Source organism: Rattus norvegicus, chromosome X (assembly GCF_036323735.1).
Source record: "Rattus norvegicus strain BN/NHsdMcwi chromosome X, GRCr8, whole genome shotgun sequence".
Lineage (NCBI taxonomy): Eukaryota > Metazoa > Chordata > Mammalia > Rodentia > Muridae > Rattus > Rattus norvegicus.
The window spans coordinates 34175668-34247756 of record NC_086039.1 but is presented as its reverse complement, the minus strand read 5'-3'; the positions used below and the strand labels follow the sequence as shown (position 1 = coordinate 34247756).

General features: G+C 38.7%; 2 protein-coding genes and 1 long non-coding RNA gene across 9 annotated transcripts in view; 2 read left to right on the top strand and 1 right to left on the bottom strand.

The window, feature by feature from the left end:
- Positions 1-978, top strand: part of LOC120099291 (uncharacterized) — a 4940-nt gene extending 3962 nt beyond the window's left edge. The window contains exons 2-3 of the long non-coding RNA XR_005498362.2: positions 1-12; positions 853-978. The exon at positions 1-12 is cut by the window's left edge and continues 59 nt beyond it. This is a non-coding gene — a long non-coding RNA (uncharacterized LOC120099291). The remainder of the gene's footprint in view (positions 13-852) is intronic.
- Positions 979-16937: 15959 nt separating this feature from the next.
- Ap1s2 (adaptor related protein complex 1 subunit sigma 2) lies at positions 16938-43156 on the top strand. Of its 6 annotated transcripts, none has more exons than XM_039099659.2 (6): positions 16938-17194; positions 19228-19406; positions 24446-24554; positions 25578-25715; positions 36612-36701; positions 37751-37913. In XM_039099659.2, the coding sequence occupies exons 2-5, from the start codon at positions 19228-19230 to the stop codon at positions 36666-36668; spliced, it is 483 nt and encodes a 160-aa protein (XP_038955587.1). In that variant the 5' UTR covers positions 16938-17194; the 3' UTR covers positions 36669-36701; positions 37751-37913. The 6 variants fall into 6 exon arrangements, 5 of the variants coding, with proteins under 5 accessions (XP_038955587.1, XP_038955588.1, XP_038955586.1 ...); XM_039099660.2 differs by having other exon boundaries at positions 36612-36704; XR_005497961.2 differs by lacking the exons at positions 36612-36701; positions 37751-37913 and adding exons at positions 28995-29089; positions 41894-43156 and having other exon boundaries at positions 16939-17194.
- A 2611-nt stretch (positions 43157-45767) lies between these two features.
- Zrsr2 (zinc finger (CCCH type), RNA binding motif and serine/arginine rich 2) lies at positions 45768-68478 on the bottom strand. 2 transcript variants are annotated; one of them, XM_006256887.5, is made up of 12 exons: positions 68346-68478; positions 68047-68222; positions 67692-67771; positions 66241-66322; positions 64416-64524; positions 63619-63705; positions 59865-59903; positions 59020-59138; positions 52754-52967; positions 49253-49308; positions 48435-48544; positions 45768-46473 (listed from the first exon to the last, which is right to left on the bottom strand). In XM_006256887.5, the coding sequence occupies exons 2-12, from the start codon at positions 68085-68087 to the stop codon at positions 45785-45787; spliced, it is 1626 nt and encodes a 541-aa protein (XP_006256949.1). In that variant the 5' UTR covers positions 68088-68222; positions 68346-68478; the 3' UTR covers positions 45768-45784. The 2 variants fall into 2 exon arrangements, with proteins under 2 accessions (XP_006256949.1, NP_001414218.1); NM_001427289.1 differs by having other exon boundaries at positions 68047-68391.
- Between the last annotated feature and the right edge of the window lie 3611 nt (positions 68479-72089).

The window sequence follows — 72089 nt, the reverse complement described above, 5'->3', positions numbered from 1 at the left end:
GCTCTAGCAGAGGTATGGTTTGGCTCGCTGCAGATAGTTTCTGTGGTTGTGTGATGTTTGGAATTCTGGGAATGTTTCAGAGGGTATAGAAATGCTAGAGTCCCAGTAGGCTGAGTTGATGGTTGGTGGTTGTTTGGGGGGTGGGGAATAAGGGGTGATTGGGGGTTGGTTGCAGTTTGTTAGTAGCCATGCTTAAGGAAGAAACAAAAGGAAAGAAATTAAACTCAGGCGCTCTCTCTCTCTCTCTCTCTCTCTCTCTCTCTCTCTCTCTCTCTCTCTTATCCTTGTTTCTCTCCTATCTAGTGATAGGGGGTGAAACCAGGAGGCTAAAGGGTGGGAAAAAGAACTCACAAAGTAGCAAGGACCATCTACAATACTGCTTCCAATGTGAGAGAGGGATAGTGGGCAAACAAAACAGATTTCATGATGGTAGTGAACTGACAAATGTAAATATCCCTTAAGACTTAGTTCTTTCTGGTTAGTCATTCTGAAATTGCTATTCCACATCCGTGCTCTTCTTGTGGTTTGAATCTTTGACTCCCATCTGCCTCTTCCCAGACTTTTCTGTGTCTTACAGCTTAGCTTCTCAGAGAGCCTTAGCCTTGCTCCCCAGAAACTTTGAGTTTCTGAGTTGCTTTGTCTGTGCTGTAGACTTAATGTCCATGTCCCCTTCAAATGTTGAAATATCAATCCCTGATATGATTATATTTGGAGATGGGGCCTGAGGGATATAATTAGACTCTGATAGTCAAATTTACAAGATGAGATTAATGCTCTTATAATAAAGAGGCTCAAGAGAGATGGTACTCTCCTCCCCTCTCCCTTCCCATCCATCTCTCTTTCCACTCTTAGGATACATGAGAAGTCTGGCTGCCCCCCAACCAAGAAGAGAGCCCTGGCCATCTGGATAGGCTGCCCTGTAATCTTCTTGACCATCCCAGCTTCCAGAACTGTGAGAAATAAATATTTGTTCTTGTTGCCGTGGTTGTTGATTTGTGGGTTTGAGAGTGCTGAGCATTAAAGTGGGGATATGATACATGCTAAAGCATGCATTCTACCACTGAGCTGCATCCCAGCCTACCATTTTTTAAGCTACCTAATCTGTGGCATTCTGTTGTAGCTGCACAAAGAAGGCACTGCTATTATCATTAGGGACTCTAGTACCTTCGCACAAACAAGTACTTTAGCTTGTTTGTAACACAGATTTCCTGGAACTAGATGTATTTATTCAGTTTTATTGCTTTTGGTAAGCTCTAGTGCTATTTCCACAATTCCTGTTACCAATGTGCTTGAAAATTAGTTTGAAAGCAGAGAAGATGGAGTCGTTGAGGGCTTCTGAGGTCAATAGGCTGGGAAATAAATTGTTCCATTTATCAGGATAAGAACTGAATCCTCATATTAACCTTCTTAATTGCTTGCTTACCTTGTTTTTATACTTTCTAAGTGAACAGGAACAAAGCTACTTGCTGTTCTCATTAACACTAATGATCAATAAGTAAAAAAAAATTGCTGATTCTTATATTTTGTTCAACATTATGTATGCTTAATTTAGAGCTTATTAGGGCATTGCCAGTTTTGCTCATTATGTCTTCGACAAGATGAATGTGTTTCTTTGGCAAGCAGTTAACATGAAGCATCAATGACTGAGTCCAGTTTTATAATCAAGCAAGGTTTTCTGTTGTCGTTACAGCTGGGAGTGGACAGAGGTAAACAGGAACACTTACTATTGCCTTCTTTTCATCTCAGGAGAAAGAGGCTGTTGTAATAGTTAAGCATAGAGGATAAATAATCAGAGTCCAATTGGAAATATTGGCCTTGTACCTCTGCTAATTTCCTTGACATTCACTTTATCCATTAGCATGATGGACTGGAGAGTTAGCTTAGCAATTAAGAGCACTTGCATTCTTATATGGGACCATGTTTAGTTCTCTGTACCTACATGAGGGCTCACAACCATTCCTGACTGTAATCTGAGAGAATCTGACACCCTCTTCTGGCCACAGGTGCCATAGATATCAGGCAGTCATGTGGTACACACACACACACACACACACACACACACACACACACATATATAAATGCACGCAAAACACTCATACACATAAAAGGAATAGCATAAAATGAATAATTTTTAAAAATATAATCATGACATGGAATATAGATGAATGTTACAATGTTACAACATGGATGAATTGCAAAAACAAACAAACAAAAAACTTGTAAAAAATGAAAGAAGCCAGTTACAAAGGACCAAATATTGTTTTCTATGGAATTGACAGAATAAGAAAATCCACAGACCGGAAGCAGATTACTGGTTCCCAGTGGACTGTGAGACTGGATGGTGGGATTGCAGAGTGATGGCAGAGAGGTATGGGATTTCTTTACAGAGTGATGACAATGTTCTGTCATTGATTGTGCAAACAAGTGCAATGTCCAGAAAGACTATTATCCCAGCCTGCATTTTAAAATATGCTTCATACTATTTCTTCAAATTTCTGGAATAGACTGCTTTCCAAGGAGATGTTCTCCTGCCCAAGTGATCAACAAGCCTGTTTGGATTAACTTTTAAGAGAGATGAAGATGTATGTCTTTTATTATTATTGTTGTTTTATGTTAGCATACAAAATGCTTTCTTTTTTTATTAGAAAGTCTTAAAGATCATAGAAACCTTAGTATTTTAGTGGCAGTTTAGGATGTCATAGCTCTAGCCAGGGCCAGAGCTAAGACTCAGATACCATTCTTTTGCCCAGTAATCAATGTCCTGTAGTCTCATTCAGTTACTGTTCTATAAGCCATTGATTATAAGGTAAGGATCTATCCCCAGTGGTTTTTTTAAGCTACCAAACATCCTTCTCAAGATTTGAGACCCTAAGGCCTTTTAGGAGATGAGTATTGAGTTGATCTGTTTTTTTAACTAAAGTAGAATATAGAAGGGTTTAGGGTCTTCAATTTGGCTATCAGCTTTGTAGGATGATCAAGAGGATCCAGACATATGGGGTTATATTGGCACAGGACCGTCTGATGGTGGATCAACAGCTTTTAGGTAGTTGGGGTCCAAAGACTAATAGAATCACTATGAGTGTTATAACACATATAAACCATTTCCACCATGAAAACCCAGAGATCCAATTCCAAAACTATGCAGTGAAAGAGATGGTAGTATCTGATGTGGTTTGAATCTGGTTTTGTAGACCACAGAAATCAGATGAAACATTAGTGAAATTTTTGGAACTATATATACACAGCATTTAACCTTGTTCAAATGACATCCTTTAGTCCAACAAATGGTATAAACATAGAGCCAGAAAATATGAATTCAGTGACAGTGTAACACACAGGTCATTACTAAGGTAATCTATAGCTATGAGGAAAGAAGAAACAATATTTAAGATCATGCATGTGTTGACTTTCCCAAGAGTCTATTTGATGTATTTCATCTGGAAGGTCTCCTTTGCAAGGTTGTACTGGGGAGTGATGGACCTAGTTAGAATTTCTGAGACCTTGATGTCCATAAGAGAAGGTAAAAGCTCCAGGAGAGGACCTCTCCAAGAGAGACTGTTGGCCCTGAGGGCTCTCCCTGTTAGGTTTAATTAGCACCTGTTCTCCCAGTTGAAAAAGAGGTTAATGCTTTTTCTCTATGGGTTAGGCAGTCTCTGTATCTCAGATTCTTTGATATCTGGTTGGAATTCATTGAGACTAGAGGCAAACTGGTTTAAAGGCTTTATCATCTAGGTATAGATCTGAATATAGAACAGGCTGTTCATGAAGCCCCTTCAAAGGGCCAGACTGGGAACTGAATGAGAGCCTGTGTGGGCTCTCTGTGGAGCTGATGGCACTATTGCCCTCCCAGTAAGCTGAGTCCCCTGGCAAAGGTTTTAAAAGCCAACTTTAGGGTCTAGTTGGTATGTTCCACCTTTCCAGAGAACTGAGGTCTTCAAGGGGAATGAAAATGGTATGTTGTTCTCAGTTAGCTGCATACTAAGCAAACTAAAAAGTAAATAAAAAAAAAACCTCCTAGTTAAAAGCTTTAAAGAGATCTTGGAAGTCCAAATTGAGGAGTAATTTTAATGGCCAAGGTTAAGGTATTTTGATTGACTGGCAGGAGGTAAAGACTCATAATGAGGGTAATTTACTGATTAGAGTTCTAAGTTGTACTCACACTTTAGGCCATAAAAACATTCTTAATAATTAGGGAAAGCACAAAAGCCCTTTAATCTGATTGTAGAGATAGCTATGACTACTGTACCTGGCATGTTAGCAGCCCATACTTAGGGGTTAATGAGGATACCTGTAAGAACCAAATCATTGTTTCCAGTAGAGGTGATCATGGCTATTTCTGTGGGATTTTGTAGAGGATCAAAGATAATTTAGGTTCGTGTATTTGTTGATAGGTCTCTGCCCAGTAAAGTAAGAGGATATTCAGGGATTGCTAGAAGAATGTAGAGAAAGAATAAATAACTAGGACTGGTAACCTGTTTGCTGACAAAGCATGAAGACCTGAGTTCAAATCCTAAGCAGCTACTTACAAGCCAAGTGGCAACCTAGACCTGAAATCCTGGTGCTAGGGAGGGGAGGTGGAGGCAGGCAGATTCTTGGAGCTCATTGGTTGAGAGCTTAAATCACTGAGTTCCAATCTTAATGAGAGACCCTGTCCCCAAAATAAGGTAGAAAGTGACCAATACACACGCACGCACACACACACACACACACACACACACTATTCCATAGACAATATAAAGGCAGAGTAAAACATTTGGTTATAGGAGTCCCATGAATGCCTACCGTTTGACAAGAGCTGGTGGCCAATTATCTATATGCTATATATTATAACCATTATCTATAGTTATATAATATATATATATATATATTATGAGGTAATATGTTATAATATAAATATATAATATGAGAATAGAAATGATATAAGGTAAGAAGCAAATAGGAGGCTTCAGTACCCAGGAGAATACACACATGACTTACCCAAGGCTCCATTCCACTGATGTTAATGGTCAGAGGTCAACTGGAGCTGAGGGCTTTTTTGTTCCATGGACACATGAGGCTCTGATAGGTAGTAAGGCTACCAGTGTCTTCTTTATCATTTTGAGGGCAAGTAGCCTTAGGAAAGCATCCAATATCTGGACAGTTTTCTGCAGCGACCTTCCTACAATGACACAGCATTTGTCAGTTGATTTTCTGCAGGAGCAGAACCAATGGGAAATCTTCAGACCTTATGCTGTAAGAAGTTCTGCCTGGTTTTCTTCCACCTCTGTTAGCTTTAGCCTCCTTCTATCTGCTCTGTTCCTCATCTAGATGCTGGTTATAGAAAACAGGTTTTGCTGTATTTAATGGGCCATCAATGGAGGTGTTAGTGCCCAAAGACAATTTTTGTCATTTCCTTCAGATGTCAGGGGCAGATTGAGGAACAACTCTGTCTTGGTGAAGGATATGACCTTAACTGAAAGAGAGAGCAGAACGGACTTTTACATAGCCTCCTGAAAGCAATGTAAAAAGGCTGTAGGTCCCTGGTTAATAGTCGCCAGGTACTGGTCATATCTGTCTAAGATCTAACTTAAATTGCCTGGTTACCTTTGTTTGTGCAAGGCTATTGGCTAAGTAACAGATAGAGAACTGGGGTGCTTTTGTTTGTTTTTGTTGTTGTTACTGTTGGCCATCAGTTGGCTTCTCTTCATTTCCTAGAGGCGATACTCATGTCCTTCCAAGTGGCCTCCTCCATTTCCACAGTGAAAAACAAAACAAAACAAAAAACAACCTCTTAGGCTGGAGAGATGACTTACTGGTTAAAAGCACTTCTGTTCTTGCAGAGAACACAGGTTTGGTTCCCAGCACCCACACAGCAGCTCACAGCCATATGTAATTCCAGCTCCAGAGGACCAAATGCCCTCTTCTGAACACTGAAAGAACCAGGCAGGCACATAGGACACAGACATACTTACATATGGACAAACTCATATACATAAAATAAAACCTAAAAATATTTTTAAAAAATCTCCCTCCCATATTGTACTTCTTTATGCTTCAAATAATTCACATTTAAAACATTTTTTAAATTTATTTGAATGTACATGTGCATGTGTGTATGCGTATACAAGCATGATGATATATGTGTGTACACAAACATGATGGTGTGTGTGTGTGAGTGTGTGCGTGTGTGTGAGTGTGTGTGTGTTTGTGTATACACAAGCATGATGATATAATTGTTAAGGTCAGAGGACAACTGTCTGGTACCTTACACATTCAAATTAATTTTTTGTGAGTAGTAAACTAAAATCATAGCAGCAATCAAATAGGAAATGTGTAGGAAGCAGCTGATAGTTCTGTCATGGTACTTTCAGATATATTATTGTGTATCCACTTCTGGAATGATCTCATCTTCCAACCAGCTCAAAGGAGGTGCTGATGACTCTCAAACATTACCTCTAGCTCCCAACCTCATGCTGGAGTCTTTAGACTTGGATCAACAATTCCTGTTGTTCTATTTAGAGGCCCTGTGGGATTCAGGATGTTGAGAACCAAGCCATCATCTCACCACCAACAGGACTTCTTTCTAGGTTCCTTTCCCTCAAAGCATCATTTCTCTGGGTCATCCTTGATTTTATACCCCCATGCTCTGCTGTTGCAGCTGCCTTACTTTCCCCATTGCTGTTACTTAAGGGAAGAAGGATTTGCTTAACTCATGGTTCAAGTCTCTCACCATAGGGGAAGCATAGAAAGTTCATAGAAGTGGGGGGGGTGTGCCAGACACTCTTCATATCTTAATGGATCAAGAAGCAGCAGAAGGGGTGGGGGTGGGAGCATTCACACTCAGCTAGCTTTCTTCTTTCTCCTCTTTTATCTATCTCTTGAGATTGTCCTGCTTTTTGTTCAGAGCAAAGCATACCCCCTAAGTTAATCTTTGCTGGAAAATTCTTCACAGACTTCACTAAAGATGTGCTTCAAGTATTTCCTGGGTCTTGTCGTCTTGTCTTGTCTTGTCTTCCTTCCTTCCTTCCTTCCTTCCTTCCTTCCTTCCTTCCTTCCTTTCTTCCTTCCTTCCTTCCTTTCTTTCTTTCTTCTCCTCTCCTCTCCCTCCCTCCTTCCCTCCCTCCTTCATTCCCTCCCACCTCTCTCTCTCTCTCTCTCTCTCTCTCTCTCTCTCTGTGTGTGTGTGTGTGTGTGTGTGTGTGTGTGTGTGTGTGTGTGTGTGTTCATATTTTGAGACAGGGTTTCTCTGTGTAGCCCTGGCTGTCTTGGAACTCACTCTGTAGTCCAGACTGACCTGAGAGATTTGTCTGCCTCTGTCTCCTGGCACTCAGATGAAAAGTGTATGTTACCACACCCAGCCCATGTATGGTGTTTCTTAAACCAGTCAAGTGGAGATTCAAATTAAGCACCACAGAAATTTACTCCAATCAATCCTGTCTCCAAATTCTCCAACCTACCTTTGCCTCTTTGCTCTCAGTTCAGGCTATCTTCACCCCTCACATGAATTCTTCAGCAGCCCCATAATTTGTCTCTTAGCCTTGACCTCTAGAGAGCACCTTGCAGATTTCCACTGTAACCTCCTTTCAGTTCCTTTTAGCAAACTGCATTCTTTAGTCAGGCTCCTAGTTGGGCTAGACAGGTTAACCACCAAGTACACCCAGGCAAGATGTAGAAGGTGGAAGTGATGCGTCATGACCCGAGGGCCTTGCTTCTGCTATTTCCATTTGGGCCTCAGTGGCTGCTGTGGAGGGAGTCCAGTGTCCAAGTTCTAGCTATATGAGTGAAAAAGGCACTCAGTTTGCTGGATGATTTCCAGACCACGGCTAAGAAGTCTTGGAGCCAGGCCTTATGTGGAGATGGTCTTAATATTCCAGCTCACTGATCATAGCAGCAGCAACAGATCTCTGACAGGCAGGTTATTTATTCTGAAAGGTTTCTTGGAAGCTCAGTATAGATTTTCCTCCCCTAACTATTCCAATCATTTTATACTGCTTCTATTTATACCCAGGAGGTGTATTTTATCTGCACCTGAACTCTGACTACTGCATTGCTACAAACAGCCACATCTCGCCCACTGTGATTTCCTCAAACTCTAAAAACTCAAAATCAATGATAGCCCGACCTTTCCTTCAGATCTTCCAATAGCTCCAGTGTCATTTGATCAAGTTTGAACATTTTTCATCAAGATACATTGTTAATTTTTTGTATGTGTTCGTATCTGTGTGGGTGTATGTTGCTTGTGTGCAGGTACCCGGGCTGGCCAAAAGAAGGCATTGGATCATTTAGAGCTAGACGTACAGGTGGTGCGAGCTTGATGTGGGTGCTGAGAACTGGAATTGGGGTCTCTGGTAGAGAAGGAAAAGGAAAAAATATATACTACTATAAAATAAAATAAAATATAAGTAAAATAGAAATAAATGAAGATTTTTAGATCAGAAGAAAGCATTGTAGATTCTCTTCTGGAGCTGGAGTCAACCGCACTTATTAGCTACCTGACATGAGACCTGGAAACCAAACTCAGGTCCTCTAGAAGATCAGGAAGCACTCTTAGTGACTCGGGCATGTCTTCGGGCCTATGTCTGAGAATTTTAATCTTGTACCTGGAGCCTCTTATAAGCCTTTCCAGACTTATATTTTTCCATTTACCTTCTGGCCATATTTGTCTTCGTTTAGGTCCCTAAAACTGTCATGTGTCCTGACTTTGCCTCAGTATCTCCTGTCCTCCCTCTCACCCTGTCTTCTCTTGGCTAACCCTCATTTTTTCCTTTCAATTTGGTTTAAGAGCTGTGTCCCCCATCTATGACCATACCACCCATCATTCTCACCCAGACGCTGGGCTAATGCCTACCTATGTCCTCACACAGCATCCTGACCCCTACCTTTGAAACACTCCAGTGAATTGGGATTGCCACCTGTAAACGGCGAACCCCACCCTACCCCAATTAGGACACATTGGAGTGTCAATGTCTAATTTCCTTTCTAATTCTGACTACTCAGTGAGTGCCTAGCCCAGAGTGGAATGTTTCAATTAGATGAACTGATAAAGAAATGCAAGGTTTTATTTTCTTTCTTGATTATTTTGACAGTGTTAGGGATCCAACCTAGGGCCTTAGGCATGATGGACAAGCAACTCCTCTACCACTAACCTGCTCTACCACTGCTCAAGCCCAAATTGTGGCATTTTAAACAGAATGTCCAATCTTTATTGTATTAGTGTCTTAGGAAAATATATATGCAGAAAAGGAGCTGTGATGGATCAGTTAGAGGGAAGAGGCTGAGATAGAAAGGCCGGTTTCCCGCTCTGGTGTAGGGTGGTATTCATGGCAATGAAAGGGAGACTATTTTAGAAAAATGTAATATACAAGAACTAGAACCAGTGAGGTGGCTCAGTGAATGGGTAAAGGTAGGAGAGAGCAGACAGACACAAGTTGTCCTTTCATCTTCATGCGCAAGCAAGCCATGGTGTACATGCACACATGCACACGCTCACACACACACACATACACACACATACACACACACACACACAGAGTAAACATAAATAAGAATTAAAACAAAGTCATAAAATAGCATTATTGCGACATTTCAAACCCATTTAATTTACATATTTTGAATACCTACTTACCTACTTCTGTGCAAAGTGTTGGACTAAGTTATGAGAAATTATGATTGCTAAAACACCCTAAACCTTATGGTTGCAAGGGTTTTGGTTAGCAAGCTGGAAATCTAAATACTTTAACATTAAGCAGAACAGTTGGAGACAGTAGAATTGGAGAGTTTATATTTTGAGACTTTGTGGACTTTGAAAGTTCTCATTTCCTTTGTCTAAAGTTCATGGGTTAGTAAGCAGTGACATTAAACATAGTGTACCTTGGTGGGAAGAACATTGCCTGTCTGGAAAAAGAACACAGGATTCTTGACTTCTTCACCTCCTACTGTCTGGTCACACGATCTAGAACAAGTTGCACAGCTTTCTTTTAATTTTCTCATTTGTAAGATGAACTTTTTAAAATGAAATGACCTTTAAGATTCTATTATTTTAGGTATTTGTCATATCTAAACTATGAAGTAGCTCTAAAACTTTCGCAATCATCTGATTAGAATGTCAGTACACATGAAAAAATGCTAATATCACTTTAAGTGTGCTAACACTTCCTATAGTGTTTAGAAGATAAGGACGTAGCATGACCACAGATGCCAGCTTTGGTTTCTTGATTCTAAGAGATGGATAATAATAGTCACCTTTGCCAGTTGGGGACAATTGGCTCAAATATGCTTCCCACTCCACTTTCTCAGCCCTTCCAGCCTTATGATTGATTTTCTTTGTATTTTGCTTTTATGTATTGCCTGATAGGAATGCTAGTCTTTGTTAGTGGAATGCAAAGGGGTACTTCAAATAAGTGGGCTATTTTTTTAACCTGCTTTGATAAATGAGTCGTTTTAAATTCTGGACTCAGAGTGTGTGACAATTGTCTTCAAATATCAGTGGAAGGGAGACATATGAAGGCACACAAAAAATAGGATTAGGATCATGAAAAGAGCTATTTCATTACCTGATCTTCTCTTTGTAAGTGGGCCTGCAACATCTTACAAGAGTGGTCAGAAGTGCTAGCGGCTATAACAGATGAGCCCAGCTAGAGCAGTGACTTCAAATAAAGCCATTTCTCTTTCCTTTACAGTACAATTGATGGCAAGAGTGATGGTGGCACTGATATCGGCCTGTTTCATGCAGTCTGTCATTAGGGACAGGGACTCAGTTATTCTCAGGCACAATCTATGACCACCAAGGACAGCCAAGGGGGTGTTAATGTTCAGATATCAAAAGCAACGTTTAAGAGTATGGGAGGAAGGGGTCATACTTTTTTATTGTTTTGTGCAGTGGTGGTGGTGGCCGCAGTGGCAGCAGCAGTGGCAAGGTTGATGAGAGTGGGTTTTTTGTTTCCTTTTTTTTTTTTTTTTGAGGAAGGGTCTTAACAAAGTAACTCTGGCTAGCCTGGAACTCACTATGTAGACCAGGCTGGCCCCAAATTTAGAGATCGGCCAGCTTCTGCCTCCCAAGCGCTGGGGATTAAAGCCATGTGCCATCATGCTCAGATGCTTGCTGAATGATTTTTGTGACTAGTCTTCATTCTGTTTCTGTCCACATCCTGTGGGACTGACCTTAGCAAGGTGAGCACTTGTAATTACAGCAGAGGTTGAGGAAGAGAACCTAGCTATGTGCCCATGAAGAAAAATAGCAAATTTTGATTACCACATGCTAGTCTTTGGGCTCTGCCTTACCCATGGATATTGATTATTTTTTTCCTACATGTTCCCTCCCAGCTGACTCTTTTCTACCACGTCATTTACTGATATTTCAGAGTTGATACCAACAAGCCACAAACAATTGGCAAGCAAATTAAGAGTGTTGATACTTAGCAAGTAAGCATGGTTTATCACGGTGCAAGCTCCAGGTTTCCCTAGGCACTCTCATTTGTGCCTTAGAATATCAGTATGTCACTTTTTACAGTGTAGATGGTGAACATATGTCACTCTGGATGACACATAGATTTAGCTTCAGATTCATAAAACTAGGAATATTACTTGCCTAATGTTATCAGGTTTAAGAGGTCAATGATTAAAAAGAAATCTGGCTTCCACTTTCCCTTAGGCCATTTATCTAGGAAATTAAATCATAGCTGCTGACTTTAAGAACCTTCCTGTAAGATCCACAGCTTTTATTTGATGTAGAGTACTATTTCTCAAAATATGGTCCCTAGAGTATTATCAGTACTATATGGTAACTTGGTAATAAAATTTTTCAGGTCCCAATTCAGATTCTGTCTTCTATATGTGGTTCGCCTTTGCCGCAGATTAGGTAATATGGCCCAGTAATCTGCACAAGTCCTGTCAGAGTATTCTAGAGCCACTAGTCCAGTTATTTAGTAGAGTTGGATTTGGGGGTGCTAATTCAAGGACCAAGTATAAATATTATTTCAGTTTTTTCAACTTTTGTCTCTCTCTCCCTCCCCACTCCCATATTCCTGCCTCTCTCTCCCACCTTCATGTGCATAATCGTGTGCGTGTGTGTGTGTGTGTGTGTGTGTGTGTGTGTGTGTGTTAGCATGCATGTAGAGATCAGAGGATAACTTTGCTATAATCCCAGCAGTCCTCGACTTTTACCTTGCTTGACACTGGGTCTCTTGCTTGTCTCTGGGCACCAGGCTAGCCGACCTGAGAGCTTCCAATCATTCTGTCTCTGCCTTCCATCTCCACATAAGAAGGGCTGGGATTATAGACACACGCTATCACTTCAGACTTCACATGGGTTCTGGGAATTGAAGCTCATGTCCTCATCTTTGTACAGCAAGTTCTGTACCCACTGAGCCATCAACCCAGAAAACAAACAACGAACCTAAAACCTCTCCTTCTTTCCTCGTGTTGCTGTGAATTAAGGGTGATGTAGTAAATTCAGAAAATGAAAATATTGCTGCTCTTAAGAGTCCTGAGGCATCACAAAAGCATCTTTCAAAAATGCCAGTCATAAATATCTAAAGTTCTAATGAAGCATGTCTAGTGGCTTGCTTTTTAAAAATGTAGTCATATATGTGAGCTATGACTGTTCCTTTGGCCATCCAGGGTTTGTCTCCAAGTGATGAGCCTGGAGGCTCACAACTATGATCCCAGCAGTAAGATAATGAAGCAGGACTGTTGTAGGTTCCAGGCCTGGCTGGGACAGTGAGTTCAGAGCCAAATGCGAGATTGTGAATGAAATAAGTCAGATCAGATGAGAGACAGGAAGGGAGGAAAAGTAATTGTCAGAATTGTTTGCTTAAGGACATAGTGAATACTGTATTTATCTTTATATCCCTATTGTCTTCTAGCAGAGACACATAAGCATTTATGTGAATAAATGGGTAGTCATTTCGTGGATTCAAGTACCTGTGGCTACTGTTCTGGAGTGGGGTCAGTTATTTTAATCACATTTTGATACTTTATGTAATTTAAGTATTATTAAAGAATACCGACTGCCTTAGATAGATGGTTAGCCTTTTCTGCAGCTTAAGATTTTATCTATCAAGTATTAAGACTAATACCTCCAATTCCTCTGACAGACACAGAAAAAGCTTTCCATGAAGGCTGTGCTGTTCCATTTCTAGAAATATCTATAAAAGATCTGCTACTTCATGTTAACATTTGCAGTGACTAACCCAGGCTTTGTCCCCCTGGTAGCATTGACATTTGGAGCTGGGTCATTCTTTGTTTGGGGGCTACCATGTGGGCGATAGGAAATTAAGCAGCATCTCTGACTTCTGTCCATCCACTGGATGCCTGTAGCATCATGGACTCCCAGTTGTGACAAACCAAATATCACAGGTACTGCCAAGGAAATCCTTATCCAGGAGGAGAATAACCTAATAATAATTTTTATTGAAAGAGCATATGTTCTACATTTTTCTCTGGCTTACTGTTGAAGACTCTCAGTGACAGAACTATTTTGAAAGGATCCAGTTCACGAATCCTCATCCTTTTAGGTCTACTGTTTTTCCTGCGGGACAACTTTATCATGGGATATGCAAATTTATAAACTCTAAACATCATTTTTTGCACAGAATTTGAAAACGGATTTAATAGTGAATACCATTATTGGGTAATTTCTAAGTATTCCAAAGGCTGGCCGAAGGAGCTCTGTACAAGTCAGTACTATAGAACACACCTCTAACTAAATGGTTTTTAGTTACTCTATGACAATACTTCTTGTAATGTAAAAATTGAAATAAAATATACTAATCTCTCTTGTTATATCCTACTTCGGGATTCTATCCATGGAAATTCACCATTGTTTTTGGAGTGTGCTTCCTAGAATTGAAGAAACAAGCTAATAATTCAATTTCCAGGGTTATTTCAGATGTTATTTACTGCAGTATTGCTCTAACTTCTACTTGAATCGCCCATATTTTCAATTTGTTAACTCTTTATTTAAATCCTAAGTATTGCAATATGTTGATAGTGCACCCTGACATCCTTAATGACCTCATTATATTAATGCCTCTTCACATCATCCATGTGGCCATGTTTTAGATAATTTATAAATAATTGTATGTACATTGGTGATTTGCCTACATGCCTATCTGCACATCTCTTGTGTGCCTGGCTTTTAGAGAGGTCAGAAGAGGGTGTCAGACCCCTGGGAACTAACATTACAATTAGGAGCTGTCATGTGTGGGTGCTGGGAACTGAACTCGAGTCTTCTGCATTAGCAGCCAATGTTCTTAACCAATTAGCCACCTCTCCAGCCCCATGTGGACATGTTTTAAACACTGCACTGTTTTTCCCTTTTTGTTTAGTCATAATTTGAGATGGAACAGACATAAAAATGGATGGGTATCAGAAATTTAATAGGATACTATAATTATTTATTAAAACCTTAGATATTATAGTATCTTAATTTTATTACTAAAAAATAGCATCTCTATTTTACCCTCACATCTTGTATTTAGCAGACATGACGGCAAAACACTTTTTGAAATTTAACCAACAATACAAATTCTGGTTATTAATTTTTCACACATGATTATCGTATAATTTTCCACGTTAACATAAAGAAGGCAATATCACCCTGAAAACAAAGACAAAGGAATGATAAGATTATATATTGACATGACAGATGAAAAAGGTAGTAGGTCAGAGGCAATATATATATATACACATATATATGTGTATATATATTTATTTATTTAAAACAAACCCTACAATTTGAGAAATGTGGAAATCAAAGTCAAACTAGCTAATTACTAACAAAGATGGTAGCCGTGCTTCCTTTTGTCTTTCACAGTGAATGCACCATTAGCACTTCATACTAAGACTGGGGAATAAACCATCTATAATCTACTGAAAAAGACCATCTGCTTCTATAAATTTTGTACTCATATACTTGCCAAAGGAAGAGAACGTATTAACAAAATAATGGGCCCTGCTCTGTTAATTGTAGGTTGTTTGCAGTTTTGCTGTTGCTATTAGAATTTAATAAGCCATTCCTTCTGCTAAATTAATAAGCAGCCAAGATTATGTAATAGCTGCTTTCAGCTGCTAATTATTTTCCCATAATTCCTTCTCTACCCCAGCCCTTCCTTCTCTCTCTCTCCTCACTCCTCTCTCCTCTCTCTCTCCTCTCTCTCTGGCTAGGAACACAGAATGAAACTGCCAATTAGCAAGTCTCCCATCATTTCCCGAGCTACTACTAACCAACGTTAGTAACATATCCAATCAATTTAAACTTGGGAGGTGACTACTTAGGAACCTTGGAAGACAGGTGTTTTGCACACAAAAAGAAAAGGCAGTGTTTAGAATTAGAAGGCAGTTTTTCATTATGTAGTATTAGTGCTATCTGTGAATTGGCTAAAAAACATCGGTTCCTTGTATGAAGGAAGAGAAAGGACATTAGCATTTCAGGGGCATGTTTGAACAGGAAACAGAAATTTGGGCCGGGGGGGCCTAAAGACCCACCAAAAGCCAATTCTGCTTTTTGTTGCTCACTTTAGTATATTTCACTCACACGTGCTAATATGAAACTTTCCAAGCAGCATAGTATTGCTGGAAAAGGGGAAATATTCTAGTTTTATTTTTGCTAAACAAAAGCATTTACAAAATGACCTCAAATTCCTATCATATATGATCCTATTACATTGGTACTGTAAGACATAAAAATCAACATTGATCTCTAATAAGGGGTTTCTTTAAATTGAATAAACACAACTTCGCTAAAAATGTAGCATCTTTTCCCTTACATTGGTTAATTTACAATTCCTGTTTAGCAATCTCTGCAAAGAAAGGCATACCCAACAAATACTCAGTTCTGGCTTTTTTTTTTTTTTTTTTTTTTTGTAGGGACGGAGGTGACTGTAGTAATGAGTAGCATTTGACATGGGAAATCCATCGCTGCCCAAGCAAGGTCACCTAATCCCGTGGATCTCCACTCCCCTTATCTATAAATGATAAGTTGAACTAGATGATCCATCCATTCCAGCATTCAAATAAAACATAGAAATCCATCATATGCCCAGAACTAAGTCAACATTTCAGCTTTTAATAAATCTATCATTATTTTATAATTTTATTAGGCAACTCACATTTATCAGTGGTGTTAAAACCAGGCAGGGAGCTAGATTGTTAAACGAATAAAATCCAAGGTGCACTAAACAGAAGCATGTGGGTAAAAGAGGAATTCGTTGTTCCAGGGCTTTAGAGTGAGGCTTCATAGATGTGACATTAGAGGAAGGGCATGGCAAGCAGAGCGAGTCGTCAGCAAAGCTAAACTGGAACCCGGGTTGGGGAAGGTGGGGGCGAGACCGTGAGAAGGAAGCGGGATCTGGAGGACTAAGCGCTGTCTGGATTTTTGCAGCAGAGAGCGGACCACAACTCATCCAGTCCGCCGCACTGCTGGGCGAAGCAAGCCCTGCAGAAAGGCTCTTGCAAAGCTTGGGGCCAGAAGTGTCTAGGTTAGCTAGGGCTGTAGCACTGCGTTGGAGAGGAGGGGCCTCCTTGCAAACGCGGGCGCGAGCACCACGAAAGCGCTGACTTATTTTCCCCAGAGTTGCAGCACTCCTGTCCTTGCTCCCACCATCATCACCCACTGTCACATCTCCCCGTCCAACCCTCTGGGGACCCAGAGAGTCATCGGAGCTCGAAGTCAGCTCTTTGTAGTGCGGACCATCCTTAGCCTGCACCACGGGGTCAGCTAAGGGCGCCGCGGAACCCCATCACCCTGCCACTGAGGAAGCCAGGACAGCCGGGTGCGCTGCGTCCCCGCGGCACGGCCATAAGTACGCAGGCGTGCCGGCCACAGCCAAAGCCGCTTCCGGGTCACGTGGCCAGACTTCCGGCCCTCGCCACGCCTTCCCTGTGGCCATTTGACCAATCGGCTTCTCGTTCTTGCCGGCAACTGTGCTGACTCTAGAGGCGGTTGGCGCCCCCTCGGCAGCTTGGCGCGCGTCCTCTGGTCCGCCTCTCAGCTCACCGCAGCCTGGGCTCCTCCTTCGTCCAGCCTCCAGGGCGGGATCTGTTGGCTCGCCCTACCCTCGCCGCCTAAGCCTGCCCTCCACCAGACGGGTCCCCTCCCCGCGGCACCACGGCTTCCCTTCAACAGCCTGGCGACGGGGGCTTCCCCTCAGCAGCTGCCGGCGCCTCAGTCTCCGCAGCCAGCCAAGCTCCGCCGCGTCCGCGGCCCGCAGCCGCCGTAAGTGTTGAAGAAGTCCGCTGAGGTGGCAGGGATGGAAAGAGGGAGAGATGGCCGGGGCGCGCCCCCCGTTGCCCCGTGAGCGCCCCGACGACCCCACCCCGAGTCCTCTTGGGGCGCCGCGCCCCAAAACTCACTTCTGGCGGCGGTAGCGCCCCGCTCTCCACTCTGCGGCGCGCCGGTGATACGGGGGACGGTCCTGGGTTCCACGGGGACCCCGCGGCACCTGTGGTTCGCTGATCGCCTCAAGTTTGACGGGGTGTTTTGGGGAGGGGCCGGGGTGGTGGCGACCGAGGACTTGGCGCCCCTGGCGGGCCAGCGGATGCCATTGTCTCTCTCCACTCCTTGCCGGTCACATCGCCCAGCTTTGGGCACTGATGGAGTGTGGTCCCGGGAGGAGGGGAGGCGTCCAAGACTGCGGGACCCCAGGGATGCTGGACCAGAGCCCACTCCAAGGCTGAGCTCATTGTTGTTTTTTGTTTTGTTTTTGTTTTAATACCAATCTGGAGAAATTGTTGTCCCAGGATTTGAGGCAAAATCAAAGCGAGGGAAAAGGAATACTTGTGCCACGGGTTTCGTCCCATGTTAGCACATCATTTGTTTTGAGGAAAATGCTTGGTTTCTTCGTTCTACAAAGTGTTAGGGCGGATACTAGACCCCGTTACAGATAGCCTAGAGCACACCCCTGTCATTAGCAAACCGTCTCTCCTGGTCGAGATTTAAGAAAACCGATCGGTTCCTTTCCCAAGTTCTGTTAACGGTCGGCGTTCAATGTCCAGTTGATGCTTTACTTGCCGTTCTCTTCGATGCCGCTGTCTTAAGGACTTACACGGGTAGCACTTTGCTCTCAATGAATTATATAGAGTGTTGTGTGGAGTAATAGCCAATTTTAACTTTATTAAAGTTAAATGGCTACGCCATAAATATCCGGATGTTTTCTTGGTGCCTTTTTGTTATATTGTGAGGTGGTTTTCCTGTCGAAATTTAGAGCCAATTTGATTTTATATTAGTTACGTAAATTCCTCCTCCGTGTGTTCATGTTTAAGGTAGTGTGGTGAATATTAAGAATTGTCCTTGAGAGGATCTTACTTGCACTGTCACTGTTAAAGGAACTTAAAAAGGTTAAAACAGAACACTTATCCGAATTTTACCTTCAAATTAGCTTTACAATACAGCCCATTTTTACCAGTTGAATTATAAAATACATGCCTTAGAAAACAGACTGACCAACAGACATGCAAATGCTAAGTAAATCCATACAAATTAGCTTCAATATAAAATATACTTGAATCCAGCATACATTCGAATGTGGTTTCTGTTTGTTTGTTTGTTTTAAAAGATGTATACTGTGTGATGTCTCAAAATGTTGTTTTAAATTAAATATCCTGTGTTTCAATATGGGTAACTTTTGGGTAAAGCTTTTTAAACTTCTATTCTCTTTTACAGACATTAACTCAGTTTTTGAGTGCTTATTTATGTTGTATTTTATAAAAGAGAAATGAAAACATAAAAAATCAGACTTTTGTCTTTAAAATGTACTGTGAAATATTTGACTAATATTCTGTTTTGTTTAAAATATGCTAGCATAAATTGAAGGGAGTGCTTGAAATTCCGCCTGGAACTAGAATAGCCTCAGGGTGAAAATAGTAGGTCTCCTCTTTCCTAGAAATGTACCTAAATCAGCTACCTGATGTCTGCATTTTCCTTTGATGCATGTAGAGTGGTGGAGTGTGGAACAGGTAGAAAATTGTTTCCTGAAATTATCAGAGTTTTTGTTCTTCAAAAAATTCACTCCAGCTTACCACCTGTTCTGCTTTTTACACACTCTCTTCTACACTTACCTACATACATATAGTAAGAAGATCTTTCCAAAAGAATTCCATGCTATTATAACCTCCATAGAAATGTTGATGGCTTATTGATCATTTGTCAGGGCGTTTACTGTGCCCCCCAAAGCGGCTCTGAAAATCATGTGCTCTTAACTGTTGCTCCGAGGTAATTGTATGTAATCTTGATTTTATTTATTTTAACAGATGCAGTTTATGTTGCTTTTTAGTCGTCAGGGAAAGCTTCGACTGCAGAAATGGTATGTCCCACTGTCAGACAAAGAGAAGAAGAAAATCACCAGAGAACTTGTGCAAACCGTTTTAGCACGGAAACCCAAGATGTGCAGCTTCCTTGAGTGGAGAGATCTGAAGATTGTTTATAAAAGGTAATCCTTTTTTTATTTATCAGAAAGGTGAAGTACTGTCAAGCATTAGGGTTATTTCTAATGAGGAAATTGCAGACTTTTAGGTCAATAAACAAAGATTAATATTTAAATGAAATAAATTTGAAGGAAAACTTTCCATTTAAAAATAAGTAACTGCTATTTTGATTGCTTGCCTTAGGGGAATCATTTTTTAACTAATTATATAAACAAGAGAGACAATTATTCATGCTTAATCACCATTTTAGAATAATTTAATAGATTTATTATAGGAGTAAATAGGGTCAGTATTTTAAATTTTTAAGTACTTTAATAAATTCAGATATGCATAGATAACAGTGTAATAACTCTTTCTTACAACAAATTTATAAAATAATAACCGATATTTGGTATTTCTTTTCTGATATTTAGAATCAATCTTATTCATAAATACCCTGGACACATAGACTATCTCATTATACAGATATTTAAATACTTTGTATATATACAGTATCTCTTTCCTAATAGCATTTATTAATTTGAAATAGACTTGTTGCTGTGAAGGAGTTATGCTTAGATATGATAATTTTACCACGGATGGATATTTTTAAATGATGTTGCAAAATAACTTATTAAAAAATAGCTTTTTGCACAGTTCTTTTCTTTAATGCTACACATCTTTATTTTGTTGGTAAACAAACATTTTCTAAGCAGTTTAAAAGAAATATAATTTCTTTTATATAATGTTTTTGAAGGAACATTTCCTTATTTCTTCCCTTATTTCTGATCCCCTTTGAATAATTTACTGAATTTAAGATAAAAGCATTTCTTCATATAAAACATTCTCTTGTATGGGGAGTGCTCAGAGAACTAACAGTATGGAATTCAATGAAGGTAAAGAGAAGTCTAGTTTTCTATCACTACATTTCAAATATGGATGGGTTTTGTGGAGGAGGTGGCAGGGGAAGTCATGGAGATTAATAGGACATAGAGACACTCTTAAGTACATTAGATTTCTCTTCCTTTCATAGATAAATTCATATCGGTTTGGGTGATTTTGTATCCAACGTTTGGCTTAGTGTTTGTTGAGAAAGATAATAGCATTTGCAAACTGGAAGATGCCTTAAGAACACACACACACACACACACACACACACACACACACACACACACAACCTTTTTGCCCAAGGATAGAATCGTGAATAAAACACGTAGAAAAGAATTGCTTTTCTAGAATCAGAAATAAGAATCCTGCACCCTGGATCAGTTGGTCTCTGCTCTCTGCACAAAAGACAGGTCCTGGATTTGAAAAACAGTTTATTGTTCAAATTTCAATTTATAAAAGATGAGAATTTGTGAGTGGTGAGTTGGCCCAAGGTCATATACTAGTGATGGGCTTGTAGATATGGAAAGATAGAGATCAGGTTTGCACTTTCTGCAAAGACTGAGGTAAAAGTGGCTGAGGAGTGGGCTGAGACTGGCCCCTGCAGGATCAGTAGGGGACTGCATCCGAATTGGTTCCTGAGCTGAGAGCCAGAAAGGAGACCTGTTACGTAGGAAAGAGGGAGTGGAATCACCTTCATTTTTAGAGTTTGGCTTATGGGAAGTAAGGTAAGCTAGGAAATTCAGTTAATGTGCAGGCAAGTTGATGTGGCCTTTATTGTTCCCTTGGCCCTCTGATGGGATGTGGTGGGCATAGACGTGGAACTTGAGTGTGGAAGTTAGCCATAAGGTTATCAGCCAGCATGCAGCTGCAGGGGGGAGTGATAAAGACAGATGGAGCCTGCAGATTGAAGTGATAAAGAAGCAAAAGAGTGATGTCAGGTCAGTAAAGTCACAGAGGCAGAGAGATACGAGAGTAAGAACACTAATTCCAGGTTCCCATGAAGTTCGCTAAAAGTGGAGAGCTCTTCGATTCTTGTGGTGAGAGTTTTATGCCTTGACTTTTGCCAGAACATTTTCAGTGGAGGTAGAGACAGAACTTTGGATATAATGAGGCAAAGGTGGAGAGGTAGAGAAACGAAACAGCATGTATAGAGTATTTAAGAGAGCTTTGCCAAGGACAGAAGAGGTTGTAATTATCCATAGACATGAATTCTGGATTGCTGGACAGGGTTTATAAAAGGTGTGAGAAGTTTAAGCTTATTTCTAGATAGTGAAAGGAGTCCCCCGTGTGGAGGAGGAAAATCCTAGCAAGAGAACAAGCCCATGAATGGGCCATTCGAAGGGGAAAGGAAAGAACAGGTTGGAGCACATAAACCTGCCACTCTGCCCAGGCCCATTCATCTCCCTGCCTTTTTCAGAACTTCAAAAAGAACTCCAACCTGATCTGATACTTAGAGCAAAGTTTTTTCAAATAAAATTTGGAGTTGACAAAGAGAAAGATAGCTTTATTGAGATGTTTTGTATAGAGAAGACAAAATGTATAATGCTTTTCTCTATACTCCCTTCCATTTCACCGTAAGAACCTCACCTGCTGCCCACTTAACCGTGTGCTTTGTTAGTACCAGGGGATGCATTTTCTCTGTTCTGGCTGGAAGACCTTTTAAGCCAGAGATTTTCTACTGAGCGCCTGCCCTAGCACTTGCACTGTTCCTCTTAGTGTGTTATTTATGTCGTCTTTGTTCACTCGACCTGTCCACATTCTTCCTCCCTGAGCATTTGGCATACATGTTTTCCCTTGTGGGAGGAAGCACTAGGGTATTTGGGTAATACAGTTGAAAAATCTGAGGACTTACATTGTGTTCCCATGGGCCATTACCTAGTTTTGTGACTTTGAATGTGTTGTTTTGCCTTTGTTTCCTCATTTTTAAAATAAATGCTCCTGAAGATCCCTTAGAGACAGAACTTTATATGCCTAGTTTGTGCAGCATTTCATAGTAGTGGCAATTGAATTTCGGTCTTTTAAAATTAATTTTAAAACGCAGCTCCATGTTACTAGCTTGAGAATTTGTTGAAAGATACTTATTGATTTTCTTTACTAACAAAAGAAGTGCTACCGACATACCAGTGGGTGTTGAGAATTGTTTAGCTACATTCATGCACAGTCAGCTGATATTTAGCTGACTGAGGAGAAGTCATGTGTTTTGAATATAAGAATAGGCACTTTCAGATGTTCTGAGTGCCAGTAATTAGAGTAAGCCTTAATCCATGGTGCTAAAAATAACTAAACATACCTCTCTTCTTACTAGTCTATTAGTAATTGTGCTTCAGATTTAGACTTACAAATATGTACTTAGAGAACAAAATGAGCCTGTTATTGAGTTTTAAAGCACCATTTGGTCCTAAAAATAGGGAGTATTCTTCAGGTTCTCTTGGTAATCTTTTACTAAATCTCTTTTTTAAAATCTCTTTCCCTTCTTCAAAGCTCTTAATATATTGCATTGAGCATATTTTAATTTTGGCCAGGTGCAGGATTATTTTAATACAGTTCGCAGCTGTGGTTTTTAATAGAAAATTTGGGCTCCAGGGTCAAATTTCTGTTCTGAGCTGCTTACTCAAGCCTGGGTCTCCTATAAATGCAAATAATAATGATATCGTCACAAGAATGCTATGAAGATTGAGATGGTAAAATACGCAAAAGCCTTGGCTAACACTTACTGTCTCCCTGATAGGGTGGTCTTCCTGGTGCCTGCTACTGCGCTCCTTCCTCTCTTCCCCAGCTTCCTGAAGAGGTCTTCTTACCATGCTAATAGATGTCTTTTTCTTGGAAAGAATAGTTCCCCATTCTTAGTGAAGGAAGCATTTGGAGGACTGAAGTTACCACTGAATGGCACGAGAAACCCTGCTTTGATCTCTACTATGACTGGAAAAAACCTAAAATAAATACTGTTGGGTTTTTTCCCTTTTAAAGTATTTTTAGTTGGTGCCTCGATACATCAGTTTTGCTCATTTTTAAATTTATGACTGGTATAATTTAGACCCCTCAAATGTTTTGTTGTTTAAGTATTTTGTTTCCTTGTAAAGAAAGAGGCTGTACCGTAGATCAAGAAGCCAGGAGAGAGCCCATACCGGCTGCCAACAGTAGCATAGGATGAGTTATTAATCACCTCTGCAATAGAGTTATTTGTTCTGTTTATAGAAACAATGTATCTGCCTTTTGGTCTGTCGTCTTTATATCATTTAATCTTTAGTTTTCATAATGCAGAAAATCTCCTACATCAGTGATTCCCAACCTGTTGGTCATAACCCCTTTGGCAAACCCCTATCTCTAACAATATTTACATTATGATTCAAAACAGTAACTAAAGTACAGTTTTGAAGGAGCAATAAAAATAATGTTATGATTAGGGGTTCCCCACAACATGAGAAATGGTATTAAAAGGTCGAAGCATTAGGAAGGCTGAGAATCACTGCCAATGTCGTTTGTGCCAGGCTCTCCAGATGCTGTTGAAGAGTATGGATTAGGGAGGATGGAAAGTTGGAAGAGCCCTTGCTTTTTAAATGGATAAACAAAACAAGGTTATGGTGGGAACAAGATGAAGTTCTTTGCTCAAGTAGGAGATGGTGCCCTGTTTTATCTTTCCTGATTTCTCTTACTGGGGACTAAGGAATACATTGAAACGTCTACTCTGAGAGACCACAGGCTTGCAGATTAGAGATTTCTGTGTATACATTGTCCTTCAATAACATGTTCTAAAACATTGACAGTATCTTCAACAAGCCCTTCAGTTGGGATAAATTGACAGCTTGTTTTCTCCCATTTGCTTGTAGTGTGAATCAATCATACTGTATATTTTGTTCTAATTAAGTAAATTTAAGAAAAACTGGCTCAATTATATTTTTCAAATGCTCAGAAAGCAGTCTGAAAGGAAGAAAGAGCAAGATCAATTACTTCTAAGAGACATGATTGAATTATTTTTCTCTTTTCTTTTTGCCTGTGCTTTCCAAAATTTCTCTTGCACATTTATTACTTTTGTAATCTAGTAGAAAAAGAATTTGTTTTAAAAGAAGAATAAACATAATTATAATAAGCATGAGGACTTGTGAAACAGGACATGAAAATATATTTAGATAACATGATTATAAGGGTAACATTTTTCTGTAATTCCGTTTCATTACAGATATGCCAGTCTATATTTTTGCTGTGCTATTGAGGATCAGGACAATGAACTGATTACCCTGGAAATAATCCATCGTTATGTGGAATTACTTGACAAGTATTTTGGCAGTGTGAGTAGTAGTTTTAGTTTTCATTCTGTCTCTTACAAGCTTATTATTTGAGGATTCTAACTGTATGGAGAGGACAGGACTGACTTATTTCTCATCAGTGTTTCTAGTCAACTTTCAGAATCTCTGGCCCCAAAGATGTACTCATTTAATTATAATAGTGAGAATAAATTCTGAAATGGTAAAGGATGCTGGAAAGATAGCTCAGTTGGTGATGTGCTTACCACTCAAGTATGAGAACCTGAATTCAACCCCCAGTATGCATATAAAAAACCAGTGCTGGCTGTTGCTGCTGCTTCTTTTTAAATTATGTATGGGTGTTTTGCCTACGTGGACATCTAGGCATCACTTGTACACTTGTGTCCACAAAAGCCAAAAGAAGATGCCAAGTCCCTTGGAAGTAGAGATACAGATGGTTGTGAGCTCTGATGTAAGTGCTGGGAAATGAACCTTGGTCATTTACAAGTGCAGACAGTACTTTTAAATGCTGAGCCATCTGTCCAGCCCCTGGCTTTTGCTTCTAATTCCCAGGATGGTGGAGACAGGTTGGAGCTCACTGGCCAAGCAGCCTAGCCTAGTCTGTGAGGCCTGGGTCTCAGTGAAAGACCTTATCTCTAAAAACCAGGTAGATGGCTCCCGAGGAACAACAGCAGTGTACCCGCACACAAGCACACGCATGAGATAGAAGAACCCTATTCCTGACAGTAGCATTCTGGAAGAGTAAAGGATATCATTCAGAATCATTAGCAGCTTAATCACATTACTCAAAAATGTGTATTTAAAGATCAGTTTTTATGAGTGAAAAATTATTACGTTGACTATATAGGGAGTGGTGCAGAACCAGGTCTTACTTGTAGGCTTTGTTTAAATCAATGGTGCTTAATCAGCAAGATTTCTATTTTGAAAAGAATTAAGATCAATTCAGTCTGATGAGATTTTATTCACTGCCCAGTAGTGAATAAGCATCTTTGGCTTAAGTTTACCAGGCCTTGTTTTTGTTTGCTTATTTCTGTTGTTGCTTTTCAGGTGTGTGAACTTGATATCATCTTTAATTTTGAGAAGGCCTATTTTATTTTGGATGAATTTCTTTTGGGAGGAGAAGTTCAGGAAACATCAAAGAAAAATGTCCTTAAAGCAATTGAGCAGGCTGATCTCCTGCAGGAGGTAAGATCCGTAGGCTCCTGAAAAGGAACTAGCATGTTTCGCTTTTGCTAAGGACATCTCAGGCATTATTCCTACAAGTTTTAGAAATGACCTCAAAGCATGCTTGGTATGGAGTATTCATGTGTCAATCACATCAACTCACTTATCTATGAATGGGTGGTTCTCTGGGGGGATGGCCTGCCAGTCAGGCTCAGAGGACAGACGGCTTTAATTCAAATAAATAAATGAACCAAAAGAGAAATAAATGTATATATTAAAAGATGGAAACAATTGGCCAAAAATAACAATCATTTAAGAACTTGTCATCCTTTGTTTTGAATTACTTAAAACCCCTCCACCTTTTTCTTTAGTGTGGATAATTAGGAGTTGACTGTGAGATTATGACATTTCCTTTCCAAATTGGTTCATGTTTTCACCTCATGTCCATTAAGAGCAAATGTAGCCAAGCAATTGTTAGTGTTTTCTAATTAAACTTTTTAGAGAACCCTCTGGCTTTGTGTTAACAAAATTAACTTAAAATGAATTTGTACTTCTTTGTTCTTTTGAAATAACTAACCATTTCTGCCAAAACTATTATATTCTTGTCTTAACTTCCATATCCAGAACCATAGCAACCCCTTTTCCTTCTAATTGCCTTCACCATCCTGAGCTAATCATGTATTTGATGCTGAGGTACCGAGTTAAATTATGGTTTAGAGCTTATGGTGGTTATTACAATATAGAGAGTTTAGCATGAAAACATGTTAGTAAAAAAATAGGCTGTTTTCATTAAGGTGTGTGTGTGTGTGTGTGTGTGTGTGTGTGTGTGTGTGTGTGTGTGTAGAAACATAAATATTTGTGTCCTGTGGGTTCATTTACTAGAAGTGTTAAAAGTAGATTTGTTTTTGTTGTTTATTTTAACCCTTTATCTATTACATGTTAATTTTTTAATTACTAAAACAGACTTTAAATTCATTTTTAGTATTTCTTTAATTGCTAGCTTTAAAGGAATGAGTAAGAGAAGAATAACTAATTTTCTGTTATAAGTTCTTTACTTTTGGTCTTTATAATGGAGGGAAGTCCTAGTGAATCCTCTGTATTAGCTATAGGGCCTGTTTAAAGTTTTCTTGATACCATCCAGACTCTACAACTCCTAAATGTGAGGCTGCAGACTATGTGTTTAATGTGGTGGTTGTCAGAAAATAGGTTGGTGAGTGCAAAACTGAACTATTTCAGTGGCAGCCTTCGTACCATCTGTTGTTTGGTAGTCAAATGAACACAGACCTTTTTCCTTGGGTGCAGTTTGCCATGATGGATTATTAATTGATTGCAAACATGTCATTTTGGAGGTTTGTAATTTTAACATCAGGTATGCTGACTCCAAGTCTATATTTTACTGTTGTGAAATTGGTTTTAAAGTTAGCATCTCCTTCTGTTGTTTACTAAGGAAACTTAAAGAGCAAACAAACAAACAAAAATGATCAGGTCAAGTTAGGGATAGAGCTCAGTTGGAAGAATGTTTGCCCACCTTCATGAAGCCCTGACTTCAGTTCGTAGCTCAGCATAAACCAGTTATGGTGGTGTATGCCTGAATATGAACACTTGGGAATTGGAGACAGAAGAATCAGGAGTTAAAGGTCTGGACTACAAAGGGAGTTTTGGGGGAAGCCTCAGGGTAACCTGAGGCCCTGCCAAAAATAAAACCTAATCAAAAGTTAGGTCCCAGGATTGGGAATTGAAAATTTCTTCATATTTGTGTCTTGTCTTAATTTTAATTATTATAGAACTATAATCTCTTGCAGATCTTATTTCTTCTGTTTTTCATCATTTTCTGATTAATTTTTTGTTGTTTTTAAAGACATTTTTAAAGCTGCTAAAGTCCAGTTTTTGCTTTTAATGTGTTCCCAGAGAGTAGTGCTTAGGACACTGATATCTCCTTGAATCCTGGGTTACTTTGTAAATGCTACTGGAAAATTGCTCTATGCATTATAATAGGACAACAACATCATGTTTACTTAATAGTGTGTATATCCCATGAGGTGATGATACAAAGCATTATTTTAGCAGTATGTGCTATTTATTACTTCTTAGACCTGAGGACGTTCACTGTTGTCATTACCAGTAGTTAGAACTTTTCATTGAATAGATTTATAGACAGTATATTCAAAAGTCTCTTCTTGTTAGATTTAACACAGTGCCTAGTACATAATAGTTTGAGATGTATTAGTCACTTCGTTGATGTCCTGAAGTGATTTTGTTTCTGGAATTGTTTAAGCATAGTTATTGTAGCTAAATTCATCCTAATATTTGAAGTGAAAGTACTAAAAACCTAATTTTAATATAATTTTTAATGTATTTTGACTTTTCTACTTAGTGTCAAAATTTTTATTTGGACTATTTTAACCCCAAAAATGTTTTGGGGACTGGAGAGATGGCTCAATGGTTAACAGCACTGGATGCTCTTCCAAAGGTCATGAGTTCAATTCCCAGAAACCACATGGTGGCTCATAACCATCTGTAATGGGATCCGATGCCCTCTTCTGATGTGTCAAGGACAGTGTAGTTATATATATGAAAAAAATCAAAAAGATGATTTTGATTTAACAATGAACTTTATCTATTGACTTAAGAGTATATATAAATTAAAATAATTTTGATTTTTATATATTTTATAATATCTATTCAGAAAATTTGTTAAAAATTTGCTTTTCCACAATTTATGTCAATATGTAACTTAGGTAGTCTTTCATTTTGTGGGCAGACAGTGCAGATAGCCAGTGGCTAAAGTAGATTTTCTCCTGTTATCATACTACAGAACAAAAACAAATATATATATATATATATATGAATAAAAACTGCCAAAATATTAATAAACATGATTTAATAGTATACCTTTCATATTTGACATTTGCAATCAATTCTGTGTTTATTTCTTTTGGTTGCATGAACTCATAATTACCTCTGGGAGGGAAATCGCAGAAATTGGCCTATTATTCAATTTGTTACTACTTGACTGTTAGAATTTAAAACATGTCCTCTCAACATGCCACTGGTACTAAAGTTGATTTTTATATGAAGATATGACACGCTGAGTTTAATGAAGGTATTATATTCTTTACAATGCTTAGCATATTTCCCTCCCCACATACCTAGTTTGGGGGTGATATTGTGAGGGCTAATGATGCCACTGAACTTATTTTATAAGCACATATATTGATGGTGACAAAGGGAATAATAGTATGCCTTTTTTCCTGTAAAGTCAGGCACTTACCAGCTTTTTTCTGCTCCTTAATTTTATAGAGCCAGAATGAAGAATGGGGAGGTTTGTCTGAGGATATCTTATGATAAAGAACAGTCTAAGACTTTAGTTCCTTTGACCCCCAACTTATTTATTGGTAACTACTAAATTTACCATTTTCGTGGCATGAATACAATGGCACTATGCAGAGACTGTTGCACGTGAGATGATTTCAAGTTCTTGCTCGATCTCTGAAGATCAAATAGTTAAATTGTAGGCATCAGGCTTGATATAACCCTATCGGTACATGCATGATGATGTTGATCAGTGCTTTGAGATGTGTAGACCTTTCTTTCTTATACTAACAGCATCACTTTGAAATTCATGGGGATTTTTTCTTTTGATCTTTGTTTGCTGTTGGTATTGCTTCTCACTAAAGTAATCCATGAAATGGAAAAAGGTGAGGTACCAAAAGCAAGCACTGTACTCATGAATTTGCTTCTACTTGAAGATGATCCACTTTATGAATAGGGTCACTGGACTTGCAGATGTTGGTCTGTCTTGTCTAGAACGTGATAGTCTATGGAGAACTACTGCTGCTAAAATGGATTTGTTTTAGTGCTGAGGCCTGCATGAAATATCTTAAATAGTTTGCTGCGTCTTTGTGAAAGTAATCATTAATCTGTGGGACTGCATAAAAATGGAAAGGTAAGAATCTTGAGAGAAAGGATGATTTCTGTGAGGAAATGAGTTTTTTATAATAACATTAAGCAAATTAGTACTTCTTAAAATATCTTACAACATGAAGATTTAAGTTTTTCAAAAAGTTAAGCCTTGCTACTTTAAGAATATTTAGGTATGCTAGAGAGACTCAAGAATATCTTAAATTGTGTAAAAAGCACGTAACTTTTCAACCATATAAAATTGTCATTTAACAGCAAAACAAAACATTTTATTATAAATATTTTGCTTTATTTTCTTTTGCTTTGTTTCCTTTAATAATATAAAACCCCTAAAATTCTTTAGTAAGTACTACTCTTTCATGTTATAACTTTTAAGCCTAAACCTCTGTCTTTAATTGGTTTAAAGTTATGATTATTAATGCAAGAGCACTTTAAATGTAGTTTGGGATCTGCTAGAACAGCTATGGAGAAATAAAATTGTATTGATACTTGAAACAGGCAATCCAGAAGCAGGCAGATAGACAATGCGGAATAGAGCTCTATCCTTTAGCTTTATGTATAGAACCGTACAATATGACTAGTGTCATACAATATGACTAGTGTCATTGCTGTCTGGTTTTCAAGTTGTAATCATTTTGTTCTATGTAGTTTTAGTCAGCCTCCTCCTCTTCCTCCTCCTCTTCTTTCCCCCTCTCCTCTTCTTCCTCCTCATCTTCTTCCCCGCTTTCCTCTTCTTCCTCCTCCCCCTCTACTCCTCCTCTTCTTCCTTTTTGTTTCTTCTTTGGAATTTTGAAACCAACCCCCTTGTTTCTTTTCTAACTCATAGTGAACTCATGGTAGCTACTGTGAGCTCTTTGTTTCTTGTTTTTGCAGCACCTAGGGATAGAACTCAGGGTAATGTCCACCCTAGGCAAACCCTCAGCCATAGTCCTATATCCCTAGCTTCACGTGGCTTTTTTTTTTAATGATTAAAATTTGTTATAATTTAAATTGTCAATTATTATAAATTTGATCTTGAAACAATTTTTACTAGAACTCATAGTAATACAGTTTTGTATCACAATATATACAAAGTACAAAAATTATTGAATAATATTCTCATTACTTGCTTTGCTCTCTCAAATTTTGTCTTCTATTCCATTTTTCTTTTTTTTTAAATGTCAATCTTAACCTTCATAATTGATTTCATGATCCTAGAGTTAGGACCTACTAAGAGCATATTCTGAGTGGTCAGTGGTGGTTTTTATTCATTGAACAGTACTTGATGAAAAATTTTACATTTGAGTTATTCTCCTACTGACATTATAATTTGTTTCATTTCCTCTGTTACTTTAAAAAATAATTTCCATAGCAGAAAACTTAGTAAATAATCTTATCCACCAAGCGGAACCAATTAGATGAACTCTGCTAAATACCCTATGCTACACAGGCACAGGTACCAAAGAATTATCCAGCCCCAAAAGTCAGTTGTGTTCAAGTTGAGAAACCCTGACTTAATTTAACACTTTGAACTAAAATTTCATTTTTCATTTATGAATTGTTACATCTTTTTAATATACTGAATATATGTACTATTCAGTATAAATAATGGCTGAAAATTAGAAATACTAAGGAGTGCAAAAAAAGTTAAAATTGTGAAAAGAAGAAGAACATGTTAACACATAAATGGCTATAAAAATCACCCCGGTGATTCATACAAATTACTTTTGCCTGATAACTAGCAACTGGGGAGATAATGTATGGTTGCCTTTAGAACCTAACCCACAGCAAAGCTTATGGGATGTCAAGGAATGATCTAATTTCCTCAACAACTAGATCTGTTCACTTCTATTAAGGTAATTGAGTTTTTATGTGGAAACAAGATTGAATCTACCCTGCAGGCAGGCAGAACTCTATTGAATTTGTTGATTTCCTCATCCACTTTAGGATGTGATCATGTCTTAAAGAAAGGCTAAAGTCACCAGACGTTCCATAGTCAGACTTTCTATTGTTACCAACTTTTTATCCTTCCTCATCCCATTAGACCTGAAGAGTTTGAAATTCTATGAAATTGTTTGTTTGGAAAACTGGTTAAATTTAGAGTATTTCAAGGCAAATTCACCTACACTAGAATAATCTTAAAATATTTCTTTAAGCTAAGTTTTATTTTAAAAGTATAATTAGATGCAGAGAAAGTAATTTGTCCTTAGTATCATATAATTAACAGGTTTAAAGTAGCATTTGTAAGACATAATTTAAAAATTACTCAACGTGTTATTTTTAAGAAAACAATAATAGAAATAGATGAGTAGTCCAGTATAGAAGACCAAAGGACATGACTAAGTAAGGGGTGAAAAAATTCTTTGCTAAGGGAATACAAATTAAAATTCCAACTAACTTTTTTTTTTAATTGAGTATTTCTTATATACATTTCGAGTATTATTCCTTTTCCCGGTTTCCGGGCAAACATCCCCCTAACCCCTCCCCCTCCCCTTCTTTATGGGTGTTCCCCTCCCCATGCTCCCCCCATTGCTGCCCTCTCCCCAACAATCTAGTTCACTGGGGGTTCAGTCTTAGCAGGACACAGGGCTTCCCCTTCCACTGGTGCTCTTACTAGGATATTCATTGCTACCTATGAGGTCAGAGTCCAGGGTCAATCTATGTATAGTCTTTAGGTAGTGGCTTAGTCCCTGGAAGCTCTGGTTGCTTGGCATTGTTGTACATATGGGGTCTCGAGCCCCTTCAAGCTCTTCCAATTCTTTCTCTGATTCCTTCAACGGGGGTCCTATTCTCAGTTCAGTGGTTTGCTGCTGGCATTCGCCTCTGTATTTGCTGTATTCTGGCTGTGTCTCTCAGGAGTGATCTACATCCGGCTCCTGCTGGCCTGCACTTCTTTGCTTCATCCATCTTGTCTAATTGGGTAGCTGTATATGTATGGGCCACATGTGGGGCAGGCTCTGAATGGGTGTTCCTTCTGTGTCTGTTTTAATCTTTGCCTCTCTATTCCCTGCCAAGGGTATTCTTGTTCCCCTTTTAAAGAAGGAGTGAAGCATTCACACTTTGATCATCGGTCTTGAGTTTCATGTGTTCTAGGCGTCTAGGGTAATTCAAGCATTTGGGCTAATATCCACTTATCAATGAGTGCATACCATGTGTGTTTTTCTGTGATTGGGTTACCTCACTCAGGATGATATTTTCCAGTTCCAACCATTTGCCTACAAATTTCATAAAGTCATTGTTTTTGATAGCTGAGTAATATTCCATTGTGTAGATGTACCACATTTTCTGTATCCATTCCTCTGTTGAAGGGCATCTGAGTTCTTTCCAGCTTCTGGCTATTATAAATAAGGCTGCGATGAACATAGTGGAACACGTGTCTTTTTTATATGTTGGGGCATCTTGTGGGTATATGCCCAAGAGAGGTATAGCTGGATCCTCAGGCAGTTCAATGTCCAATTTTCTGAGGATCCTCCAGACTGATTTCCAGAATGGTTGTACCAGTTTGCAATCCCACCAACAATGGAGGAGTGTTCCTCTTTCTCCACATCCTCGCCAGCATCTGCTGTCACCTGAGTTTTTGATCTTAGCCATTCTCACTGGTGTGAGGTGAAATCTCAGGGTTGTTTTGATTTGCATTTCCCTTATGACTAAAGATGTTGAACATTTCTTTAGGTGTTTCTCAGCCATTCGGCATTCCTCAGCTGTGAATTCTTTGTTTAGCTCTGAACCCCATTTTTTAATAGGGTTATTTGTCTCCCTGCGGTCTAACTTCTTGAGTTCTTTGTATATTTTGGATATAAGGCCTCTATCTGTTGTAGGATTGGTAAAGATCTTTTCCCAATCTGTAGGTTGCCGTTTTGTCCTAACCACAGTGTCCTTTGCCTTACAGAAGCTTTGCAGTTTTATGAGATCCCATTTGTCGATTCTTGATCTTAGAGCATAAGTCATTGGTGTTTTGTTCAGGAAATTTTTTCCAGTGCCCATGTGTTCCAGATGCTTCCCTAGTTTTTCTTCTATTAGTTTGAGTGTACCTGGTTTGATGTGGAGGTCCTTGATCCACTTGGACTTAAGCTTTGTACAGGGTGATAAGCATGGATCGATCTGCATTCTTCTACATGTTGCCCTCCAGTTGAACCAGCACCATTTGCTGAAAATGCTATCTTTTTTCCATTGGATGGTTTTGGCTCCTTTGTCAAAAATCAAGTGACCATAGGTGTGTGGGTTCATTTCTGGGTCTTCAATTCTATTCCATTGGTCTATCTGTCTGTCTCTGTACCAATACCATGCAGTTTTTATCACTATTGCTCTGTAATACTGCTTGAGTTCCCAACTAACCCTTTTAAACAATTTTTTCTTGCAATAATAAAAGACATTCTTGTTACTGCTTGTAAACACTTAGCATTTTATTTCATTAAGGATCAGTTTTTGTGGTGTCTGTTTCATAATGAAACATGTACTATATCTTTTGTCCCATTAGGTACACATCCAAATAGTTTATCCAACTAAGAAATGTGTATATTCATGCATATCTATGTATGTGCATAAAGACATAGGCTCCGCATGATATTAAGCCATTGGAATATACCCAAATGTTCATCAGTGGGAAACAAGTAAAGAGAATTACAGTAGTCATATCTGCCATTGCTAATATCATGTAAAATAAATAAGAATACATTTCCATGGAATGATATGGAAAGATACTGAGGATATATGAAATTACAAATGATCAAGAAGCAGGATATTGACTATCATATAGCTCCTCCCTCCATCTTCAAATGAGAAAAACAAACAAGTTTTAAAATTTTTATATTATATCATAAATTTTTGGTGGAAGAATGCTGCAGTCTGAATGAGAGTTTATATTGATGTGTTACAGATAGACTGCACCGGGTTGGGGATTTAGCTCAGTGGTAGAGCGCTTGTCTAGCAAGCACAAGGCCCTGGGTTCAGTCCTCAGCTCCAAAAAAGAAAAAAGAAAATAAAAAAAGAGTCACAGATGGACTGCACCATGAGTCCTGTCATCTAAAAGGTGCCTTATAAAATTAATTGCTCAAAATAGAGCTTAGTGGTTTTGTATATTGTGGTGCCCTTTGGGGCTTCAACCCAAAGAGTATTATTTCAGAGTTGAGCATAGGATGTTTGCATGCTTTGCCACAGAATTCAGTTAGGATCAATAAAAAGGACCCTGTGTTGTAAAACAGGGGATAAAATACACTTTTATAATACAAGGAGTATGGAAAGAAACTCCTCTAAAAACAAGTGAAGTAAGGTAATAAACTTGAAATCACACTTTCTTATATTTGCTCTTCATTACTTATATTTCCTTTATCACATTGAACTAGAGTCAAGAGAGTAACCGTTCAGTCTTGATATCTAACACCATTAGCTTACATAAGGATCTCTCAGTTTAACAGTACTAAAGCCAATGCAATTGCTATTTTACAAGTATTTAAGCTTTCTGGTTAGTTTTACTTATGAGTAACATCATAAACTTATAATGGTGAATGAATATCTAGGAAAACTTATGGTAGTAGGGCCTGTCTTTTCTTAGGAAGGCAGGTAGTTTTGAAAAGAGAGCTAAGTTGATTCTGTCTGGTGTGTTTGACATCTTAAACTTGACACACTACATCTAGTCCTTTTGTTGCTTGAGAGTGAAACTATTCTTAGTACAGAGGAAAGATGAAAAAGCATGCATACTGACGAGGAGCTCATGCAAAAAGTAATGAGCATTAGGAATAAAGGAGAAAGTATGCTGTATTGGAAGGGGAGGTGGGACGGAATCAAAAGCACTGGTTGTAGGCAAGAAATGTCTCCTTTGTTATAAGGCACTAATGGAGTAAAGCTAGAGATCTTTTATCTTCATGAATTAGATGAGCAAACTTGAGAAAGTTCTTATTCTTGGACTTGAAAAATGACATCTAGAGGAGAACCACTGGGGACTGGAGAAAAAGAGGAAATAACTAGCAAAGTGTGGGGTTTGGCAACAGAGTCACCAAAGAGTAAATTAGTGCTGAGCAAAGGGATTGTCCAAAAATGAAGACTCATTTCAGGTTGAAAATAACACATTTGTGATATTCATAAATTCAGTTTGCTGGGTTATATATATGACTGCTTTCAAAGGTGCCCATGGGAAGAGCAAGATAGTAGACCTAGTTGTGCAGGGTCTTTTGTATGCTGTGATGGGCTGTACCATCACCTCTAATTCTTACATACTTGTTTTTTATTCAGAAAATGTAGTGATAATATGAGGGTCCAGAATACTGACATTTATGTTTATATCCTTTGTATATGAAAGGGGAAAAATCTTGGTCAATTATAGTCATAGTTAAATCTTTTACCTGAAAGTCCAGTGTTAAATGTTAAGTAGTCACTAAAGCACTTATTTATAGCAGAACTTCTTTAGGTGTTAACAGTCTGAACTGGACATTTCCCAGTGCCCTAAAAATGATTAAAGGATACCACTTACTATATATACCACCATTTAATTTTGTGCATTTTAGAGGTGTCTTTCTTGAAGGATGCTCTTTCAGTAAAGAGGGGTTTCTTCCTATAAAGAATATTCTTGAAGTTGATAGGTGCTAATTTCTTGTTTTGGTACAGCAGTATGGACCCCTGGCTTTAAAAAAGTAGTTTGGCTTATCCTCTACACTTTTGCTTTCAAAAGGGTCATTAAAAACAAAAACAAACAAGCCAAAACCTGTTAGTTAAACAATGGCAGTGCCAGGGGTGGCTACATTTCAAAATTGTTCGTATAGAACTTTTGTTCTTGTAAGTCTTCCCCAGGAAATAATGACTGCATTTTATTCTATTTTTAATTTTATTATAATTTACTTTATTCAACCCTGTTGGGAAACCACGTTTCTCTTTCAATAAGCATTAAAAATTATGGTTGGCGTTCATATGACATGATACAAAGTTAAGAAATCAAAAAGTTTAAAAACTGTAACATAAAGGCAAAGAAGTGGTATTGAAGTATAAGGTTATTTGAGACTTAAACTTTTCTTGTTCTCTCTCCAGAAAACAGAGAATATGTATCACAGCAAGAGTTTCATTGGGTATAAGAAAGCATACTAGAATACGTGCTGGAGTACAGACATGCATCAAAATGTAGTAGGATATATGAATTCAGTTTTAATTATTAATTTGTCAAGTTTATTATTTGTTTTTTGGCATTATTTGGAAAATTAATTGCAATACTAATGGAAATCCCTATTATTTCATTAAATTGATGGCTTTTAGGAAATTTTTCCCTATAATTCATAATTGGGATTATAATTTACCTTTTATACAGAATATTGAAATTGGGTGAGAGTCATTGACAAAGTATTTTTAAATATAGTAAATTATTAGTAATGTTAGTACAGATGAGGACTTTCCCTGTGAGAGTGAAAGCTTCTGTAAAATGAAGCATTGGGCATTTATTACTAATATTACTTTACTTTCTTGTTTTATCATTGCACTATTCTAAATGGGAAAGGGGCAGCTTTTGTAGCCTAATATTTTACAGTTCTAACTTTAGAATTCATCTGGGATGCTGTAAGGTCCATTTAAGACCCCACCTTGGGTTATTTTTGTCACTTTGATGTGAGAACATCTAGCATCTTATTAGAATTATTTATAGGGAGACATTTAAAAATTATAGGGAGTGCCTTAGAATCATTTTGAGGACTTTCAAAAAATTAATCTGTAGCCTCAAAGTCAATTTTTTTTAGCTAAGTCAACAATCAAAAGCTTTCATAGGTACTTAAGAATACCATCTGGTAAATAGTTTTAAGTTATTGGGAAGCTTTTTCTCTGGGATCTCTTCTTAGTGTACTAGGACCCTAGTAAATGGAACATACTGGTGAAAAGGGAGTATTCTAACTGAGCTTGCCACTAAATTAGCATTGAATTTAAACTGGCAATCTTTTCAGATTAGTAATAAGTACAGTGGTTTAGGAGTCTGTAGAATGTAGGTCATCTTGTTTACTGTTACATCCCATGAACTTGAAAAAGATAAATCTGAACTGGGCATTAAGAACATAAATGTTCAGCCACAAACCAAAGAACAAAAGCAAATCTGATGCTTTAGGTAATTTTACTGTGAACTAAGCATTCTGATTGTGTTTCCATCAGCTTGTATACTGTGTGTAAGAATATATGCATTTCTTTTGTAGCCACGCCATGAATATTTTAATGTCCCTGTGTACTAATGACTGCTCATCGACTATGCAGAATTTCACAGAGGAAATAGAGAACTGATATACTTATGAAAGAAAATGTCCTCAGCTTGGTGACTAATTCTCCTGTAAAATAATATATAGCATCTTAGAACTAGTACCTTTATGATTGTATTTTTTTCTGTGCCTATTCTTAATTCTATTTATTTTGTATATGATATTGACATAGTTTTTTCTGTCTACTACTGATTTCTTCTTGACAAAATATGACTTGTGAATGTTTTGATTAATATTCTGAACACATACAAGTTATCATTAGTAAATAATCTGTGATTAATCTTATGAGAGTATAAGTGAAAGACCGGGGACAATCACAAATGTTTACCAAAGAAAACAGTTAGGAGCTCAGGCAAAATTAGGCATACCACAATATTTAATGTAGTTTGATCTTCCACTGTTGAAGAAAGCCAAGCTTTATTTAGTGCTAAGATTATCTTACAGTCTGTATGAGCTAATATGTTGGACTGTATCACATAAAAGTGTATGTTGGAACAGTATAAGAAAAATCAATTGTATAATTCTCTAAGATCTAAGGTTAAAACATTTCAATTTTTAAGAAATTTTGTATTGCCAATATTTATTAAGCCACATTTGTGCAGTGTCAAAAGTCCCTTTATGAACTGTCAGAAAACTATGTCACAAAGTCTCCTGTATTGTTGCTCAGTAACAGCCCTTGAGTCAGTAATACTGAGCCTACCCATGTGATACAAAAATTCAGATAATCATTTTTAATATCCAAACATTTATAGTTTATTAATTAATGGCTTCCTAATTAATATATTAAGCCTTCTTCTAAACATTCAGTGATGTGTTAACTATGCTTGTATATTTTGGAATACTAAAAACTTTTAATATTAATTTTATATAAATATGGTTTTAATAAGCAGCAAATTGAGACTTTAAAACCTAAGTAAATTTTTACTAAACAATAACTTAGGAGGCATGGTAGTGCATGCCTGTCATCCTAGTACTTGGGAGGCTGAGGCAAAAGGAAGATGAGGTACTATAGTACCTAGGGCATCCCTGTCTCAAAAGACAAAAAAGCTAAGTATGCCAAAAAACTCTAGTAACTTCAGAAGGTACCCTTACCAGTTTCCCACTGAAAGAAGATCTAGGAAATGTTTTAGGAAATGCAGTGTTAGGCAGCTGTACAGCTCAGCGCTCTCCATTGCCATCTGCAACATCACAAAGCATTGGTCTTTCATTTCCATTTTTCCCATCCTCCCACACTACATGTTGTTCATCTGATTTTAATGTTGCATAAATATGCATTGTCTCATGCCTGTTTGTTTTGGTTGCTGTGTGCTGAGCTGTAAGAAAATGTTGTGCTTTTGTGGGGGGATTATCTGTATACAGCTGCTTGCTTTAAATTAGCAGATTCTGAAATAGCTTTTTCTTGCATGTCTAAAATAAAGTATTGCATGTACTTTGTCTCATGTGAATGACTTCTTTCTTCTCCATCCTTTTTGATAAAATAACATTTTATATTTTCATTTCTCCAGGTAATTTTTTAAGTTGTGATTTTTAAAAAAAATAATGATTTCTAAACCTACAATAGTACTAAATATATTCACATCATTGTACAACAGATCTCCAGAACTTTATCATCTTGCAGAACTGAAATTACATAACTCATCAGACAACTACTTCCCATTTCTCTCTTACTGAAGGCAGGCCCTGGTAACAACCATACTATTTTAATCGTTTCCCTAAATAATTTTGAGCTACAATTTCAGTGTAAACTTGCAAAAATTACATTTTGAATTATAAACACTTTGGAAAAACATTGAACTTGCCCAGTCTTAAAGGAACATAATGTATAAATTAAACTAGACCTTTAGAAAGGGCATATATTATTAAATAATGCTTATTCAGAAAGCAACTTGACTCTCTTCAGACCACAGGCAGTGAATACCTTGGAGAAATCTGATCAGCTCCAGGGAGTAGTTATGGGCCATTTTTATCTAGACACGCTGTGCGTATAAACTGTATAAAATTCAGTGTAGGGATCCTTTAACAAATTAAAGGTTACATGAAGTTTTAAAATGATTTAATGTTAAATGGAAATAACTTTTAAATTTACGTGTACTTTGACTCGTGGGAATGACTTTTTTCTTCATCCCTTTTGATAAATATATTTTAGATTTTCATTTTTCCAGGTAATGTTTTAAATTGAGTAAAAAGACAAACAAACATAGAACTCACCATTTTAACCATTATTGAGCCCACAGTACAAAATAGTTAAGTCATTTACATGTCACTCATGGTATATTTAATGGTTAAATAAAACCAAACATTTGAAGCTGGGGAGATGGGCATCTATCACTATTGTTATTAGACTGTCTTTAAAAAAAAACTATCATGAAAACATGTAGACAAAAATAGAGAATCCCATACAAAGTATCCATACATACATTATTCAGCATCAACAGTTATCAACTTCACATCCACTTCCTCAAGCACAAACCCTAAACAAACTGATATTTCATCTTAAATGCTCCAGCATTTATTCCTAACAGCTAAGAACCACACCAAACAAAATGGATTGGGACTAATTTTGTCTTGTGATTGGCTGATTCGCTGCATTTTTCTAATTGTCAGAGGGAAATGACTTCTTACAGTTAAATTAGGTTCCAAAGACATTTTGTATCAGATGGTTCATAGACCTTCAGTCCCTCAAGCTTGTTTTTCCCCCACTCTTTGCCATTAAAAAAGCAAAAAGAAGCCTTTTAATACCAGTTTGCTACATTCCTATTTAAGTGGTTATATTCTTGTGGCAATGTTTACCTTTCTCTTTTATCCTCCATCTTTCTTAGATCTGTAAGCTGATTAGATTGAAGTTAAATTAGTGGGGGGGGGGTATAAGTGTACATCAGAGATTATACTACCTTTTGGGAAAATGTTCCTTTTCACTAAAGCTGATTTTCACCCATTTTTCATTACTAGACAAGCATACTAACAGATATTCTATGGTTTTTTTTTTTTTTTTTTGGCCATGGTTTTACTACTAAAGGCTAAACCCTTCATTTAGATTTTAGTTATATAACTATCAGCTAATATTTTTGAAGCACTTTCTTTAAATCAGGCATTGAGCCTTAAACTCTCTCAACAAATGGAGGTAAGTACTACTATTTTTGTATCCAAAGTATGAAAACAATAGACTTTAAGTCATTTAAGATTTCACTGTATAGAGTCCTACCATTCAGTCTAACATTCTAAAGATTCCTGGTGTAATTTAATTTTTCTTTTCCTTGTTTTGTGCTGTCTCATGATTAGGATGCAAAAGTAAGTTTATTGTTGGATAACAAAATCTTACATTGTTTTCATCTATTAAAGTAACAGTGTTGCTTTTTAATTACAAAATTGGTAGTAATAGCTAAAGTCTGACCTATATGGTCCTTTTTTTATTTTTGTAGTTTAGTGTACAAAATTGGTCAATTTGGAAAATTTTAAAATACCTCTCTTAGATTTGGCTGAATTGTCTTTGACATTTCAAAGCAAATATTCATTCTTATATCAAGACAAGAATGATTTTTGTACCATAGTATTTTTCCTGTATGTCACCTCCACCAATACCAGTGGTTGCCCAGGGGAGGTCTGGGAAGGTAGCTATTTCTAAACCATTGCAGTAGACAGTTAAGGAAAAATTATACAAGGCAGACATTTCTCTTGATAACATGTGACAAAACTGAACATCAAAAGTATTAGAAAACTAAAAACTTGAGGGAAAGGAGCCTTTTATTTGGAAAACATTTTGAATTTTAATATTTTAGATAATATTTTTCTGTATGTAATTTCACACATTGCTGCTAGTTAGTTTACAATGGGCTTGATTGCTTCTGTGTTATAGCAATGGTGCCCAGCACATTAGTCAATGATAGGTACTTAATAAATGCTGAAAACATTCTTGGGACGTTTTAGGCACAAATCTGAAAACTACCGACTGTTACTAGTAGATTGCTCCTGCGACCCTGCATTGCCTCTTGAATCTCTAAAATGAGCATGCCCTTCGTGTGAGCTTTTTCTATTCTCAAGACACTCGGTATCTGCTTACCAGAGTCTCACATTTTCCCTCCACAGGAAGCTGAAACCCCACGTAGTGTTCTTGAAGAAATTGGACTGACATAACTGTCCTCCCTTGCTGATGACTTCTTGTGGCATTTCACACTGTAGATGGTCACTGCCTCCCATGTCCATGTTAGCTAACGGTGTAAGATGATGTCTTGTCAGTATTACTGTTTTGCTAAGCTGCTTCATTCAGGCCTACCCAATTTTTTTTAAAGGGAACTTTGGTTAATCAAATGATAAATGAAGGGACATAAATATGAATTAGGAAGATGTAGAAAAAGTAACATACCACTTCTGGACATCTTAAAGTTTAAAGGTCAGTCTCATAATTATGTGCTTATATAAAAATATGTCTATTACATGTATATCCAACAATTTGGCAAAATATATTTACAATTGTACTTCAACAAGGAAACTTAAATTATGTGAAACCTGGTTTAATGAAACCAAAGACTAGAGTAGCATTTCAGTATATATAAGAATGAAGGGAATTGACATATGAATGAAAGTTTATTGAAAATTTAAGCAACCAAATTTCTACCAAAGACCCATATTAGATACAACATACATTAAAACAAAAGGAATATAGATGCTTTTAGAGGACTATCTTAGAATGATGCTGTTTTATACTAAAATTCATTAAGTATTCTGAATGAATGGGACAAGGAACAAAGACTTTCCTAATCTTGAGCACATAATTTTTAAGGCCAAGTAACATTTGATTCCCTGAGGTGAAGTTTTCGTGGTCATAATCATGTAGTTGTTTTTGATGCCCCAAATAAAATAGGATGGTTAATTACCAGGTATTCTTCATAATAGTATGTTGCTTTCCTCACAGAGTATTACATAAAGTCATTATCTAAAGCATGATGTTCCTTCTAGGGTGCTTGTTAAAGCCAAATTTATTTTGCTTCCCTATTGCTTCCTTCCAGTTAGAAGTGCTGCAGACTTGACAGCAGCTCCCTATCCTTTCATGTCACTGCCTAGTCGTCGGAAGTCTTATGACAGCTTAAAAGATACCTTTCGTATAGCAAAGTGAGAGTTGACTGAAGCAAAGTGGCATTGGTTGGCCCTATATTTTTTGAAGCTGTATAAATTCCTGGCATCACTTTTATACATCCTGACACATACCTGAACACATCTCCCTGATTTCTATGTTCCCTTGTAATATGCTAGGCTGGAGTAAGCTTTGCTGTGATTGTGAACAACTTTCAAGCCACCTGAACACTGTCTTATCACATCACCAATTAATGGTAATAAATGTTCTGCAAACACTGTGGTGTGCTTTTATCTCTTTCCCAAAGTTTTGTTGAACTAGGAGGAGCTGCTAAAGGAAGGGGTTTTTTTCCAATAAAATGTTGACAATTCCTCTCATCTGACACCTCACCCCTGCACTGAAATGTGGTTGCAAGTACACACGAAAATGGCAGAAGGGTCAAGGAATGTTCATGTACTTCAACTCAGTAAAAAAATCATATGGATACTATGCTATCAAGGACTTACACCACATTTTCAATTAATAAATGCCGCTTTTAAAACCATGATGCAATTGACTTTTATACGCTTTCTGATTTAGCAACTCAATTATTCCAGATTAGTCAAATGATATCCAAATGACAAATTCTCGCCTCCTCCATTTGAGAAAGTTGCTAGTACATGCAACAGAAACAGATTAATATTTGCTGAATGTGTTGCCTAATGTAAGCCACAAATCAAAACTTCTAGTTACAGTAAGAGCATGGTTTGGGGCCTTTTGCTGCTGCAAATAGGAATTATTACATTCAAACCCTGAGATATTTAAGAACAGGGAAAGTATTCTCATCAAGTTTTGAAAGAGACATTTGTAGGTCTAAAGTAAAGGGCCTTTGTGAATGAAACTGTTCACTTGTTCGCCTGTGGGCTTCTGTCAGTGATGCAGAGTTGAATCATAAGTAGAAATCTGGTTTATCACAGACACATGCAGGCACACATCCATTATGATAAATGTAAGCTCAAAGTTACTATCAAGGTAACGACCCAATCAGATTTTCTAAACTTTCCTTGTACTCTCTACAGGCCCATTAACATTTGAGGAGAAAGTCCTCGCTTGCTTAATTGTCCTGAGCTCAAGAAGATGGGTTTTATTTCCTTTCCCATTATGCTCTAAGAATTCACAGCTTTAGGACTGGGTATGTACCTTACTGATAAGTACCCTTGCCTACCATGTTGAAGCTCCAGCATCACACATACAAAATTATCGTTACATAATCTTGGCTGCAGTTTGAACAGTATTTTAAAAATACCAAATGTACTTAAAAGCCATACATTAATAAACCCAGTAAATCTAGAAATCTATCATTTTGGGGATGAAGCAGGCATTTAAAATTGAAACAAGTTGGATTTTGTTAAACTTTCAATACTTTGTACCTGGTTTTTTTTTTTTTTTTTTTTTTGAAAAATGAGGTAGGGCCTCACTCTAGCATCAGCCTCCCAAGTGCAGGGAATACTGGCATAAGCCTTGTATGCATCTTTAGTGAATTCTCAAATGTCAGATTGCTAAATGCCATGCAAATTTCGAGGCCCAAAGCATGACAGTGAAAGTCTGAGAAGGAGAAGCATCTAGGAAAGCAAGAATAATGCACATAAGCCTACACTCACTTCTCTTCACTGACCACTCATGATTGTTACACAAGGGCAGTTTTAACAGCGGATGTGTTCAACGACGACAACTCTAATTTTCTGGGAAATGACAAACTCCTTTACCTCTATAAAAATCTTTCACAACACACTATTCAAGATGTAACCTGACAGACCCCAGGAGAGGGCAGAACTCTAGATATGGGGAAAGAGAAGTATAGAAATGGGTACTTCAACACTTTGAAACAAGAAATAAGTTTTAGAGGAGAAAAATCAACTTGTACATATAGAAAAGATAAAATACAATATTTTAATAGGAAAAATGGTAAGTAAAAAAAAATAGTGATAATAAAAACAAGCACTTCAATACCTAAAACCTGCCAAGCTAGCAAATATCAAAGTAATAATTCTATGCTGTGGGAGCTATAAGGTTAAAGTGACTTTTTTTTTATAGTCTTCCTGAAAGGAAATTTAGATTACCTTTCTTGATATAGTTTATTCTAAGAAATCATTAAGGAAATCTAAGAGGGTCACCTTTAAAAACCCAACAACTGGAACATTGTCAAATCCACTGGTAGATGCACTTACTCTATGTAGTACATAAAAATAAGAATTTTGGAACTTAAGAATCAGATTAATGAAATGAGACAATTGAGTGAAAATATCAAAGCTATATGCAACCTTTGAATTAAAAAATAAAGTATGTCAGGCTGGAAAGATGGCTCAGTGGTTAAGAGCCCTTCTAGAGGATCTGGGTTCAAGTCTCAGGACCCACATGACAGCTCACAACCATCTATAACTCCAGTCCAGTGGATCTGACAAACTCTTCTGGCCTCCATGGGCGCTAGGTTCACAAATGGTACACATAGCTACATGCGGGCAAAATACCCATATGCATAAAGCAAAAATAAAGGGTATGGACTCCTAAGAAAAAAGGTGGGCTGGCAAGATGTCTCAGTGAGTAAAGGTCCTTGGTGTAAAAGCTTCATGACTTCAGTTCAATCCCTAGATCCCACTGTGTAACTGACCTCTAAAAGTACCACACTTGTTATGGTACACTTACACACACACACACACACACACACACACACACACAGATAGAGAGGAGGGGGGCGGGCAAGGCAGCATTAACTGATGTTCTCAAGATTAGGGTTACAAATAATTTTATGTGTGTGTGTATAATTTATCAAAAAGTATGATTTACATAGCATTTGGGTAGCATCATCAGTCTATACAGGTGAGTAGCTGCCATAAAAAAAAAAGAGACATGTTTAAAAACAACCAAGTTTATTTAGATTTGGGACTCTGGGTGGTTTTGTCTCTACTACCTGACCTCCTCCTGCCAGGACTTCTGGACCTTGATGAGCTCCGGCTATGGCTATGGCTATGGCTCCAACTCCTGCTCTGATTGCGTTTCCGGTTCCGGTTCCGGTTCCGGTTCCGGCTCCGGCTCCGGCTCCGATTCCGGCTTCGTTTCCGGCTTCTGCTGTGGCTACGGCTGTGGCTCCAGCCACGGCCACGGCCACAGCTGCGGCTCCGGCTGCTGCTCCTGCTGCGGCTCTGACTGTGACTGCGGCTCCTGCTATGGCGGCTCCTCCTGCTCTGGCTCCAGGGGCCTAGACTGTGATCTCTTTTTCTTCTTCTACTCCGAGAACTGTGCCTCTCACGATTCTTCATTCCATGTTTGTGAGATTTCTTCACCCTGTGATTACTACTGCTCTTCCTGTCAGACTCACCATTTCTCTTGTAGGAGAGGCCCGGACTCGGACTCCTCCTTCTTCTTGACCTGCCATAGTATTCATCATAGTGACTGGCCCTTTCCCTCCTCTCTGAACTCTTAGCAAAGGAGGAGCTGGTCCAATCTGGAGACAGGTAGATGTCTCTATTAGCTTCCCTATATTCATTGTTGGGATTTCTGAACACGTGAAGAAAGTTGCAGTGCTTTCCTCTTGGACACTGCTGTACTTCAAATAAGCCTGTGAGGACAAGTGAAGAAGCAGCGATTATCACTGTACAGGACAATGCTTTTTCTGAAGTCTGAAGATGAATTTTTTTTCTGAAAGCATACACTACTCTGAAGAAGGTCTAACATAGGTCGGGGAATCCTTCAATGTTCTTTACATAATAAGAATAACATAATACCCAAGCATAGTGGTACATTCATGGTCAGCCAGGGCTACATAGTGAGTTTAAGGCCAGCCTGGGATACATGAGGTCCTATCTCTAATCACACACACACACAAAGAAAGAGAACAAAATAAAGGAACTTCTGTGGCTGAAAGAATTTGCAGATGACCTCTGTGATCAGGTACTAGTATAGAGAATCTATCAAGAACTTATATAGCTGAATAATAAAAAGATGTAACTTGTTAAAAATGGGTAGCTATCTAAATAGAGATCTCTCTAAAGAAGATATACCAGAAGTCAATAATGAGACAAAAAAGTTATTAGTTACAAGAAAGATACTAAAGCTGTTTATATTTTGTTGTTGTTGTTAATAAAATAAAACTCCTGTTTTGGAGGTTTCAGTTATACTGAAGCATATCACTGGAATCACACTGCATCTCTAAAAACTTGCAAAACTAACTGCCTATAAAGCAAACACACTACCATCTTGTTTATTTGCCCAAACCTTAATCTTAGGGTATAATGGTGGTTTTCATTTTCCTAAGCAAGGAATTCGAAAATTACACATATTATTATATATAGAGAGATTGTTTTTCAAGACAAGGTCTCTGTGGCTGTCATGGAACTCCCTCTATAGACCAGGCTGGTCGAGAACTTGCTGAGATCCACCTGTCTCTGCCTCAAGGGTGCTGGGATTAAAGATGTGTACCATCACTGTCCAATTTTTTAAATTTATTTTTAAACCTTTTTAAGGTTTATTTTATGTGTATCAGTGTTTTGCCTACATTTATGTATGGGCACCATGTATATGCCTGGTGCCCATAGAGATCAGAAGAGGTTATCAGATCCCCATCTCTCCAGCTCCTCCTTTTTTAAAAATACTATTTAAATTAATAAATTAGTTTATTTATTTCAAAAAGAGGTCTCACTATATAGTTCAAGCTGGCCTTGAGCTCACAACCCTTTTGTCTTGGCCTCCCTAGACAAGTTTTGGAACAGAAGGTGGCACCATCCAGGTCCATCATAGTAAGTGTTTGTTAATTCACAACATCCATCGAGAGAAGGCTGCTAAAGATCTAGACTTGCTTAACAAATTATATATTTTTTACTCAAGTTTTAAGCACCTGGGAAGGAAGAGCAGAAAAACCCAGGGAGAAGGCAGAAGCACACCTCTTCAGCTGGGGAGCTTCCAGACTGATCTAGCTAGGCAGTCTTTTAGAAATCAGAAAATGATAAGAGCTTCAAAGAAGCTGGTTACTCTCTGCAGTGGTGATTCATTTCCTGGTTTGGCAGCCGCTCTCAGCTGAGTCAGTTTAACTGAGAGCACCCAATGTACAACTAAACTGATCCACACCTACTTCAAGTAACGTGGGAAATGTTAGCCATAGGTAATGTTTGTGGTGGTGATGATGGAAGATTCCTTATGGATCGAGACTGAAACAAACAGCTCAAATGAGGAAAGCCAATGATTAGAAAACACCTTTGAAACCACAACATGGATAATGTGGGTATCTTTAGTTAGATGCTGCACTGTCACACCCTGAACCCAAGACTGAGGATCTGAAGACTGACATTCAAGTTGGAATTCTGTCGCCAATATATTGTGACTTCAGGCATTTATTTCATCCATATAGTGACCAAAGGCCTGTTACAGATCTAAACTGTGGTGTCCTTTATATAACTATTCTACTCATCTGTGGTATGAGACAAAAACTGTGATTCATCCCTTTAAAATATTGTTTTCTTCCTATGAAGATTCCTTTTGTATAGTGCAGCCATGGGGGAGGGGTGCCACTACATTGGCTTTTACCACAAATTGCCATTTTCCACCGGGTCACTGGGCAGAATTCACACTGAAGCTGTCGTCCTGCATACCATCGTCCATTAAAAACAGAAAAAGCTGCTTGACAGTCTTCTTCCCTTGGAAGCAAAAATCAAAGGGTGTGCTTTATAGTCACTCTTATAAGCATAGCAAACCTATTCTGAATTAGCCCCCTTGTCCACTTACTGTAGGAATTCAGTTCTTGTATTGCCTAGGTAGTCCTCAGAGCATTCAGATTCCCACATTCTAGTTTATTCAGAGGCCTTTGTCATTGACTTCTGAAAAGTTTTGTCACATGGAAATTGGCTAGAGTTAAGGCTTCTTAATCTGCAAGATTTGACAATTAAATCTGCAAAAGTGTTTCCCTTTGTTAGAACCTATGTTTTCTCAGCTAGGACTGCTGCTCTTACTACAATGGCTAGTGGAAGCCATTAGCCATGGCATTGCTTAGAGAAACGGCAATGCATGCAGGAATGACTTAGTAACTACACTGCTATCTGGTCAAATGCACACTATTTGGAGCTTTAACCCCTTGAACCTTAGATTGATATTTTCTACTCTATTCCAACTAGCCCTTATTCAGTTTCTATTTTAGTTATGAAGATTATACTATATAAAAGAATCAAAACTACAGAAATACACAAAGAATGAAATAAAAGTGTATTATTTTCAAATCTTGCCTGTTTATGAGCTCTTCATATTGACATTTTGAAAAGTATCATGCATAGGAAAGCTACATATTCAGTGACAGACATCAAAGAAACAATGGTGAAACATGAAGATGTGTGTATGTTCATAATACTTACGACTGGTACTGAACATATACATTGCCCCTCAGATGAGGTTCCAAGTTGCAGCTAACCTAAGGAACAAAGAAGAATTCTGTCACACACACACACACACACACACACACACACACAAGTATTCAAAAGTAGCAATTTGCATTTTGTCCATGCAAATAGTCCCTCAGAGTCCAAGACAGGCAACACTTTCCTAATTCAAGGCAGATCTAAGTACCTAACAACATTACAGACCTCAATTGCATGGTCTCTGTTGATCCTTGTCTGCTGCTTTGTAAGCCCTATTAAGTATAAAAGGTTTCATAACATGTACACAAAATGTACATAAAAACAGAATACAAGGGTTAGAAAGATGACTTAGCAGTTAAGAGAACTTGTTTTTTGTGTGTGTGTGTGTGTGTGTGTGTGTGTGTGTGTGTGTGTGTGTGTGTGTGTATGTATGTATGTATATGTTTCTATTTGGAATATATATTATGTATATATATATAGACTTTCACAGATACATGTACACATATAGGCATACATATATGCCAGAAAATATATCATATACATAAACATATACTAGCCAAAATATATATAAAGTTTTATATATATATATATATATATATATATATATATATATATCTCAAGTGTGTTGAATATTCAAGTGTGTCTGAATATATAGCCAACATGTAGCCTCCTGTAGACTATGAGTTGACAGAAATGTAGCCAAACACAAAAATCATAAACTTAATTAAAACATTATACATTTTTTCCAATTTATTTTTGCTTCTGTTAACACAATTGTAGTTCTTAGGCCATGAACTCTATAGACGGCATTATGTCACAATGTCAAAAGTCTGGACACACTTGCTGGTATTGCTTTGTACCTTTAAAATTCTGTAGAGAAAGTCTATCTCACAAAAATACTTTCAGAATTTTAAAGGTACAAAGCAATACCAGCAAAGTATGTCCAGATTTTTCCCAATTTGTTTTTGTTAACTCAATTGCAGTTGTCCAGAACTCACTATGTAGACTGGGTTGGTCTAAAACTCACAGATCCTCCTCTTCCTTCTAAGTGCTGGGATTAAAGGAGAGTGCTACCATGCCTGGCTCTACAATTTTTATATAGATAGTATTCTTTATTCTTTTTCACATGATACAAGCTTAATGATTCAACTACTATATATTATACATATCAAATCATCATATTTATATACCTGCTCATAATTATCCACAGTGCTTGCAAGCTCCCATTTACAAAGCCATCTCTGTAGATGTAAGGCCTTCTCTAGTCTGCCTAAACAGGAGCATGCTGATTTATGAGTTTCTACTTCACTATGCTGTACATGTGCTGCTCTCAGCTTACCTTTACTAGTTGATCTGGTATTAGTAGAATTTATATCATGTAGCTGAGAGTAATACCTCATGTTCATATGTGTTACTCCTACTATAAGGATAAATAATTGATCATTGCCTTCAAAAATTATAAATTTAATTCTTAAATGACATATAAAAAGGTCCTTAAATATTCCTACTAGGGTTTAGCTTTTATCTTCAAAATGAAGCTATTCTGTTTTGCTTCAGGATGTCCCCAAAGCGGGACAGGATCCTACTCAATTTGTAATGCCATCTTTAGAAGGAAGACTAAAGGGCCTCAGGAGTCCATGTCACCCATGTCTAGGGACCTTAAAAATCAGTTAATACAGTCAGGATTAGTGGCACATGTCTAAAATTCTAGTAATAAGGAGGCTGAGGCAGGAGGACTACTACAAGTTCCAGGCCAGCCTGAGCTGCAGAATGAGCCCATCTCAAAATAAAAAGTGCTACTGCACTTTTGCCCAGCCTGTACATTGCTACATCACAGAAGCAGCAGGATCCAAGGGCTATATATGTGGGAAACCACTGATGTAAACCAGTGTCACTTGAGATTAGGAAGAGGCACAGAGAAGTAAAGTGACATCTATCAGAAGAGCAAAGCACACTGCCTCCTTGGCTGGTGTTTGCTGCCATGTGAACAGTGCAGGCATGAGCGAGCGCTTCCACTTTAGTGCTTATGCTTTGCTCAAAGGAGTGAGAAGGGAGGAAAGGACATGCCACAGAAATAAAAAGTTAAAAAAAGCATTTCTTTTACGTTTATTTGTACGTGTATGTGCAGGTCTGAGGACAGTTTACAACAGTCAGTTCTCTTCCTCTTACCATCCTAAAGACTGAATTCAGGTCTGTCAGGCTTGGTAGCAAGTGACTTTACTCACTGAATCATCATCATTCCAGCCCAAGAGGAAAACAAATTTTTACTTTTTATAAATTTAAACTTTCCCAGCTCCAAAAAAAAAAAAAAAAGAAAAATAAAGAAATTTAAACTGTATCTATTAGCTATTTATTTATTTACTTATTTATTGGGGGTTTTTGAGGTAGGATTTCTTTGTGTAGCCTATTTATTTGCTTATCTGCTATTTATTTATTTATTTATTTATTTATCTATTTATTTATTATATATTTTGTTTTTGTTTTTTTTTTTTTTTTGAGATCGGATTTCTCTGTACACCCTGGCTGTCCTGGAACTCATACTGAGGACCAGGCTGGCCTCAAACTCAGAGATCTGCCTGCCTCTGCCTCCTAAGTGCTGGGATCAAAGGTGTCCACCACCACCACCTTTAAAATAAAATGTTATTAAAACAAAAAGCCTATTTTCCTCCTCATTTAATCCCCCTTTTCTAGTTCCTCCTTTCTTTTTATAATACTATGTTATATTCTATTTCCCCTTCTTTGGAAAACAAATTTTAAAGAATATATTTTAAGTCTGGAAAGCAGATTGTAATCTTATATTTCTTGAATATCTATGGCACTTGATTAGTCCAACTGTATACTTTCATTTCTGACAGCAAGAAAAAAGACCCATGGCTTTATTCCTACTTTTCTCTAAAATAAGGGATAGTTCCCTTATTCTCACATAACAAAGTCATTCAGGTTCAGATATGATTAAATCACAGACAAGGTAAGAGCTCTATATGTTAGGATTTACCCACTGAGTCCCTGGAACAGCAGGGGACACATCTCACTGTCCTCAGTGAGTGAAATTGAATGCTGGTATATATAGCATGTCTGGGTGAGGTGCTGAACGAGGAAAGGAAAGGACCCATGTCCATCACAGACAGCAGCTAAGTGAAGGCTTGGATGGCTAGGTACAGCAGGCCTGACAGTGAATTCAACTTCTGGAAAGAGCTGCAACACAAAGGCACTGAAGAAGACTCCTTTCCAACCCAGGCTCTAGCATTCAGAAAACATGGCAACACTGCTTATGATGTCTAATGTATCTGCATAGCATTGCCCAGGGTAGGGAATGGAAAGGAAGAGAAGCAAGTGATGTTTACCAAGCAAAGTTTACCAAGTTAACTATGCTCAGCCTCAGAGCAGGACTATATGGAACATGAGAAGTGAAGAGCCTGAGCCCTAGCTCTGCCCGTGTATGCTTATTTCAGAAGATGTGTCAGCCCCAACCCAGCGAGCGTCCCCGTCTGTGCACACCTTAAACTGAATCACTTTCCCCACACTCTTGAACTCAGGCAGGACATCATAATAGAAGTCTAGGAACTGTTGGTAGGTCTCTTCTTCACTGTATTCTAGGCTTGAGTCAGGGTCATAGTCATCCCTCCTGCACTGCTCCATTCCAAACGTTGTAAACATGCTCTTAATCAGCAAGGTGGGACTTGATGTGGGAAAGTTGTGTTTACGTGAACACCTGCGTAAGAAAGAAAAATGAATTCATTTGTCCAATAACAAAATCACACATTAAAAGCATACCATTAACTCCAAGATCAAGACTCAAGTAACACAGCTGTTTAGATTTAACTATATGACAATGAACGCTGCTTAAAAGCCCAGTTACAGCACCCAAGAAAAATGTTCTAAAACTGGCTGGTTTCTCATTGAAATACAAGAATCGGAATGGTTTCCAAGGCCATATACCACCCAGGAGCCTTTGAATACATTCAAAGAGATTTCTCTATGTTGAACTATTGAGCAAAGGAAGGCCCAGTCATGTGACAGATATACAATTTTCATAGCTATGGAATTTAGTGATCTGGACCAGTGAGATGGCTCAGTGGGTAAAAGCCCTTGCTGCATAAGCCTAATGATTTGGATTTGATCCCTGGATCTCCATATCCCCCTCCTAAACACACACACACACACACACACACACACACATACACACACACACACACATACACACACACATACACACACACAGACACACACACACACACACACACACAGACACACACACACACACACACACACACACACGCACACACACCTCTCATACACACATACAATAATGTCTTTTTAAGCTGGGCACAGTAGTAGACATTTTAATCCCGCCAGCAAGGAAGCAGAGGCAGGTGGACCATGCCATGCCAGCCTGATCTACAGAGTAAGTTCCAGGCCAACCATATAAGGTCTTATAAGGTAACCTCAAAAAGAGATAGACAGACAGACAGACAGACAGACAGATGATATAGATAGACAGATAGAATTTTAAAGATCTACTTTTAAAAGATACAATATAGTAATTTAAAATTTTCCAGTTACTCGAGTACTGTCATTTTATCTACATACAGCATTTTAAAGTTTCATGCATTTTTGAATATTTTTTTCCACTCTTATCCTTAACAATCTGGTGGGGCTGATGGTACTTGTACTTTTTCACTTTGCAAAGTGTGATGGTTAGTAGTAACTGTCAAGTTGACAGAATCTAGAATCATCAGAGAAAGGAGTCTTAATAAAGGATTATCTAGACTAAGGTTATCCTCTGAGAATGTCTGTGAGGCATTGACTGCCTTGGTACTTTAATTGATGTGGGGAAAGCCACCTTAATCATGAGTGGGACTATTCCCTGGGCAGAGGATCCTGGAGATCCTGAACTGTGAAAAGGTCAAATAGCACAGGCTTGCATGCATTAAGTCACTGCTTTCCGCTCTTAACTAGCTGCTTTCAAGTGCCTCCTACCTTGAATTCCCCACAGTGATGACTGGAAACCTGCAACTATGAGCCAAGTAAACTTTCTCCCTTAAATTGCTGGATATTTTACCCCAGCAAAAGAAAAGAATCTAATCCACCAAGGCAGCTGAACCCTAAAGCAGCACACCTTGCCAAGTCATGTGACTGGCATGTGGTGAATTATAGACTATAATAAATATAACTTAATTTTGATTCACTGAAGGTATCTAATAACTGTGAAGAACAATTTCTTTTCATAGTTTAAAATGGAACAAGGTTAAGCTAACTACACTATTTCCGAGTAATTTCTTAAAAATCCTATGAGTTCACTTTCTTATTTACTCCCTTCTCCTGAAAGTGAAACAGTAGGAGGGATGACACAGTTCAAAGTCCTACATAAAATTTTCCTGGGTTCCAATTAGATATCAGTAAGACAAACTTTTAAGAGAAAGAAGTGGAAAAAGGGTACAATGGCTCTGGTCTGGACAATGGCTATCCCGGTCTACACAGTAAGGTCTGGGCCACACATGATGAGTGAGATCCTGTCGCAAAGCAACAACAAAGTTGTAATTAAGGTATCTCTGTGGCCTAGCACCTAACTACTGCTGCTCCCAACCTTAGTTGGAGAAACTTCTTTTTGTAATGGACAGTGGCTAATAACTGGCCAAAGTGCTAAGAATAAGTGCCTGTTGAATGCTCACCTCTAAACTGCTCCAAAGCCCAGGGAACATCACAGAAGGAAAGGAATAATATAGGAGCTGGTGGATGGAATTGAACATTGTGAAACACTGTTTCCTAGATACAACATAGCCATTGCATTCATGAGCTCAAAGCAACTATGGTTACCTTTGAAACATGTGGTGCTTTGAATGAGAATGGACCCCATGAACTCATGTATTTGACTGTCTAGTCCCTAGTTGGTAGACTGTTTAGGGAAGGATTAGAAAGGTGTGGATTCATAGGGGGGAGGTATGTCACTGCGGATGGGCTTTGAGGTTTCAAAAGCCCATATCAGCTATGCCCCTCCCTGTGGCCTCTGGATCAGGAAATAAAGTGCTCAGCTAATGTTCCATCATCTGCTTCCCACCATGATGATAATGGACTACACACTTTGAAACTGTAAGCCGGTCCCAATTAAATGCTTTCTTTTATAAGAGTAACTTGGGCATGGTGTCTCTTCACAGCAAGGCAATCAAGCCCATCAATATCCTAGCATAGATAGGGGAAAGGTGCTTAAAGGCCATGACATGGCAGTCAGCAGCTGCTGGGGAGAGGGGACTTTAGGGATGTTGCCACTGGTAATTCGCCAATAATCTAGTAAATAACATCACACTCGTGCATATGCAAGGAACACTCATTAAACTCAGTGGGTTATTTAAAAAAGAAAAGACATTAAAAGAGAAGGAAGATGTACTGGAAAGAAGGAATCCTGGGGGTAAGAGGGTAATGGAGGTGAATATGATCAAAATACATTATAGACATGAAGTTATCAAGTAAAAAATAAACTATGACCAAAAATTTTAACAAAAGTAAACATCTAAAAAATGCTTAGGTTAAGGAAATATTTCTCTGCCTGGCATGGTGTTTACATGCCTATAATCCTAGCTACTCAGGACAAATTCCAGTTCAGCCTGGATTATAGATTAAGACCTCATTAAAAAAAAAAAGAAAGAGAAAGAAAGAAAAAGCAGTGGAAATGTTTCTCTGGCATCACCAACCGTAATGCGGATGACCCAGTTATGTCACTTGAAGTAAGTGACCTGGCCTCTCTACAAAAGGGGAGCAGAACAGTGTATTTGTCTGAAAAGACAGCTTTGGCTTTCAGAACTACTGAGTTCACACAATGTTATGCCTCAACTCATTACTTGAACAATGCAAATAGCCAAGTTGTTCTCACACTTTGAAGTTTGTGATGGTAAAAATTCCATATGCCTATGACATGGATAAGTAATTGATTACTGTCTGTGTTTTGTTTTGGTCTTTTTTTTTTGAATGACTGTGAGAGACAGTATCTGAGAACCTGAAAGGCCACTCCATTTTTCACAAGGATCAGTTTTCATAAAACTATTTAATATACCTATCCTTTTCTCATACCCAACAGGAAAACCCTGAATCTGGCTTTCACAGATCTTACATTTCAAGGCAGTGTTAGAAATACATCATAAAGAAGAGCAGCTGGAAAACCTTAAAGGCAATTTGGTTCAACTACCCGTGCAAATGTGAACCAAATTGGGGCTCATTAGGCCATCTGTCCACCATTGTTCTTCAGTGGGAGGTGTTTCATCCAGGTCATTATTTATTTTGTGTGTGGATGCACAATGCCATGGCACAAATGGGAAAGTCAGAGGACCACTAGGAGGAGTCAGTTCTCTCCTTTCACCATGGAGATCCAGGGATTGAAGTCAGGTCAGCAGGCTCTGCAGCAGGCACCGTTACCCACAGAGACATCTCACTGGCTCTTAAACCATGTTTTATTATTTCTTTTTGAGACTGAATTGTTTTTAGAAAAATACTTCTAAAGGTATGTAAAGGAAGGTAGCTTCCTTCCCTCAGTTCCCCAGACTCTCAGAAGCCCTTTCTACTTTACCAGATTCCGAGTTACAGATATGCTGACAATCTACAATTCTAGCCATCCAATCTACAAGGTATTACATATTATACATTAATTCTGGAACACACAGAAATACATGAAAGCATCTCAAAACTCTCACATGTCTCTACAATTCTGATTTACTCAATCTGAAGTGAGATGTGATTTTGTTTAGCCTTTTTCCTTTTTACATGATTCCACTATGTATCCAGGGTTGGGAACTACTATTGTCTTTTAGTTCTTAAAAAGATTAATTACACATAAGATTAATTATGTGTATCTGTGTGTGTTACGGGGGTATGCATAAGTACAGTTGCCTGTAGAGGTCAAACAAGTGTCAGATCTCCTGGAGCTGCCAGATACAGAGGCTGGGAAATGAATTTAGTTCTTCAGGAAAAGTAGCACATGCTCTTAACTGCCAAGCCAGATACAGAGGCTGGGAACTGAATTTAGTTCTTCAGGAAAAGTAGCACATGCTCTTAACTGCCAAGCCATCTCTCCAGCCTAAAGCTATTGCTCTTGAAAAAACAAATAATAAGCTGGCATGGTGGTCACAACTATAATCTCAGCACTTTAGAATCAAAAGTCCAAAGCCAGTCTTGGCTACATGGAGAGTTCAAAGCCAGCCTGGGCTCTATGGTAGCACACACCATTAATCTCAGCATTTGGGAAGAAGGAGATGAATCTCTACAAGTTCCAAGCCCACTACACAGTAAGACTTCAAAAACAAAAAAAAAAAAAAAAAAACAAAAAAAAAACAAAAAAAAAAAGAAAAAAAGAAAGACAAAGATTCAGATAACACTTCTCTCCCACAGAGTGGGGAATATTAATTAGACTATGTCTCCGACAGATCTGCTTACTGTTGTTAGGAAGCATTTGCTTACTTTGATTTATACATAAAGTCATAGTATAAAACATCATTACTTGGCATATAGTAGGTTTCAACTATTTGCTAAATAACTGAAGACGTCAATACTACATCTCTATGTATCTTACCTTTAAAAAAGAAGTTGGATGACAGGAAGCATGACCATTATCAAAAAATGACAATGGTAACAACAAAAATAATGAACAATGAAAGTGATGAAAACTCAGGAGCCATGCACCCAGCCCTGTGTGTTCACCATGCTCAGCTCAGTCGCCAAGTCACCTCGAAAAGGTGAGATTATGCATCATTTTAATTTCATTGATGAAGGAGTTAAGAAGGAGAGAGTTTAAGTAAACTTTCTTACTGCCACAAAGCCCAAGGAGTCCATTCCTAAGGCTGAACATACTGACAGCAGAGAATTAAGAGCCTGTTCCTCTACTTGCTACAATACCATCGTTCATAAACATCCCTATACCCATGCCAAATTGGAAAGGACTACTTAGGAGACAGGTTTACTCTTGAAAAGATGTTTCTGACTATTCTAATCATTTCCAATATGTAACTCCCCTATCCAAGTTGTCCTCCTGGGACTCATGTGAGCATGGATGAAACCAACAAGCAAATGGTCCTCCTAAAGTCTCACTGGGCATACAAACCACACTTAAGGACCGCCCCCATGCCTAGCAGTAGGCAGCCAACATAAAACAATCCCAATGGTATTTTCAGAGGGTTTTTGTTTTTTTTTTTGTTTCATAATACTTCGGACATTGGTTTGGGGTTGTTTGGTTGGTTGGTTTAGGTTTTGTTTTTTTAACCCTTACAGGTCCTTTGCATATATATATTTGCATATATATTGCATATTATATATATTTGCATATATATTATGTGTGTATATGCATATATGTGTATGCTATGCATGGGATTTCTATATGTGAGAATGTGTCTGTATATCTGTGTGTGTGTTTTTTTTCTGTTTATTTTGTCCTATTCTGTTTTGTTTTTATTTTAGATTTTTAGATGCCTGTTCATTTCCTAATGAGAAAGAGAAAGAAGGGTGTGAATTCTGGTAGATAAGGAGCTGGGTGAAGATCTAGGAGGATTTTGGAAAGGGAAACCATGATCAGAATATATTATATGAAAAAAATCTGTTTTCAATGAAAAAAAAGTCTTCCAAGGCTATGGAATGCAAAGGATTCACTCAGTTAAGCCTATTTAGTAAGCAGGGCAAGGGAGTACCACATACCTGATTATAAACATATCAGACTAACATCTATGCCTCTTCCAAAACCCCGACACTTTCCATAGTTCATTCTCACACAAAGCAAAATCCATTACCTATCTCCAAATCTGCAAGCTCCTGTTTTACTGTAGAATGGACAGTTGGCTCGATCTTTCTCCAGTACTCTTATATCCGTGGGCGGTTCTGGGTTCTGCCAGGTGCCACCATTTTCCAACTGTTAAAAACAACCATGACTTTACTGGTGATGTAAAAGTCCATGAAAGAGTTTCTCCAAGTAGCCAAATTATTTTAATCAGAACATAAATGGTTTCATATATAGACATGTGTAGTTAAATTCAATAAGGAATCAAGACTTTATAGGCAATTTTCAGAAACATGAGCTGTATTTCTATTTTGGCTCCTACTCATTTTTCTTGATTGGGGGGTGGGGGACTCACTTAATGTTACCAGACGTAGTCACAAAGGTCTTCTTTTGTCCATCTATTCTCAAAAGGGTCCATGGATGTAGGGAGCCACCAGAAAGAAGTACAAATTACTCTGAATCAAGGTGGGTTAGCTAGCCATTTGGGACCAGTAGTATGTGATGTCACTTACATACATTTTAAGTACTTGATACAAGTATAGCCCATGAGATGATTCAATAACAAACACATCAATTGTCTTCTGTTGTTATATAACTGTAGGGTTATAAATGAGATTCTGGGTATCCAGAAATAATCAAAACCACGTACCACAAAAGTCAAATTATTTAAACTACTGTTTTCTAATGAAATATCACTCGATCTCAAAATTTATTCTTTAAGGCAATGGTCTCTCTATCGTAGCCCAGGCTGGCCACAAACTTGTAGTCATTCTCCCGTTTCAGCCCCACCTCCACCCCCTCCCAAGGGGTAGGATGACTGGAATGTGCCACTGCTAGTTTGGAAGTTTTTGAAAATACCTCATTTTCAGCCTGATCCAGCCTCTTCTGCGCAGCTTCCTATAAGTGGTGTAAACATAGGACTAATGAAAACCAGGATGTCAGATTAAGTCATGTTGGGTTTCTCTAGTTATTAATCTCATATATGACAACACACACGTGAACACACATACAAAAGGCTTCTGATTCTGATTTCCTTTCTAAGCATATATCTCCTAAAAAGTTTTCAAAAGATATATAGCTTAGAACTTTTATTCAAATACAAAATTTGAATAGAGCACATTGCAAATGTTTAAGTCATAATAGCTTTAGCAACATATTTGTACATAAATACCACATTCTGGTTTGTGAAATATTAATGATTATTTTTTAAGTTAGGTTAAACATCACAAATATTTAACAGAAGCAAAAACATGACATCTGAGAGGTAGTAATTAGGACTTAGGAAAAATTATATAGGAAGTCCAACAAGGCTTCAATAAACCTCTAACTAATTTGTTTTAAATACATATAAAGTTAGCTTCCTTAATGCCTCAAAACCATACATATGAGTATGTCTAGTGGATTACTTAGTAAGTCTGTCTCGTTCTGGCAACTTAAATGTCATTGTAGCAGCTGGGTGTGGTGGTGCATGCCCTTAATTCCAGCACTCCGGAGGCAGAGACAGTGGATCTCTATGAGTTTGATGCCAGCGTGGTCTATAAAATAAGTTCCAGGCAAGCCAAGGCTACACAGAGAAACCCTGTCTCAAAAACAAAACAAAACAAAACAAAATTAAATAAAACACCAAGAGAGTCATTGTAGCTTAATGTGATCAAAAGAGGTTCTTTTGGGTTTAGTTTTCGTTGGGAGTTAGAGATCAAACTGAAGGTTCTACTTTTACCACTAAGCTATACCCTACTCACAAAACAGACCTCTTCATTTCCTCCATCCACTCACCCCCAGCACCCAACCTAAATATCCTCAGGAACCTTTCCTGCCATTTGCCCATCTGTGTAAAACAAACGAACAAACTAAAAAACCAAAACACCTTAACGTTAGCATGGCTCCTTCTTCCTTCCACAGAATTTGCCAGCTAGAGTCCTATTACCTGTTTGAAGGTCTGACCTCATCTAAATACCATTATCACCCAAATTATAATCAGTTATCCAATTTTCTCTCTGGCCCCTGTTCTTTGTAGAAAAATTAGGATAATCTGTTGAAAGTAACATTACTAACAGGTTGAAGTCACTCCTTGTTTAAAAACTCTCATTAGAGTATGGTAAATAAAACCAAACTCCTTTAAATCTAAGAGGCTTTTAATCCTCCTGCCTCTGCCTCCTTCAGCAAATCCTACTAGTATGCACCACCACAACCTAGGCTCACAGAAACTAAAGTGGCAAGCGCAGGGCCTGCATGGGTCTGCATCAGGTCCTCTACATGTTATGGCTGTTAGCTTGGTGTTCCTGTTGAACTCCTCAGAATGGAAACTGGTGTATCTCTAATTCTTTTGCCTGTTCTTGGGACTCTTTTCCTCCTATGAGGGCTTTCAACTTGTCTTAACGTATCTTGATTTTTTTCTGTTTGGATTTTGTTTGACTGTTTTCTCTTGGAGGCCTGCTCTTTTCTGAAGAGGAAACAGGGGGAGTAGATCTGGAGAGAAAGGAGGTTGGGGTAGCTGGGAGGAGTAGATAGAGGGGAAACTGTGGTAAGGATGTATTGTATAAGAATCTATTTTCCATTATGATCTGCCCCTTCTGATCCTCCTAGTATCTCCAAGCTCCATCCTACTGTCTCCCATGCTCTTGCCCCAGTCTCAAATGTTCAGGTACCGCCAGGCCCTTCCTCCCAATATTTCTACACTCAGGGGCTAATTATCTCAGACATCACTTCCTCAGGAACTTTGTTGGCCAGCAATTCAAATAAGTATCCTGACCCCTATTATTCTATCATACCACTGTCCTTTTAGTTTTGATTTTTTTTTTATAAGCTTTGTATGATCTGCTCTGCTGACTTACCTCCCATCCAGGAAAATCACTCAGGGAGAGCTAAGACTGTGTGCTTTTCACTGCTTTTTGTCTCTGTCCAAGCACATAAATGAAACACACCATCTTGTATTCCTTTATATATGCTTAGAATGGATTTCCTTTTACCCACTTTGCCTTAACCAAACTCCCTTTAAAAGAAACACTTTCAGAAGAAGTCTTAGCTTTTATCAGATCCCTGAAAGTTGAAGAATAATCTACTATTAAAACAGGAATTGCAAAGGACTAAGCCACTACCCAAAGACTATACATGGACTGACCCTGGGCTCCAACCTCATAGGTAGCAATGAATAGCCTAGTAAGAGCACCAGTGGAAGGGGAAGCCCTTGGTCCTGCCAAGACTGAACCCCCAGTGAACATGATTGTTGGGAGGAGGGTGGTAATGTGGGGAGGAAGGGGAGGGGAACACCCATATAGAATGGGAGGGGGAGGGGTTAGGGGGATGTTGGCCTGGAAACCAAGAAAGGGAATAACATTTGAAATGTAAGTAAGAAATACCCAATTTAATAAAAATGGGGGAAAAAAACAGGAATTGATTCATCTTTGTAAAGTATAACATTCCAGACAATTTTTGTGCCCCTGGATGGTGCCTCATCTGAAGGCAGTGCTCAAACAATGGTGCCAAAAATGTGCATTGGATAGCCACCTGAGACACAAACCTGATTGTGGAGATTGCTGCCACTTTTCCATGCCTAGAACATCAACATATCTCTCCTCATTATAAGATGAATGACTATGGAATGTCACGCATTTAAATTCAGTGATGATAAAGGGAAACAATATCCTCATGAACCAGTCAAGGCAAGATGAACTGTGTGTGTTATATTTGAAATACACTGTTGAGGGCCAGCAGCAAAACAAACCAATCTTAAAAAGAATCCCAGAAAATGTATACGAGATATACATATACAATACAGAATTTCTTTTTTTAAGCAATGGTGGGGATTATTAAGGAAAGGTTTTAACAAAGATTTAAGCATAAGCATTAAGAGATAGGGAGAAAAACATGTAAGAAAAGGACAGTAGCAAGTATCCTACAGTGGGCACAGGTTTCTCAAAGAATTTCTTAAATGACTGTCATTTGCTCTGACAATAAAGTTAGATAGCATACCAGGATGTAATAACAAAATAATTTCTTAATTCCTTAATGTCTGTTAAACTAAATCTTGCTATCAATAGCTATATTCATTAGCTATTAAGTCTCTTATGAATTAAGTAAGTATGGGAACTATCCACAATACTATTCTTCTATGATGAATTCAACACATATACAACAGAACCACAGGAAAAGGTAACACTTGATATAGAGTGGTACAGAGTGAAAAGCAGGGCTAGCTGCCCAGTTTACAGAAATGTTTTACTAGAACAAAGACACATCCATTCATAGACATACTATCTATGTCTGCTTAAAGGTATACTGGCAGAGCTAGATGTACACAGAAGCCATACAGACATCACAGCCTAAAATATGATCTACCACTTAAGGAAAATGTTCACCCATCTCTAACATAAACAGTAAGGTACTTTGGGTAAAGGTATCTGTCATTGCACAACACAAAGAAGAAAACCATTTGGAAACTAATGTAGTATTTCTAACAAAAACTGACTCTTTCCAAATGAACAGAGCATGAGCAAAAAATAAAACCATGTGCAAGCCCTGAACACGCACTGCTGAATCTGCAAATCCTTTACATGCACACGTGCACAGTAAGAAGATATGCAGGGTTCTATCCTCCTATGACAGAAGTCACCTCTCTTTCTCTCTTCTCTTGTTGTTTCTGCTCCTCTTCCTCTCGTTCTTTTCTCTGTTGTTCTTCCCATTCTGCCTTTAACTTTCTCTTTAAAGGAAAAAGAGAAGGTTAATATTTTTTAATCCATTCTTAAAAACACATGGCTTACAGAGTCATTATTTGAAAAGCTTTAGAAAGATTGTTCATTGGAAAAAGAGACAATATCAGTTTCTATTTTTTTGTTAACTAATGTAGCTCTCTTTTTGTTTACACATGCTGGGGAAGGAATCCGAGGCCTTGCACATGCCTGGCAAGAGCTCTGTAACTGAGTTCTATACTCCAAGAAAGACAACTTTTTAAAAGATTTTATTTGTCTTTTTATTTGTCTGAGTGTCCCTGCGCATACAGGCTGAAGCTCATATGTGGATTCTGAGAACAGAAGCCAGGTCCTCTGGAAAAGCAGCCAAGTGTTCCTAACTACTGAGCCATCGCTTCAACCCCATAATAAACACCTGTTTTTTTATTATTAAATAATCTTATTTTACTTGATGTATATTGGTGTTTTGCCTACATCTACATGTGTGCACCATATGCATGCCTAGTGCCTCGAAAGCCAGAATAGGGCATTGGATACACTGGGACCGGAGTTATGGATGGTTGTGAGCCACCATGAAGGTGCTGGGAATCAAATCCAAGTTGTTTAGAAGAGTAACCAGTGCTCTTGACCTCTGAGCCATCAATCAGACCTCCTGACAAACAGCTCTTAAAGAGACTTAGTTCAGCTAAGCACTCAGTGAACTAGATACTCAATTCCCTACCTCTAGTTCTTCCTTCCGTTTTCGAGCTGCCTCTTCTTTTCTCTTCTTTGCCCTGAATTCTTCTTGTGCCTTCTCTTCCCTCAGCAACCATTCTTCATGTAATCTTTGCCTGTTAATATAATGACAGTCAGTAAAAACAAATGGGAATTAATGTAGAATGTAGAGAAGACAGGGAACCCATATATGACATGGAAATCCAGACATATTTTCTACAAAGCAGTGAAGAAGGGAGTGTGGCTCTTGAAAGAACAACTATCTTCCTGGGCAAAAATAAGTTATGATCACTGCTTCAAGCTTTCATAAGCATTTGCATCTGTGATGCGTATGCATTCTTTTCCCACAAACATTACTTCTTCCTCATCCTCTTCTTTTTTTATTTGTTTCAAGACAGAGTGTAGCCCTGGCTGTCCTGAAACTCACTGTAGACCAGGCTAGACTCACAGAGATCCACCTGCCTCTGCCTCCCCAGTGCTGGAATGAAAGTTGTGTACCACACCTGGCTGAATGTACATTTACTAATTGATTTTATAATTCCATTTCATCTTGTCTTAAAACCTCTGCTTTATTTGTATGTGAATGAACATTTGCCAGCAGGTAGAGATGAGTCTCATGTGCATGCCTGGTGGGCAGAAGAGGTGAAAAGACGGAGGGAATAGGAGTTGCAGATGACTGTGAGTTACCATGTGTGTGCTGGGAACCACACTTGGATAATCTGAAACAGCAAAATAAGTGTTCTGAAACAGTGAGCCTTCTTTCCTTCTTTTAAAGATATGCTCACAACTCACAAAACATTTTCCCAGAGGTTTAATTGTTTAAAGGCAAATCACAGGAATCCCTTGACTCTATAGAATATAAACTTAAAGTTTATAGAAAAAGATGCCAGTTTTTTTTTAAGAGCCTAATCAGAAAACTAACGTTTAAAATGCACAGACTAGCCAGGTGGTATATGCCAATGGTCCTAGCAATTGAAAAGATGAGGCAGGATTACAGGTTCTAAGCTAATTTGAGCTTATAAAACAAACATACAAACAACAACTCCTCTCCCCACCCCAAAAGGTAATGTTACCTTAAATCAATAAGTCCCAGACATCCAACAGTGCAAGATTCTCATTGAAAACCTTCATTTGACTAGATTTGTAATCAATCACCTATGCTCTGATCATATCTGTTGAGGGAGTTTCCAGGAGTATTAACTGAGGAGGGAAAACTGACCCTAAATGAACCATCTTGTGGACTGGGGTTCTTGGCTGAGTAGTAAAGGGAAAGGGAAAAATGAAGCTAAGTACCTGCTCCCTGACTACAGACACAATTGGAGCAGCTACTTCTAGATGGTTCTTGCTGCCATAGCAAGAGCAGCTCTCAACACCATACCATCCCCACTCTGGTGAGCTACAAAGACTAAAAATTATGAATAAACAATTATGCTACATCCATACAACATATGCCATAGTGTCATTAGAATTAGGTCTTTATGTCAACACTAAAATATACATATGTTTATTTACCAATTAGCAAAAGCAATAAAAATATTTCTACTAAACAACTACAACAAAATAGGTACAATGGCACATGCCAGTAATTCCAGCATTTGGTAGGCTAAGGCAGGAAGATCCTGAGTTGGAGTCTAGTCTAGATTTGTCTCAAAAAAAAAAGAAAGAAAAAAAAACCCTAACTTTAGCCTGTCAGGAGGGATTTAGTTTATAAGAGGTTATTTTCTAAAACCCATCTTTTACAAGATTATATATGAAAAGCCTCTACAAGTTGGTAAAGACAGATAATTTTATAATAAAATAAGTTTACTTTAAGTGTTTCAGTTAGTACTGACCTCTCTGCCTCCAACAACCTTTCTTCTTCTAATCGTTTTTCTTCACCAAGAGGATCTTCTTCCTCTTCTTTCTGTGACAGTTCTGTAGAAATTCAAATGTTTTATTAAATGAAGTCTCACAATCCTTGGTCATTATTCATGAAAAATATATAAATATTTAACCTTTACAATATGGTTAAAAAAAAAAACTAAAATTAAGGCATAGTGGTAAAGACTTTAATCCTAGCACTCAGGAGGCAGAAGCAAATGGATCTCTGAGTTTGCTTCTCAGGACAGTCAGGGCTATTGATACTATCTCAAAACACAAAATCTTAAAAAGAATAGTAGTTGTAAGCTACCACATAGACGCTGAGCCTTGAACTCTGATCCCCCTGAGTCTCCTTCCTTAGTGCTGGGATAAAAGGCATATACTACAACAGCACTGGCTAAGTGTTCTTCACCATCCCTCTAGCCTCACATTAGGTTTAAAAAAAATGGTTCCGTAATGATACTAATGACATGGTTGTACAACAGGTTCAGAACAAAACAAAAAGGGGAGAGGAGGAAGAGGGAGAAAGTAAGAAGGAAGGAGAGCCTGCAAATATTTAACAATTTTGCAAAGTTATAGGAAGTACTCATAGATATTTAAGTGTTCTATTTTTTTCAACTTTGTGTACACTGGAATATTTTTCAAAATAAATAAAAAACCTGGCAAAAAAAGTTTTAATAGAAGAAAAGTCTATACCTTCTAGTCACAGTCCAAATTTGAATGGGGAACAATTAATTAAAGGATTACCAGTTGAGACATGTGGGAGGAGACAAATGAAGTGAGCTTAAGAAATTGCAACAGATCAGCTTCAGGCTTAAAAGAGGAGGAATTTGTCATCAATAACAACAGTTTACTGTTATTTTTCTTTTTCATCCTTAATGTTAAGCCCTGCCTCTCCTGAACTAGTTCTCAAGTACTATTAAGCACAGTCTCCGTGGTATGGCTGGCAACTATCTTAATCTAGTACTTCTGTTTGACTTCAACCCACTTGCTTGCATTTATAAGTGCTCGATCATTCTATAAACATCTAATTTTACACATCCACTAAATTTATAGATCTAACACATCAAATATCGGGTTTTGTCATGTGAGGGCCAAAATGCATGGTGGTTGGCTACATAGATGAGCTTTATACCTCGAGTCTGGGCAGGAAAGAGAGCGCAGTTGCATGGCCTGGGGGTGTAGCTCAATTGTAGAGTGTTTGCCTAGCATGCATGAAATGATCCAATGCAACCTGGCATGGTCGCTGCACCTCTGTCACCCGAACACTTCGAAGACCGAGGTAGGAGGATCAGAAGTTCAAAGAGTCATCCTCAGCTACATAGTGAATTTAAAGCCAGCATGTTTGCGGCCATATTGGGGGGGGGCGGGGCAGGAATAGAGGGAGCAATTTCATATCCAGAACAGAGAAGGCCTCTACTACCTGCATCTCTCAGACGAGCAAGCTCCTGCCGTCGTTTCTTACGTTTCTCCTTCTTCCGGAGAGCCATGTACTTCTTACGGCTGGAAAATTGAAAAGCACACATAACACACAGAGTGAGTGCCCGCCACCCTCCGGCTCAGGCCTACCTAGGACAGCGCTTGGAGGCGGAGGAAGGAAGCGTGCTATCCGTGCTACCTTCCAGCCACCATCGCTTCGTTCCCCAACCCTCCTCCTGCTCCCTTCCTGCATCCCTGAACTACTCCGGCAGCCTGGGACAGCCAGGGAGAGCGGATTAATATTTGTTCCCACGCGCGCAGCGGAGGCTCTGATCGCCTCAACTCGTCACCTCCTGTACCTCAGTTTCTGTGGAACCGCGGTAGGCCCCACCACCTCCATACTGCCGTCGCTGTCTCCTCTGAGTGGAAGCAGCCTCCCTGGTGTTCGGGAGCCCACTCAGCGCAGCCACCAGGACCGGCCCGAGACCGAAGGAAGGGGCTTTCTTCCTGCAGCTAGTCAGCCAGGCAGCCAGGCCTGAGAAAATATACACTCAATGAAGCCGCCGCAGTCACCACGGCGGACCGGAGAAGGAAAGAGGGAGGTTTCCTGCCTCAGCTAGTCAGCCAGGTACCATGGCCTGAGGAAAGATCTCCTCACCAAAGCGGCCACCCGAGCTCTTCCACCACCGGAAACTCCGGCCTCTGCTCCTCAGGACCTCCCGGCTGCCTTAGCACCACCCCTTGCCCAGAATTCAAGGCGCTAAGGCCTAGCTCCACCCCCTTAAAATACTAATCTAAATTCCTGGGAGGTGCTTCTAGGCCCCGCCTCTCTCCGCGGCTCCACCCATCAGCGCCCCAGACTGAGTTTAAGACTCCGCCTCCTCCTTGTAAAGCCCACCCGCTCTGGTTCCAAAGGAGTCAGGTTTTGTTACGCTGGTGGTTAGTCCTGAGAAGCAGAAAGAGACGCACATAAAGTGCAGGTGAAGGGGATTTGTTCCGCTGGAGCTGGAGTTGAACTTGGAAGGAATATGGTCTTTACCAAGAGAGGAAAGGATAAAAAATAAAAAAACAAGCGAAGGTGCCTGGAGGTGAAACTGGAATGTGCAGGGAAGCAGGGAATTTTGTAACCCCAATAAAAGTGCAAGGCAAGGGTATCTAGAGAATGGCTGCTGCCACCCCATGCCTTTCTGCAATGGGGAGGTGGGCTGGAGAAGACTGGGCTGTTAAGAGCTCTTTACTGCTATTGTAGAAGATACGGGTTTGGTTCCCAGCACCCACCAGACAGTTCACAACGGTCTGTGACTCTACTTCCAGGGGATCCTGTGCTGCAAGCAGGCGATGAACATACACAAAATAAACCTTTTAAAATATATGCATATGCAATGAGAAAATGTTAAACTGTGGCAGCCTCCCGGGGTATTTGTATTAGGGGTAAAATGTACTCTGCAATGTAAATGATTAAATTAGCAGGACAGGGTAGTTCACACCTAATTCAATACTTAAGAAACTGAGGCCAGAGGATCAGGAGTTCAAGGTCAACCTTGGCTATTTAAAGAATTCAAGGCCAACTTGAGCTACCTGACACTTCGCTTAAAAAAGACAAGAAAAAGGTAATACTGTATCACAATAACCTAGGTGAGGGGTGATGTGGATCTAGGAAGAAAAAATAAAAATAGGGCCGGCAGATGGTTAAGCAGGTAAAGATGCTGAGGGCCGGAACTCGATCCCCAAGGACCCATATAGCAGGAGAGAATAGGCTCCCACAAATTGTCCTCTTGGCATGCACTCCCCCATTAAATAAATAAATGTAAAAACAACAACAAAAACAAAACAAAAAAGGAAACCCTTGCTAATAATCAGACTTTGTTGTATACATCCAAAATCAGAAACAAGGCTGTCTTAGGGTTTTACTACTGTGACCAGACACCATGACCAAGGCAACTCTTATGAGGACAACATTTAATTGGGACTGGCTTTTAGGTTCAGAGGTTCAGTCCAGTATCATCAAGGTGGGAGCATGGCAGCATCCAGGCAGGCATGGTGCAGGAGGAGCTGAGAGTTCTACATCTTTATTTGAAGGCAGCTAGTGGAAGACTCACTTCCGGGCAGCTTGGATGAGGGTCTTAAAGTCCACACCCACAGTGACACACCTACTCCAATAGTGCCACTCCCTGGGCCAAGCATGTTCAAACCATCACAAGGGAAAAGAAAAACCTTCACCAATGTTTCTACTAAATCGAGCTTTGTACAAAACAAATAAAAACCAGGTTATATTTTCACCATGGGGCAGTGTTCTCAGGTGGGAAGAGAACCCTACTTGCTAGGCATGAGTACTTGCACAGGACTTTGATGGAAAGTTCCACAGAAAGATCTTGGAGATGTAGGGATCTTGGTGGACAAGCTTGCATTTGCTCTTTCTGCTCTCGAGGGCATCAGTGCACACCTCCCCATTCTGCAGCAACTTAGCTACAATGTTTACCAAAGACTGTACCCTGGGACACAAGATTTTTGTTTTGTGACAGTTGATGAAACACGTGGTTCCTGGTTTTTATTGAATTTGTTGAGGCTGTTGTCTTGTCATTTGTCTTGTTTCGTCAGTTTAGACAGAGTGTCTCTGTTTAGCTCTGGCTGTCCTAGAGCTTGCTTCATAGATTAGGCTAACCTGGAACTCAAGAATCCTTCCTCTAGCACCTGAGTGCTGGGGTTAAAAGTGTGTGCTACCAGGCCTGGCTTAGTCCCTGTTGTTAATCCAACAGCCTGAGCACAGAGAACATGTATGTGTATATCACATGCATGCCCAGTTCCTGTAGAGGGCAGAAGAGAGTGTCAGAGCTCCAGGAAGTGGAATTACAGGTTATAAACTGCCCCCCCGGGGGGCAGGGAATTCAACCCAAGTCCTCTGGAAGAGCAGCCAGTGTTCTTAGTAGCTGAGCCATTTCTTAAGCTGTTCCCCTTTCTCCCACCCTCATCCCTACCCACTACCTTTTTTAAAAGCCGAGTTCTTAACTATCTCAGACTGGCCTCGAATTCCATATAGAGCCAAAAATGACCTTGAACTTATTTTCTGTCTTCATCTGCAAGTGCTGGCATTGTAAGCATTGGCACTGTGCTTGTTTACAGTTTTCTTTTTTCCTTCCTTTCTCCTTTCTTCGTTTCCTTCTTTCTTTTATAGCTTTGTTTCTTTCATCTCCAAATTACAACTGCTAATACACCCAGTTGCTAAACTGTTTCTGCCCCTCTTCACTCCTGTTTGGAATCTTTCAGCCAAAAGCCAACCCCCTATAGGAAATCTCTCTCTCTTATCAAGACACCTAGCAAGCTAGGTACGATGGTGCATGCCATTAGTCCCAGTGCTTGAGAGGCAGAGACAGAAGGATCTTTGTGAGTTCAAGGCCACCCTGATCTATAGAGTGAGTTCCTGGACAGCCAGGGCTACACAGAGAAAGCCTGTCTTGAAAATTCAAAGGACACCAAGCAACAAATGCTTTCTATTGCCCCTTGAGTTTACTTTGTGCAGCCCAGGGCATCAATAACTAGGGAAGTTGACTTTGGAGCTGAATGACATGGAAAACTCACTCTTTGGTCCTTAGTGGTCTGAAATGAATCCCTCAATGGCTAGTCTTTAGATTTCTCATCTGTAAATATCAAAGATGTAAAAATAGTTCCTACTTTAGGAAGCATTTTATTGTGAAGATTGAATAAGATAGCCCCCTGCTATAGGTGCAACATGGTGCTTAGCAATTATATCCCCAAACCTCACCTGTAAAAAACGTCGTTGACATCATACTCACCATCATCATTAGTGGGAAAGTCTCCTGACTCTCCTTCCAAATGTAGATCAGCACCGGTGGAGTCAGTGTCCCAACATATGTATTTCATATCTATGCAAGTATGCTGACCTGGATTTCTTCACTTGTGTGCTTCTTACATTAAACATTTTTGGCTTGTTTGTTTGTTTGCATTTCTTTTCAACTCATCTGGACTCATGTAGTCTCAAATCTGCCTGATACCAAGTATGATGTTAACTCTTAATCCACCTGTTTCTATAGCCTGGGTGCTGGGATTATGGGCATGTGCCAGGTGCCTGGCCCTTGTATAAATCTTAAGGTTTTGTGAGATTTGGCCAAAATAGCCCCAAACTACAAACAGGTCTGGATGGCACTAATGGTCACAGCTTCGTGACTCAGCAGTCATACAGATCCCTGTGACTAGGATTTGTACTTCAAATTGCTGCCATTCTGAGAGCAGCGCTGGAGTGGCTGGAACATGCACCAAGTGTGACTGTTGCTTTAGAACAAAAAGCATGTCTTCCGGGAAGACGTTCCAATTTTTAAAAAAGACACAGATGTAGATCTCATTTTATTATGATTGATAAATGAATGTAAATCTCCTTCAATTGGAG

Excerpts from the sequence above, each read along its gene's own strand:
- Ap1s2 (XM_039099658.2), top strand. The coding sequence starts at position 19,228 with ATGCAGTTTATGTTGCTTTTTAGTCGTCAGGGAAAGCTTCGACTGCAG. Across the intron at positions 19,407-24,445 it reads CTGAAGATTGTTTATAAAAG|ATATGCCAGTCTATATTTTT; the intron begins GTAATCCTTTTT and ends GTTTCATTACAG. Across the intron at positions 24,555-25,577 it reads TTGACAAGTATTTTGGCAGT|GTGTGTGAACTTGATATCAT; the intron begins GTGAGTAGTAGT and ends GTTGCTTTTCAG.
- Zrsr2 (XM_006256887.5), bottom strand. The coding sequence starts at position 68,087 with ATGGAGGTGGTGGGGCCTACCGCGGTTCCACAGAAACTGAG. Across the intron at positions 66,323-67,691 it reads TGCTCGTCTGAGAGATGCAG|AACTGTCACAGAAAGAAGAG; the intron begins GTAGTAGAGGCC and ends GAATTTCTACAG. Across the intron at positions 48,545-49,252 it reads GTATATGTTCAGTACCAGTC|GGAAGAAGACTGTCAAGCAG; the intron begins GTAAGTATTATG and ends TTTGCTTCCAAG.